Raw genomic sequence first — 71,186 nt, forward strand, 5'->3', positions numbered from 1 at the left:
TTTTGTTTTTTGTTTTTGTGACAGGGTTTCTTTCTCTGTGTAGCTTTGCGCCTGTCCTGGAACTCACTCTGTAGCCCAGGCTGGCCTCGAACTCACAGAGATCTGCCTGCCTCTGCCTCCCAAGTGCTGGGATTAAAGGTGTGAGCCACCACCACCCAGCTGCACACAGCATTCTATAAATTAAACCACACCTAATATTTTACTAAGGAATTCTAAATGCCAGACGTACAGTGGTTCATATATAGTTGGGTTTAATGACTACTATGCAATATTATTAAGTACATTTAAATTGATTTATGGAACTTATTCATCTAGAGAAAATAGTTATTATATTAAATAGGTCGGTTTCCATACATACTCTTATTCTCATAGTGTTTAATTTTCATAATACAGTAGACATGAAAGAAGAGAACAGAAACAGAATTGGACTTAATTTCCTATATTCTATTTCCTATCCATCATTCATATTCAATGTCCAACCATTTGTTTTTCTGGTTATATTATGAAAATGTCTAAAATAGAATATCAGGTATGAGGTTGGAGAACATTTTCTTCTTTTTGTTTCAGTCAAGTGGCATTTGGTAGGGTGTATTTTACTAGACCAGCATCAGTATTTAGCTAAGAGAATAGACTTGTGAAGAACATGACAATTATCTTGAAATACACAAAAGCTTCTCATAGAAACATGTAGTAGAGACCATCTATGGGTTTTCAACAACAATAACAAAATCACGATTCATGGATGGAAAGTAGATTTCCTCCAGGATATACTAAAAGATGTCATCACGTGCCTGCAGAGGGGGCTGCATCTGTGTCTGTGCATGTGTGGTTAGGATGGGTGACCATTGACTCAAGAGTCTGGAACACAACATTTTTATGATTCAGGCATTCTAGGATCACAGATGAAGGAACTTGAAGTTCCCTGACATTTTCCCTGTGGCCACTTCCCAGCAGTGGCCTGCATCCTTTGCCTTCAGATTTAATAACCTTGTCTTTTTCTCCTGGGTCTTCATTGTCTGATTATCTTTATTCATACTTAGGAAACCTTTCCCTTTGCAAATGAAGCTTTGTACATCACCTGCCACACCCATCAAAGCAAAGCCTCAATCTAGGCTGTCTTTGAGACTGGCTTCAACTAGTAGAATGTGGCAGAGACAACATGCCATTTTCATGATTAGGCGAGAGGAGGAATTTTAGTCCTATTTTGCCATCTTGGAGATCACCTGGGACCATCATGTAAGACAGGTCAATCCAATCTTGGGAAGGACCAGCAGCTGACTGAAGAATAGTGGAGTCCCAGGCAACCGTCATCGCCAAGTGCCAGACACAAGAATGAAGCAATCCTGTTCCTTCCTGCCCTGACCATCTTTCCAGTTGACTTCAGTCCACAGAGAGGCCAGGAAAATCAGTAGAGCATGGCAAATGAAAATTAGATCACTGTTTTAAGTGAGTAGATTTGGTACTTACTAAGACCACTGGGTACTAGTGCATGAGCAACAGATTTGTCTAGAAGGGATGCCATAGAGAAGCCAGAAACACAGGAGTACAAGCCAGTGCCGGGGCATTCCCAGGAGGCAGAGTCCTAATCAGGTCTGGGAAGAACACTGCTTCCTGTAGGAAGAGAAGGTGGCCCCAAAGACATCTGAGGACTAAGAGAGAGACTTTCCAGAACCCTTTAAGCTCTAGGCTGCTTCAAAATGTGTTGAGCACCCCAATGCTGGCATACTTGTGATAGGCAGGAGGTTTTACTGCAAGGCAGGACTTGGATAATGTATAGCCAGATGTCTGAGGCCACTTCCCATCACAGGCATTGGCTTAGATTCTCCAAGTTTCGTCTGAGATGGCAGCACATGCCCAGTCATGTCAAATATGTTACATTGCCTTGAGAATATATACCCCGACTTACCAAAATTAAAAGCAGCGTGTACAAGAGAAGTAATTTCTCTGTGTATATAGTTCATAAACATCAATGTGACTGGGCTGACCAGGCCAGGTACCAGAGGACCGAGAGAATGGATTGCCATGAAAATATCCATCTCAAAAATGAGGCCCCCAGGCAGAGATTATATCGCTTCAGAGCCTGCTGTTAGACCGGGCCCAGTTGTTACCATTACGTGAATGTGCTGCATAATCACAATAATGGTACCAGCAATAATAATAATAACTTCAATAATAGCACCCTCTCTCCCCGTTGCCTCCTCACCGCCTGCCACGAATCTGTCACTATGATAAGTGTCAGTGAAAAGCAGAGTCGTACTTTCTTCCAGCACCGCAGACCCCTTGAGGTTTCGCTCTCAGGCTGCAGGTTGGAGGGATGCTCAGAGTACTGCTTTCCCCCGTGTTCTAAGGGGACTTTAACCTGTTGCCTGCATGTCAACGGCTGTGCTAGTTTTCCTTTTTCAACAAGTGCAGCGAGGCCTCCAAGCCTGCCCATCCTTATCCTGAACTCCATCTCAGCATCCTCACCGGAACAAGGACCCTGAAGGAGAAAGCACTTTGAAAAGAATCTTGTTAAAAGTAGCATCAGCAACCAAGACTAAGGTTTCTTCTGAGACTTGAGTGATTTCTGAAGTGTGAGCCCTCGTTAATCAAAAACAGGTCACACACTTACAATGGTACAGAGAAAACATTCCCACCCCGAAGGGGGAGGATTGGAGACACAGCAGGGAACGGTCAGACCAAAGCAAAACCAGATGATGACCACCGGATCCTGAAGCTGCCTTCAGAGAGTTCCTCCTTTACTTTCATGTCACATGTGCACTTGCGTATGTGTGCACATGTGACACACACACACACACACACTTGTGTAAGTACATACATGTATATGACTAAATCTAACTTATGAGAGAAGACATGCAAAATTTTGTCTTTCTTCTCCCATTTTTGTTCTCCCCTCTCCTTCCTTTAGACTCTCTTTCCTTCCCTCATCACCTCACATGTACTTCACGTCCTTTGTATATGTGTATATATACATACATATGTGCATGTATCTCCTTTGTATATGTGTATACATACATATGTGCATGTATCTCCTTTGTATATGTGTATACATACATATGTACATGTATCTCCTTTGTATATGTGTATACATACATATGTACATGTATCTCCTTTGTATATGTGTATATACATACATACATAAGTACATGTATCTCCTTTGTATATGCGTATGCATACATATGTACATGTATCTCCTTTGTATATGTGTATATGTACATATATCTCCTTTGTATATGTGTATGCACACATATGTACATATATCTCTGTAGTATAACATATGCCCAGTTTTTGCAGTAACTTCAGCCTTGGTCTTTCTGTGTAAGACTGTTTTGGCTACTTGGTATCTTTGGGGCTTCTGTATGAATTTTTGGATTGTTTTTCCTAATTCTGTGAAGAACGTTGATGGAGTTTTGATTAGGATTGCATTGAGTTGGGAGGTTGCTTTTGGAAATACAGAAATTTTACAATATTAATCGTGCCAATCTATGCACATGCGAGATCTCTGCCTCCTAAGGTCTTCAGCATTTTAAAGTTTTCCCTGTAGATGTTTCCTCCTCCTCAGGATGATTTCTGGGCGCCTTTCGGAAGCTACTATCGATACCATTCTTTTCCCTGGTTTGTTTCCTGGCAAGTTCACTTCTAGGGTGTAGAGAAGTGATTGATTTTTGTACATTGATGTTGTGTCTTGCCACATTCCCGAATTTATCAGATGTACAAGTTTTCCAGCAGATTCTCCAGGGCTTTTCGGGTACAAAATCACATGATAAGCAGGGATAATGTAATTAATTCATTTCATATTTGTATTCTTATTGCTTTTTTCTCTTTCCTCATTGCCCTACATAAAATTTGGAGGACAATATCAAATCTACATGGACAGACACCCTTGTCTCATTCCTGGCTTTAGAGGAAATGCTTTCAGGTTTTTTTTTTTTCTTTTATCCATTTAGTATGACGTCACATATAGACCTGCCATTACGCTTTTTATTACGTTGAGGTATGTTCCTTACATTCCAATTTCTTCGGGACTGTCATCATAAAGAGGTACTGAGCTTTGTCAAAGGCCTTTTCTGCATCTGTTGAGATAGTCATGTTTTTCTGTCCCCAGGTCTACGAGCTGCTTGTAGCTTATTGCTTTGGTTGTTGGAACATCCTTGCACGCATTTGATTGCGAACTTTTGCCTCTGGTAAAATTCATGTTCACTAGGGAAACTGTTCTCCGGTTTTCTCTTTTGGTGTGTGTTTATCTAGATTTATTATCGGGGTTGTACTAGTTTTACTGACTGTGTTTGGCAGTGTCCCTTCCCTTTCTGTTTTAGGGGACAGAGGAAGGAGCATGGGTGCCAGCTCTTCTTTAAAGGTGTGGTGGAATTCGGCAGTGAAGCCATCCAGTCCTGGTTTATAAAGAGTCTTAGGAGGCTCTTTATCACCATTTTAATCTCATTGTTTAGTTTTGTTTATATTTGCTTGATTTTGTTTTCTTAGGTCATGTGTATCTAGGAATTTGTTCATATCTTCTAGATTTCCTAATTTGGGGGAATGTAAATTTTCAAAGGATCCTCTGATTGTTCCCTAGATTTCACTGTAATCTATAGTAATAGCTCTTTCATTTCTAATTTTACTGATCTTCTCTCTCTCTCTCTCTCTCTCTCTCTCTCTCTCTCTCTCTCTCTCTCTCTCTCTGTGTGTGTGTGTGTGTGTGTCTGTCTGTCTGTCTGTCTGTCTGTCTTAAATCTCCAGCTGTGATTGTGAACTTTTCTTCTGACTGTGGCTCTGTTTTCAAGTGCACACCTACCTGGGCTCTCTTCCCCTCATCTCGGGAGAGGCCCTGCTGAACCATTTGTCTCCTGATCGCTGGTTTCTTGCTTGTCTTTTTTTTTTCCTTCTGCCCTATACTTTATTTCTACTTCTCCATTTAGTGTGTTTCTCTCATAAACAGCATTTAGCTGAGTCTTCCTTTTGATTCAATTTAGTAATTCCTTTTTTACGTTTAGATTGCTTACCAATTTGTATTCAATGTAGTTATTATGTTGAGATTAATGACAGCAATTTTGCAATTGTTTCCTGACTTGGGGGTCTGTTTTGCAGCCCCAACTTTTCAGAATTTCATTCTTTATGGCTAAATACTATTCCACTGTGTGTATATACCACATGTTCTTTTGATGAGAACCGAGGCTTATTCTATAGCTTGGTTGTTGTGAATAGTACCACAACCAGCATGGGTGTGTCGCTTCTTGGCTCACCGGTGGTTATTTCTTTTGGACATCTGCCCACAATGGAGGATAACTGGGTCGACTTTTAGTTTTCTGATGAGCCTTTGGACTGCTTTTCATAATCACTGTAACTACTTTATAGTCTCACCAACAGCATGTGAGCATCCCTTTCTCTCCTCACCCTCACCAGCACGTTCTTTTGTTTATAACCATTCTAATGCAATGCTGACCTTCACCTGTGCATCTGGGTAGGCTTGTCCCTGGGGCAGAAGTCAAATATGTGACCTGAGTTCCAAGATAATGAACGGTAATGCAGCTGACACCTCTGTTCTTGTGAGCCTTCCCATCACCTTTGAATTCCATGCCATGGGACAACCAAAGGACCACGTGGAGAAGCCACATACAGGCTTAGCACAGCCAGCAGCAACCTCTAGAAACTGAAGAGTCAGAAGCCCCTGGACTGCAGTCTTCAAGCAGCTCAACTCCATGGTGGTTACAGCGATGTTCTGTTGCTGAAAACACCTGCCCAACCCTGATTGACGAGCCCCACATTCCAATGTTCCTTTAAGGCACCGAGAGGTTTGTTAGGCACCAGTAAATAGCTGTGATGCTGTGTTCTCTCCCTTCAGTGGGTGGTAAAAATAATCCTAACACTGCAGGCTCACTAAGCAAAGTCCTAAAAGGGGTCCCCGTACTCATAAAAACTGAGGAGCCACTGAGCCAGAAACGGTAACTGACACAGGAAAGGGAACGCTGTATAATGATGCTGATAGTGTGATCTACCAAAAGGCCATCCCCAGCCTGTGAGAAGGCGATAGGAGTTTGCTGGAATCGGATTCTATCTCCCATAGCAATTATTTTGACAATGTGTTTTCTGCTACCCACGATGATGCACTTATTTTCTAGCAAGGCACGAGTTATTTTTTCAAAAACAAGAAAATTGTGCCTCCTCTTTATATAGACAAATCCAAGTGAGTTTAAATAATTGGGACAACAGGCACCTTTAAAAATCATTTCTGCCAGTTTGCTTGCTAGCTTGCTTGTGTGCGCACACCCTCCTCCCTCCCTCCCTCCCTCCTTCCCCCACCCCTTCTTTCTTGCCTTTCCATGCTTCTGCCACACAGCTCCTGGCACAAATGTGGTCACAACAGCTGTCAGAGACAACTGGAGGTTATCTGGCTCTGTGTGGAGAGAAAGATTGGAAACTCAGAGGTGTAAATGGCTTTCAGGGTTCTTCCCATTCTCCTTGAGGTGGACTCGTGTTCTCTCAAGGATGCTGCTGCTGCTGCTGCTGCTGCTGTGTGTGTGTGTTGGAGAGCAGCAGACCACAGGGCCCGGGAGGTACTTGCTGAGCTCTCACATGGGGAAGGCTGTGTAAAGGGTTGCAGGTACACAGGCAGAGGAAGTGCCCACCGTTCCTAACAGACGCCAGGATTCACAGATCCAGTGAAAAGTCCTGTAGCTGGGCGAGTATTTGAATCCAAGACCTCCATCTGTTGCTCAGACAAGGAAGGGTGGAGGGCAAAGTGGAGCAGGGAGTCAGGGACTGAGCTGGGCACTTCTACCTGCCCTTGAGGTTGTCAGAGAGGCCAAGGCTGTCCCGTGATACAGACCAGGAGCTGTCTTACTTCTTGTCTATGCGACAGCTGTTAGCCTCCCAGCAGGTGAGGATATTTCGAAAATGTTGGTCTAGTCCAAATCCTTTGTTTTAGAATGTGAGAAAACAAAATCCAGAGAGAAACGGCATGCCTGAACTCTGACAGAGCTGGGACAGCATGGAGTCAGAGCCCAGCTCTGTGTCCCAGACCTGTTCTCTAACCACATTCTCTTCAGTGAGAAGGGTTTCCCACCGTGATGGCCGGCCACTGGTCTCAGGACCAGGAAAGCTCAACAAAGTAGTTTATTTTGAAAGGAGAGAAACACCAGCAGATGGGAGGGGAGGCAAGATCGGAAAGCCAGTCTACACAGGTTGATGAATCTGCAATTGCTGTGGGTGACTAGAGATTAACACTATTGCTCCAGGGGGTAGTATAGGACACAGACTTCAGAATCGTGCCACACCATCGATGAGGGAGCTGGACTACTCATTCCTCAGCTCCTATTAGTCACACACGGGTAAGGGCTATTTGGAAACTAGTAAGATACATAGAGCCATCATTTCCAACTTCCCTCATGATGGGCTTTTATGGCCAGAAGCTTGTAGTTTTGAAGAAATGTGGGTGCCGGCAGTGGCAAGTCCTTTGTACGATGCTAACAAGGAAGGAACACAGGCAAGTCACTGATACTGTGAACAGCAGGAGTGTGTCTACACACAAGGCGGGTTTGTGGGTTAGTGCATGGTGGATTTGTGTGGAACTTGGGAAACTTGGCTGCTTAGTCAAGCCTGTGTGTCTAGCCTGCATTTGTCAATTCACAGCTCAGCACCCTTGGAGGCAGGAAAGTGCTCTGAGACAGGGACCGAGATGATGAAGGGCTGCTGAGGCCAGCAAGGTGAGCTGGCAACTTTGGCTTTATTTAGCTTGCAGAGAGGGGAGTTGAAAGGGAGTTTAATTATTGTAATCCGCAGAATCCAGCTTCTTTCCAAATTTATGTAATTCTCCAATCAAAACAGCTTTCTTCACCACCTCCTCAGACCTTTGACTAGGTTCTCAGTATTTATCATCCAAACCACTTGTCTTTAGCACCAATAAATCTCATGCTGATTTTCTTTTTTAAAAAGGAGGGGAGGGGAGAAAAGAAGCAACGTGTGTTTTGTGATACCTCATTTCATACCTACAAAGTCATAGATAATACTACTTGCCAGCACATATCATTTCACCAAAACAATATTGTACCTTGAATTCAATACACGGAGGAAGTCATTTGAAACATATTAATAGTATGTGATGGTGATACAACTGCCAGAATACATCCAGAGTCCAGTATGCCTGCAAGCAGTCAAGTCTTGCACCTTGGCACAGCAGCCCTGAAGTGTCCATAGCTGCCAGCCCAGACCAGCACTCAGGTTATATTGCTATTCAAACACCATTAGCACTTTGTGTATCTGTAAAATAGAGGCTAAGAGTATTATTAAAGGTATGTTCAATTCTAAGCCATTCAGAACCATGCAGGGTCATGCAGTGTGTCTGTCACCTCTGGCTCTTGCTCCTTCATACCAGTGGCATATCAAGCAGTCCACAGAATACCAAAATATACCCCGTGAGCAGTACTACCCCCAGGGGGAAGCAAATACTATACAACATTTCATTATTCATCTTTCATCTCTCCTCCACTTGGGCAGCAGAGCTAATTTCCCAGAACGCAGAATGGACCCTTCTGTCAAACTTTCCACAGTCCCTTCTACAGGAATTTTTCAACCTTGGAGCGGCCTAGAGGCTGGCACAGATGGCAAGGGATTCAAAAGGCTGGCGCCAGCACCATTCCATACAGCGTTGTTTGTTTTGCACCGCTCGATCCGGAAGAGATTGCTTACGTTTTTCTGGGGCAGATGCAAACTTAAAAACGAAGAAGAGCAGCCAACCTGAAGACACCGTGTTCCACCAACAGTGGAGGATCCCTGGCTTGCTCCGGGCTGCATGGAAGAATGCAGGCACAGTGAAGATCGCCCTCACAGCCTCTTCCGGAACTCAAGCATGGCAGTTGATGTTGCGGTTGGCAAGCCCTTGGATGTATGCGCCCTGCACATCTGTCACTGCCTCTGTCTCACCTCTGGGTCTGGTTTTGCATCTGTACAGTCAGAAGTGATGGAAGATGGAGTAGAAAGGATGACAGAGTGAACCATTCAACGCCAGAGTTGACAGCTTCCCCTCCTGTGAAGGTTCCCAAGTGGCAGTCAGAGTCCTTTGGGGTGGCTGGTTCCGAGGAAGGGAGGAAGCTTCTGGTGATGGAAATCACTTCCCCGGTACCTGTCAGTACAGGCCTTCCATTGGTCATTGTCCAGCAGAGCCGCCCCCCCCACCCTATGGTTAGATGCCACGCTAGGCTGGCAGGAAGTGTGCAAGGATTGGGAAGAGCTGAGGGAGGCCAAAAAACATCCATTTTCACTGAAATTTCATTCTTTGTTTTGAAAATTCAATTATTTTTATGTTCCATTACTATCAATGTTTATTTTTGTACATATTGGGGGTTTTGTGTATATTTGTTTGGGCTTGCATGTGCCAGTATATGTATGATGCCTGTGTAAACATGGAATGTGTGTGTATGTGAAAGTGTGTGTATATGTGTCTGCACATATGTGTATGTATATGTGTGTATGAGTGTATATACATGTGTATGTATATGCATATGTATATATGTGTGTGTATACAGATGAGTGCATATACATGTGTGCGTATGTGTACGTGTGTGTGTGTTTCTAGCTGTTCACAGTGGGAGTAGCAGCTGTGCTGATCTGTTGAGTCCAGCTCATAGTGATGCGGTCTTGTACTGCCTCTCTTATCTTTAAGTTCCCCTCACACAGGTCATTTCCTTCAGACATATCTCCTGTCTGCTCTCTTCCGATGAAACAGCTAGAGCCTTTTTTCTTAGTTTGTTTTCCCCAGCCTCAGCACAGTATTTACTTCGTATTTCATGCTTGCTTCACACTATTGTGTTTGCTGGTTATTTTTGATTTCCTTCCCAGAAAGAATATGTATTTGTATATTATTCTAGCTATATGAAATGTCTAACTTGTGACCACTTCTTGACCTACAAAACTGGCAGCTTCCTCTGGCTCAGACTAATACATACAAAGATGACATTGTTTATGCCTACACAAAGAAGCTGTGGAGACCTCAATACAGCCCTGGTCTCATGCAATACCATTGATGGGAGTGTCTGGCCTTACCATAATGATTTTCAGATCTGTTCGAAGTAGCCCTGCGTCATCCTCTGCTTCCGGTTTAAGTCTGCAGTGGGGCTCCAGTGAGCACAGGGCTCCTGGAGAAGTCTGGAACAAAGCACAGCGCCCAGTCTCCTGTGGCGGTGCTCATCTGTGCAGCGGGTGGTGCAGAGGGCCGCTCAGGCTGCTGTGGTTCCAGTTGGCTTTGAGACGGCGGTCGCCACCCTGAGGTCTCCTCGGCCTCCCCACAGCCCCTTGCTTTGGTTAAGCCCAAGGTAAGGGGTTCATTATTGGGGACCATGATGAGAAATGCTCTAAGCTTCTGGCTTGGAAACCCTTACACTCCAGTCTTCTTTGCTTCCGGAACCTCTTGTGTGCTCAGGATTAGCTTCCTAGGCAGCTTCTCTGACTCCCAGGACGGCAACAGGAGCTGCTCTCTGTCTCCTGTCCTTTTCAGTGTTTGCTTTGTTATCCTGTCCATTTTCTTCTTTCTTGGCCAAGCTTCCTAACCCATGGTTCCCACAATTACCCCTAAAGGATGTAAGGGTGTTCCTATGAGCCTGGACAGAGCACTGGCTATCCTTTCTGTTAGTTCCGGGTTTACTCACTATCAAGACGCCTTTGTGGGACATCTTAGCATTGTGGAATTGCCTATCCATTTGCTGGTGACTTGGTCACGTCTGGGCTTGCCTCGAAACTCCAATTTCCCCATACATTCAAGGCCCTGTTGGTTCTCAAGTTTTATGACCTGTTTGAGTTCATTAGAAATGTATTTGTATAATTCTTTCTAAATTTTTTTTAAAATTTTATTTTATGTGTTTTGTTGGCATGTACGTCTGTGCACCACATGCATGCAGTGCCCATAGAGGCCAGAAGAGGGCATCAGATGCCTTGGAACTGGAGTTAGGGGGTGTTAGCAACCATAGATGCTGGGAATCGAACACCCGCCCTCGGAAAGAGCAGCCATTGCTCTCAACTGATGAGTCACCTCTGCAGCCCCCAGAATCTCAAGATTTGTTATACATCAAAAATCAGAGAAATTCTGTATTTTTCAAGTCTTTTTCCCCCTTATACAACATAGATCAGTCTTCTGAACTTTTGGTACTATTATTTTGCTAGAAGCTTAATTTATTGTCTAGGAGGAGAACTGTGCCCTCAAACACAAGAAATAGAAGTTAATAGCAGAGGAACTAGGGCTGAAGACATGGCTCCGCAATTAAGAACACCACTTTTTGTTCTTGCAGTGGACCAAGCTTCAGTTCCCAGCACCTACATGGTGGCTCACAACCATCTGTCACTCCAGTCCCAGGGGATCTGGTACCTTCTTCTGACCTCCAAGAGCACCAGGCAAAACACTCAAAGATAAAGACTAAAATAAATAAATACAAACAAAAAATTGAAACAGCAGAGAAACCTTCCTTAGTATCCTCTCCCAGTAAACCCAGCAGCCCCAGCCTTGAGGGGATCCCTTTACAGTAAGAACATGCAGGATAATGGTTCCGACCCTCTAACACATCAGAGCGTTGTTGCTACATGGCACTTACAGGCACTCTGGGATTTCTCCTGGGATAAGAGAGCGAGTGAGAACTGGCAGTGATCACAGCTATCATGTACTTCTGTGGGCTGCGTTAGCCGGAGTCCTTGGGAAGCTGTTGAGTTGATAGGGAAATTGCAGGCATGTGGGTTCAGGTTGTTTGAGGGGCAATTACAGCTCCAACTAGAGAACAATTGTAGAGGAGGAAGCTAGAATTGAAGAACATGATACAGTAAGTCCGCAGACTAAAGGGGGAGAGCAGAGTGGGGTAGACAATGGCAGAGTGTCTCGGGTTTGAGCACTTTGGGGTACTGGTCTCTGTCTGGAGAGAAGGATTTCACAGACCCGAGGCCAGGTTGGAAACATAACCTTGCCTTTCACTATTACAATAGACCCATTTTGGGCAAATCACTTGACCTCCTCCGCCAGGCTTGGCCTCTTCCTCTTTGTTGAGAAAGATACAGGGGTAAATGAGCCGGCTTGTGTGAAAGCATTTGCTGACAACAGTCCAAGTCAGCAAGAGCATGTTCTGTATTATCCTTGGGTGCCAGGCACAGAGCTCAGTTAGGGAGGGAGGAGGCTAGGGTCAGGCAACTAACTCCTGGGCCAGACAAAGCTAATCAGGAGAAGAAGGTAAACCTTTGACCCTGAGACAATCCACCGCATTTAAAAGAGTTCTCTGAACTCATTTTGTTGTGGAATAGGATCGTTTCCATAACCAAGAAAAAGCAAATTTATCTGCAAATTTCACTCAAGAACATTTTAGCGAGTAATTACTTGTACTAGATATATCAACCATGGGCTTCTCGGTTTAGGCTGTTTTCCATGATTCTGAGTATTTGAGGACATTCCTTGTTAAGAATTCAGGAAATGATTTTTCAAGAAAAGCCAATGGTCAAAACTATAACATCCACAGTACTGGCCATCTAATATGAGAGCTGGTTGCAAGAAAATCCAGGATCCGGGAGTCCAACGGGCGTATGTCACTGAGGGCTGAGAGAGTCCCTGGGCCTAAAATAATTGCTTTTCATCCCCACAACTCTTCAAGCTGTGAGGACCTTCGTGGCCCTGAGGAGTGTGGAGTTCTAACTCTCACCATGTTGCCATATTCTTGAGTTCTTGGCCTTGGTAAACAAGAGTCTGTAAGCACAATCACTTTTGTTCTTACCTTTTTTCTCCAGTAGCCAGACACTCACCAAACAAAATGGATGGTGCAGTCCCAAACTGGGAAAAATTCATACGTCTATCAAGTGAGAAACTTGTAAACAGGCCTGATATATCATTGCCTGGGATGCACATTTCTTCAGCAATTGGAAGGAGTAAACTACTGATGAATGCTTTAAAAAGGAAGAAGGGGGAGGAGGGGAGGAGGAGGAGGAAGAGGAAGAGGAAGAGGAAGAAGAGAAGAAGAAGAAGAAGAAGAAGAAGAAGAAGAAGAAGAAGAAGAAGAAGAAGAAACTAACTAGACAGTGCATGATACACTTCTGTTTCCTCAAAAGCTCTAAAGACGCCATGCTGTGGAGACAGAAAGAAGAGCAGCAGTTACAAGGAGACAGCTGGGAAATGGAGAATGACCACAGTCTGGCATGAGGGACCTTTTGTGGGTAGTGGAAGTATTGTAAAATGGACTGTGGAGATTGGTGCACACCCATACACATTTACTAGAAACTAATTTACAGTGCATTAATTGATGAGTTTTATAGTATATGTTTTACATGCCAATGAAGCTGCTTTTAAAAGAAAGCAATTAGAAGAATTGTTTCTGAAAGTACACAAACACATATCATGGATGGAAAAGAAAAACCAAGACATTGTTAGACTAATTACCAGGGAACCAGTACTTGGCATAGTCTTGACTCCACCCTGTAAGGATCACACTGTCCTTGCTTCCCCTTCCACCCAGTGCCACTGGGAATGTGACCTTCTCAGAGATGCTTGACCTGCTGTCTCTCGGCTTTGTCTTCCTTCAGCACACCAGTGTCAACACTGGAAGGCACATCTGGCATCTAGGTTTAGGGATCCAGTGAACCTGGCCTGTCTGCCTTCAGCACATCAGTGTCAACACTGGAGGGCACATCTGGCATCTAGGATTGGGAATCCAGTGACCCTGGGCTTGTACCCTGGCTGTGTTCTTTGACATGTGTAATTTGAGTTCTCAGACCTGTGGCTCTCTTAAACATAAATTGGTGTTAATTAATCATATTTCTTGTAGGTATTATAGAGATCAAATAAGATGACCCCATTAGATACTACTATATCCTAAATTAACCCAAAGTCATTGGATTCAAACTAGCTAACGATGATCATAACTAACCATCCTGTGGCTTGTTTACAAAGGTTTGAGTGGCTGATCTATGTGTGTGATCCATGTGACATCCACCCAGGGAACTGGCACTGGTGTGGCTGCTTTTTAGATGGCCTCTTTAGTCACGTTTGGCTCTCCTCTGAGTTCTCTACTCTCTCTTGCCCTGTGGCATCTTACCTACCAGGACCTATTCATAGAGTTTGAGATTCTCACAACATGGTGGTTTCAGAGAGCCATATCTCTTAACTGCCAGCTAATTTCCTATTGACATGGATCAGATGTTGCAAGTAAGCTAAGGAAGGGTTTTATTGATGAAAGAAATATCAAGGTCTATCCAGACACAAGGTCTACTCACACCCTCTTGTTGGGGGTGGGATGAAGACATGTCACAAGAGTATGTAGCTTAAGAGATACTATCTACTATGGACATTTGGAAAACTATAGACCATCACGGAGATGAAGGCCACATAGTGCAAGGGCCAGCAGGGGCCAGCCAACTTTCTTAAAGAGCCAAAGAGTAAATGTCTTAGACTTTGCAAAACATATCATCTTCGTCACAATTATCCAGTCCTGCTAGTGTGCACGAAAGTAGTCCCCAGGTAGTATCAAATAAATGGTTACCCCTGAATTCCACTAAAACTTCAGTTCAAAATCAGGAGCAGGGCAGGATTGGGCCATGGACTGCAGTTCACTGACCTCTGACACAGGCGAGGTGAACAATGTACTCAGTAATAGCAGCAGTTACTAGTGGGAGCCTTCGGAAATCACCCAGCCTACCCCCTAAGGTCCCTTCTCTTTACAGATGGAGCCCTACAGATCCAGAACCCAACAGGAGGCTGCTGCTAAACATGCTTGCCTGCTCCCTCCTGTATCTCAAATTTTCACCCACATGTTGGTCCTCGAGTCTACAGCAGCTCCGCTGAGGGTGGGGAGCAGCTGGGGTGACAGTGCTTGACATTTCTAGAGATGGGGTCCTCTTTAAGAATGTATCATCAAATGTGAAAATAAATATTTATTTCAAACAAGAACTCAAGGAACAAATTTTAAACAACTATCACAAAATCTACTAGTATGATAAAGGCTGACATCTCTGTAATGCTTTTTTCCTAAATTTGGTGGAGAATTATTTATTTTATAATGTAATTTTCTGTAAATAATCTATATTTACTCTTGTAAATAATGATGCACACTTATTCTAGTTTGGTTATGTGGCAATGCAATATTATGAAAACGTCTCTCACATTCTAAGAGCCTGGAACGTTCGCTGGGCCTCACAGCTAGAGTTACTAACAGCCCTTGAAGTCACTTAAGGCCTAAGACTGCTGTCCTACTGTGCACTGAGCATATGTGTTTGACTTGCTTTCTTGAGAACAATGACAGCCAAGCTTACTTGCCTTGGATTGCCCATGTAATCAGCTGTTACAACCTAAACTAATGCATAGCTTTAATCTTAAGTTATGTACTATCCCACGCCCCTGACTTAGAGCAATGCAAGTGAGTCACTTGCTGAAAAGAGAAAAAACAGGTTGAAATCAGTCTTCTAAAATGAATACCCATTCATGGATACTGGGTGATAACAACGTTTGTAATACTGTTCGTTGTCTGGGTCAGTTGGATCAGTTGGAGCCAATGATTTAATCCATCGTAAATCCCTGTTAAAGATTTCTGTAAAATATCCCATTCCTTCCCCCCACATGATGCCTTCTCTGCGGTTCAATAAAGTAAAGCCCTTTGTGAGGGACAGAGACATAAAGACAGAAGACACAGACATAGACAAACAGAACACACAGCCCTACAACACATATAAACATACAGGGACAAACACAGGCACAGGGAGAGATTCACAAGACAGCTTTTTGGCAGGCACAGGGTCAGACTCCACCACAGGCAGACAGAAGGTGGAAGAAGTTGGAACATGAAGTAGAGACTTCAATCTGGACTAACTCTCAGTCAAAGGACTCCAAGGGGAAGTGATTCTATCTCTTTCCTTAATATGACACCAAGGCATTATTGGTAACTCAGAGTTAGTCACTAACACGTTTAATCCAAGCAGGCTGAAGTATTGACACTTTAGATAGCTTTCAGCTTTACAGTTCTCATTAATAATATCTCGAAAAACTTTAGGCTTGCTGTCCAATTAGAGCCGACTTTTATTAAGTTTCATTCACACATTAGCAGTGGGTCTTCAGGGACACCCCATGTTTCTTTGTATAGTGACTCATCTTAAATATTCTTTCAATCAATGGATAACAAGCACTCTAATGAGATTTTTAGAACTCTTTATTGATGAGTCTGTCTTTGTTTGCCTGGGCTGCTGTGTTATCAGTGTCAAATTATCTTCATCAATACAAGTATTCCACGTCAACGCTGTAGACCATGCTGGCTTTCCAGTGTGTTTATCTGATCAGCTTCCATCATTAATTCGAACACCAAACAATCCCACAGCCCATCTATTATTGCGGTGGAAGTTATCTCTTCCTCCTAATGAATTTCTTCCTTTGATTAATTTTGTTTTTTATAACAATTTGCTTTTCCACATAAGAAAACCAACCACTTCTCCTGCTCATTTTAAATGCTGTTTCATATTCCATTAATTTGTAACCCATTTGCTGCATTTTTATGATGGGAAATTTCAAATATACAAAAATAATTTCAAATGTTAGAATACATATCTATTCTTTCTCTCTGAATTTTCTTCAGTTCTTAAACAAATACCTTTTAAGGACAAAAACAAAGATAGTCTTTATTTGCATCCAAATCAAGAGTTGGCAAACTCTCATTTGATATGCTGAGACATTTTAATGTATCTTTTCAGTTGAAAATGGTATGTTTAAACATCACCTAACCCTTCTGCAAAAAAAAGGTGAATATTATTCATTTTCTGTTATATGCAATATAAATGTATCCAACTAACTACAGATTAGATATACCCCCACTACAACTTTCTCAAAGCTGGAACTCAAAAATGCCACCAGCCTGGATCATGCCACCTCACATCACTGATGATGGCAGATTGAGAGCAGGAAAGGCTGTTAACGCTGATCCTACAGAATTAAAATGCCTTAATGTTTTGAAATTCATAATAACAAGTGAATACATTGCTAACGTCTGCCCTCTTGCATGCTTTGTTGCTGTTGCTTTGGGGAAGTGTGGGAGAGGCAGGAAAGCACTGTTAGAGGAGTTACAGGCAGGGAATCAGTAACTAGACTGTAAGACTCAGTGTGGATCCATTTTTCTCTCCCAGGTCAGGCACTGTGTTCCTATCTCGGTAAAAACCCACCTGTGTACAGATAAATGTGCTGGAAAAAGTCCAAGGTCCCTTGAAGAAGATTTGATTGACATGCTATCTTTGTTTTTTTCATTCTTTGGGATTATTTTTCTCTGAACTTTATTTTTCTATAGAACTAAGGGCCAGGAGACTCCCACCAAATCTCCATTTCTTTTACATCATAAATATAATCAAAATGCACTCTTTAGCTAGAAACATATTGTCCCAGATTCAAAAGAAAGAATAAAAAGCCCACACAATTTCCTACGCAAGGACTCCAGAGAACCTTTTTTGGCAAAGACAATTGATTTCCAGCAGCACACTCATTAATTTTCATGACACCCTTTCTGTGTTTTGGAAACAAATGAGGTTGTTAATATTTGAAGACAATGAGTAGTATATTTGGGGCCACTCATAAAAAAAACTCCACTGTCCATTAAAACCTAAGAGGACATTTGAAGCCCAAGGTCTACACGTAGAGCAGGGTGCTTGAGAAGGACTAAGACAAGGAAAAAAATGGAGGATTCCAGAAATCCAGACTAAGTCTATGCTGGTAGTATCCATGGGGTAAGCTGCTCGGCAAACAGTTCCAACTGGCTAAGAATCTCCTATTTCCTCACATCAAAGTTTCCATTAAATTATCTGCCTGAATCTGCTTGCTTTTCACCCATAGATGTTATGTGGCTTAAACAAATAAGAACTCTACCAGCTCCTTATTAGAGTGCAGAGGTAGGACAAACCCCAAGGTCTACATGGGGGCCTATGACCCTGGACTCCTCTGGGGGTTTTGCCTTCAGCCATCAAATGATAAAATTATGGGCACTGCAGACTTCAAGTCTAAGCACAGCCTGTTCAGATAACATGAGACAGTCTCTAGGAAATTTGACTTGAAAAGTGAGTGCAACTCTCCCAGGGCCCTCTGCAAACCTCTCCTTGTGGCTGACTGACTGGCTTTGTATCTGATGCTTGTTTATGAGCCAACCACCGGCCAGAAGGATATGTTTTCCCTTAGTTCAATTAGGGCATGCATTGGAAGTCGGGTGAGACATGAGCGTATGTGGTTTGAGTAGGAATGGCCTCCATAGACTCATGTGTTTGAATGCTTGGTCATAAGGAATGGTACTATAAGGAGGTGTAGCCTTGCTGAAGTAGGTATAGCTTTGTTGGAGGAAGTGTGTGATTGAAGGTGAGCTTTGAGGTCTCAGAAGCTCAAGCCTAGCCAGTGTGTCTCAGTTTTCCTGTTTTTTGCCTGCTAACCTGGATGTAGAACTCTCAGCTCCTTCTCCAGCACTATGTCTGCCGCCATGCTATCCACCATGATGATAACGGTCTAAACCTCTGAAACTGTAAGCCAGCTTCAACAACATATTTTTCTTTATAAGAGTTTCTGTGGTCATAGTATCTTTTCATAGCAGTAAAAACCCAAACTAATACGGAGCATTATAAAAGAGATGGACACCTGACAAATATTAAAGTCTTATAAAGGTAAATGAAAAATGGATGCTGGACAACCAAACCATGACATCCACTGAATTCAATTTTTCCATCCCTCTTGGCTCTGCTCCAACCCCTTATCTGTCCAAGATTTTCTGATTTTTACACAGGCCCAAGGAAAGTACCTTGTGAACATCTGGAAGTGGAATTTAGCAGATGGGAAGGTAAGCAAGAAGAGAGGAAGCATGGAGGTGCTTGCGTGTGGGTGATCATACGGCACAGTATTTAAGCACAGAGTCTGAATGTCAGGTTTCCTGCTCCGCTGTTACCAGTTATGGGATCTTGAGCAAGTACTCAGTATCACTGGGCCTCAATTTCCCACTTATGTATTACGCTGATGGTCTAGCCTGGATGCTGATGTGAAGACTGAGCTACTGTAGCAGAGGTAGAGTGATGGAACTGTCACTTCTAGTGACGGCTCCAGAAGCATTGCTATTCCATTGTTATTTCTGGGGAGAAGCTATGAGATAACCCGTGAGGCTGTAATGTCAAAAAGGGGTAAGAGCCACTTCTGGAGACTTTAATGACGATGACTTGGGACTAAAGGGGAAGGGTTTGGTCTGAGAAGAGGGGAGATAGGGGCTCCTGTCATTGCTACCTGTGGCTAATCTCTTCGACCTTACTGTTGGGCCATCTTAACAAGCAGGACACTAGCTGCCTCCTCGCAGAGCGGTTTCTGTTGCCTTCTCCCCACAAATGACACACAAACTCCCGGGAATAGCCGTGAGAATGTGAGTAAATTGTGTTTTCTCTGAGCCTTCAGATCTAAGGTGGGAGAACGCCAATCTCTCACAGTGCTGGGGGCCTGACTGAAAAGACAAGGAAAATATCGAAACCTGGGCCCAGCATTTCCAAGCTGTTCCCATTCCAGCCCAGATTTGTGCTCTACGCTTGACGTTATGATGGTTCTCAGGTTCTCGGTTTCACTACCGGCAAACGACTTACCCTAAAACTTTTTCTCTTCTTATTCAAAGGGCAAAGAGGATGCAACAACAAGCCTCAGAATCTGGGTGTGGGGGCAGCTGACTCACTCTCCTCCTCGTGTTATCCTTTGAATGGTTGATAGCCACCCCTGTGCCCCCCCACTCCTTCTGCACCTGAATTCCATTTCAGGCAAATAAAGTGATCATGACAAAGCCGGTCTTTCGGAGGCACTGTCAAGGTTGATGGACTCTGGTAATGAAATTATTTCAACCTCTGCCACCCACACAGATCTGGCAAGAACAAAGGAACAGACTGGCGTTTGTGTAGACGCCTTGTCACAGTCGGTAAGCAGCTCCGTATTATTCGCCTCAGGCTCCTAAATCACTTGGCAAATAGCTCACTCATCCCGAAGCACTGCCACAAAGAGGCTCACTGGTGTTGGCTCTGCTGAGGAGCCAGGAAATTCGAACTTTCCTGCAGCCTCAAACACATCACTAGCACTGTAAACAAACCCTCCTGGGCTTTCGAGGTTCCGTGTGAAATTCATCACTCCCAACTCTTACCCAGTCCCTCAACTTAAGCACTGGAAGAACTCCAAGGACCCTGAGCCAACCAAGCACACTCAGGATGTAAATCTGGTTGGTTAACTATCTCAGAAGTGGGGTCACCTTGAACTCTCCTGAACACCTTCACTGAGGAGTCCAACTGAACAAGATGCTGTAGGATCTCACTGGTGCAGAGAGGAATTGCAGGGCCAGCAAGGTTCTCAGGCAGGTGAGAGTGAGAATGGAGTGCATGTGAGCTGTGGAGGATGGGTCAAGGTCCTGTATGATTCCAGAAGGGAGAAAGAGTCCTGAGCGTGTGCTGTGGATTTGGAGAATGGGAACGAGGACCCAGTTTGAACTTCCAGATCAGGGTTGGTATAAAACACATTAGGGACGGTGGATGGGCTGAGCAGAGAAGTAAGGACTCCAGCATCCCGAAGCAGTCCATTGTGTAAGTGACTCCAGCATCCCGAAGCAGTCCATTGTGTAAGTGACTCCAGCATCCCGAAGCAGTCCATTGTGTAAGTGACTCCAGCATCCCGAAGCAGTCCATTGTGTAAGTGACTACTTAGCTCTTGGACACGTTAACCTTCCCCACTGTCTTGTAAGATCAAAAACGCTGGGTTAAGTATAGTAGTATTTTGACTATCATCATATATGTTTACAATTCCCACTACTACTTTGGCTAAATTAAAAACCCAAAACAGTGGGGCAGTAGTGGCACACACCTTTAATCTCAGCACTCAGGAGGCAGAGGCAGGCAGATCTCTGAGTTCAAGGCCAGCCTGGGCTACAGAGCGAGATCCAGGACAGCTGTGTCTGTTTCACAGAGAAACCCTGTCTCAAAACACAAAACAAACAAAACAAAACAAAACAAAACAAAACAACCCAACCAACCAAACAAACAAACAAACAAAGACCCCATAGTGCTATGCTTGAGAACTGAAATGCACCCTCTCTCCAATAGGTTGTGTCTTAGAACTTGGTCTCTGGTTTAACTCTAAACAGCAGTGCTTAGAACTGGGGCCTTTGGGGAGGTGACTGGATCATGAGGGCCGCACTGCCTCCACAGATTAACCTGTCAAAGGATTCACAGCATAGCAGGTTATTAGGAGGCAGTAGACCTTCACGGGCTAGGGTCCAGTTAGAAGTATGTGTCCTCCAACAGTACATTTTGTTCTTTCTGGTTAGGTCTCAAACTCAGGACCAATGGCTAACTGGGGTGTCTATTTAACATATCAAAGCAGACTGTGGCCACCAGCATCCTTCAGTCCCTAGCTGTCACAGGGTCCTTCTGGCTGGCATACCCCATCCCATACCCTGAACTCTCTCCCCTTCCCCCAGCTTCTCTGATTCCTATACAACCCAGCCATTTTGACTACGCCGGTCTCTTCGTTTCCTGTCTTGCTCCCGGACTCTTGGCTCCCGATCCCTCTCTCTTCCTGTCTCACTTTGCAATCAGTGGAATTTCCCCCTTCTCTCCTCACATGGCCTAGTTCATCCTGGACCAACCCAGATGCCTGTAGCTATTGATGTTGAAATGGCGCTGGTTGGTGGCAGAAAAGTCAGAGGCCAGAGTTATAAAGAGCTTTATTAGAAAGAAATAGGGGATAGGAGGGGAGGCAGGCCTGGTGGGGAGGGAGCAGAGCAGAGCAGGGAACAGAGAGAGAACAGAGAGCCGAGAGCACAGAGAGGAAACACAGAAAAGGGAAGGGTGGGGGTCCGCGTCCGGCTTTTTATGGCAGGGATGGCATGACCACTCGGTGGGTGTGGCGGATGCTTAGCGGCCCCTGATGATGATGTAAGATGCCAGGCCCAAGCTGCACATGTACAGAATTCTAACAGCTATGCTCTCTCTCTCTCTTTCATCTACAATAAACCTTCTCCTCCACCATATGTAGGGGCATCATGTCCTCATTTCATTTTTTCCTCCATTTCTCTCCTTCTCTCCCTCACTTCTTTTCCCTCTCCCTTCTTTCTCAGTCACCATGAGGTAAACAGCTTTAGTCAACCCCATGTCCCCTAGCACGATGGTCTGTCTCACAAGGAACGGTGAAGCCACCTTATAATAGAGTGCAACCATAAGCCAAGGCACGTCTTTGCTTTCTTAAGCGGTTTCTCTTGGGCACTTTTCATAATGATGGAAATCTGACTAACATGTGTAGAAACAGACCAATGATACCGTTAGCTGTTTTTTTTGTTTTTTTTTTTTTTTTTCAAGGCTGAGTGTAGCATAAATTCTAATTGGTCTTAATAAAAACCCTGAGTCAGATATCAGGGTAAATGCTGAAAGATCAGAGAAGTAAAGGAGCCAGCCACTAGACGGACGTCTTATCTCTAGGAATCCTGAGGCTGAAAGGGGTTGAGCTCCTGTCTCCTCCCCACCTTATCACTTCCTCTCGCCACCAGCCATATTACTTCCTGTTTCCTCTTCCCAAGTGCTGGAATTAAGGGTGTGTGCCACCACTGCCTGGACTCTGGTGGCTAGCTCCACACTCTGATCCCTAAGCAAATTGTATTTGTTAGAGCACAAGCAAAATATCACATTTCCCCTTTTTTGTCTAAAATAAAAAAAGGTTATAACTAATATAAGAAAAACTATATACAATAAGTACAATTGCTATATACAATATATAGGCAATAAATACATCAGCAATGTCTAATGCATAAACATTTGACAAATTCAAAGAAAATGCTCTATTGTTTATCCTATTTTGGTAAATTCAAAAGGTTGTATCTAATTTCTGTTCTAACTTGTATTACCAAAACTATCTTTTTATGTCTCTCAACCTTACATACTTTACACCTCTTTAGTGAATTTCTTTCCTGAATCTGGTAAAGAGGGAAACTATAACTATAAAGTCTTCATCAGAGTTGAAATCACATCACAGCTGAGCTTAACTCTCCATTTGCAGACTATTGTGCTTGACTGTAAATGATAACTTACAAATTGTGTTACATAGAAATACAAATCATTTCTGATTAGGAGTCCTGAATATTATAGCCTATGATTCTGTTAAGAAATGTAAACCAGGGCTTGGAGAGATGGCTCAGCAGTTAAGAGTACTGGCTGTTCTTCCAGAGGACCCAGGTTCAATTCCCAGCACCCATATGGCAGCTCACAACTGTCTGTAACTCCAGTTCTGGGGTACCCAACACTCTCATATAGTTACATGCAGGCAAAACACCAATGCACATAAATAAAAATTAAAAAAAGAAATGTAAATCATTTTTATATAGCTTGTAACCTGGCAGGTCATTAAAATTGCCTTTTCATGCCTGGCTATTGAAATGCTCTTGGGGCCAGTTTTAAATCTTATTCTTTCCTCGTTGATTAATGAGTTTAACCGAATTTCTGAAACATGTTGATTTGCTGTCTGTAGAAGGCACATGCTTTTATGAACAAGCAACTCAGTTGTGCCTCCAAGGATTTGCCTTCTTTACCCGCTGAAAGATGCATTAGTCCTAGAGGATCTCTGAAAGATACTCTAAGGTATTTGAGTCACTGAAGCCACCTGGGACCCCCTCCCCTCCTCCTTCACCAAGTCTTAGGGTCTCTGGAGAAAGGCCATTCACTCTCTGTGTCAACAATGAGAATTAGTGACTACCTCTCTCCCTGATGTCCCTGCTTCTCTACCCCCACCCCCACCCCCCAAGCATGTTAGAACCCTTGGAGGCTTTCAGCAAGTCTGAAGTCATTTGGAAGGCTTCTCGGAACCAGAATATGTTGTTTTGCTTTTCCTGGTTTACCACGATCCTTCTAACACCCCACTCTCCTTGCAAAGCCAACATAATCTTAGTTCTAAGCCACAGCTTTTAGTTCAATCCTGAGTCCAGGTCATCACCCCTGAGAGTTCACATATCTGACATCCTTAAATGGAAGTCTGTGCCTTTGGGTCCCAGCTGAGGCATCGGGGTCAAACAGCCGCCCCTTTCACTCTGCTAAAGGGCAGGCATCAGGATTTCACTGGAAAATCATTTTTGAGTGACATCAGATGGCTCTGTCCTTCTGCGTCTCCAGAGGCATCTCTCTCCTCCTGATATTTGGCCTAAGGATGTGTTGGGTCTCATGCCTTGTTCACCAGAGTGAACATGTGGAGGGTGTTTGGGGCCAGAATTACATGAAAGGTAGCTGAGGAGAGGCCAGGGACTGCATTAACATCCTTGAAATCTGTAGCTTTTAGCCTGGGGCTGCAATTACTGACCCACACAGGGAAAGGCTTTTCCGATACAGAAGTCCTCTGATCTTCTAACAGCAGCCTTTGCTGAGCCTGCGCGGGTCTAATGTCTGTTCACTGGAGAATCAGCTCAGTACTTAACAATATTCACCAAGTAAAATGGGCTTCTGTTTCAGACCCCAACATGGCTGCCTGGCCTGACTAATAATGCTCACTGCCGGCTCAGGGGATACCACTGGAATTTCTCCTAGTACTGTTCTAATCCATTACTGTAGGAATCAGGTCAGTCCTCCAGGATGGAAATAGAGTGACATTCCCCAGGCTGCTGGCCATATCCTGGGTCCTGCCATGCTAGGACTGAAGTTATTGAGAGTTGGTGGCACACGGTGGTAATGAAAAAAGATGTATTTTTTATCAGTTTTGTTATGGATTCAAAACTCCCCACAGCCAGTGGAACACTCTACGCCTATGGTAGAGTGCAAGCATGCCTGCCATGATTGTTACCTTTGTTTATTTTCTCATGCTGTGAGCAAACACCCACCAGAAAGCAACCTAACTTAAGAGAGGTTCATATTGGTTTACAGTTCAGAGGAATGGAGTCCTTCATGGAAAACATGGTGGTGAGAAGGACTTACTCCATGCTACTAACTAGGAAGCAGAGAGGAGAGTGTAAGTGCTGAACTGGCTTTCTCCAATTTTCCCTTTAACTTGGTCCCAGGTCCAAGTCCACAGATGCTGCTGCTCAACTTCCCAATGAGTCCTCATTCTTATTTAACACTACTACAGATGCAATAAGAGTGTGCCTCATTGATGTCCTGGCTGTTTGGTTTTTTAATCCAGTCAGTCAAGTTTGTGATCAAAATTAACCATCACAATAATCACCCTGGGCTAATGGACATGGATCTTTACAGTGTAAGCAGTGCTAGTCTAGAGCTGTTACGTTGTTGAGCGACTAGAACATCCTCTGTCTTTGAATCCCACCAGAGTCATCCCATCTAAAACAGAGCTGAAGAAGAGCAAGAGAGCAAGACAAATGAGGAAATGTGAGAAGAGAAGGGGGAGAAGCACAGGATGCAAAAATTAAATAGACAGGGATGATGCCGTGAGGGGGTCTGAAAACACCAAAGGGACTATCTTTTTTTTTTTTTTTATCATAGTCACACATGTACATAGCTTAAGAAATGTAATTTTGCCTTGCATGGTCATGCACTGCCTTTAATCCCAGCACTCGGGAGGCAGAGGCAGGCAGATCTCTACAAATTGAGTCCTTCCCAATCCACATAGTGAGTTCCATGATGGCCAGAGATGGATAGAGAGAGAGGAGGAGGATCAAGAACAGAAGGAAGGAAGGGAGGAAGGAAGGAAGGAAGGAAGGAAGGAAGGAAGGAAGGAAGGAAGGAAAGTACAGTATTCTACAATTCATATTACAATAAATCTGCCTCCTCATTTAGTGGTATAAAATAAGCAGATGAAGTGTCCCAACTGCCTACTCAATCCTAGACTTCCTGTACATGTGTCTGTGTGTCTGTCCTTTCTTCATTACCTCATTGCTCCAATCAGATAAAATCTAAAGCCTTGCCTCTGGCAATAATACTTTTAGCTTGGACATCTAAATTCAATCACCTCTCAATAAACTGATCCACCAGCTGAGAGCCAAGCTTTTAACATATAAGTCTTTTCGAAAACACTTAAAACTTTAAAGTGTAACAGATAGGAAGTATAGAGACAGTGAGATCAGAGGAAGAGAAGTGTGAATGGATTTTTAAGATGGGCACAAAATATAAAAAACAATATAAAACAATATAAATATAAAACAATATAAAACAATATAAAAAACAAAATATAAAAAACAAACAAACAAACAACAACAACAAACTCATGTGTTATGTTAATGCTTACCAGAAAGTACCGCTAGAGAAAGAATTCTAAACCATCCGAGCAGATAGAGTGATTGACATTAGGAGCTTCTGTCATTGGTCAGTTCAGTGCTGGTGCTTTGGATACATGAGTGGACAAGTCATAAAAGTGGGTTGGAGGCTATGAATTGGCCCCATTGTAAAAATTTCTACTAAATAAAGTTGATATACATATTACTGCTGACTTCTCAATTTGCCATGAACATATGAGCCCTCAACATAATACTGTCCCCTGAGTATACAAACCAGACAATTCATGGCAAACTAGTTACATCACAACACACCACCTGAGAGAAAGTCATGATTAGATCTTAGCTGAAATCAGCAGATAGTCTGGATGTTGGTCTGCATTTCTTGCTTGGAGGGCTTTGACTACACAACTCTCCAAGGGCCTAGGGATCAATGGACCCATAAACTCAGGCTCTCATATGCTAGGAATTTGAGTGTGCCCCTCCCCCTCCAATGTGTACATATTGAATTACGATCTCCTGATATCTCATGCCGGGGAAAGAAGCTATGGAGAATATTTTCTGCATACTCTGTCAACATTCACACTTGGAACAGGCCAAGCCTTTGCCAGCCCTCAGAGTCCTACCTGGAGAAGGCTTGCCAGTCCCATGCAGCTGAGGCATTGGGTCCTTGACATGCCCATGTCAACAATATACGTTCACTCTCTACCAATGAGATCTATCATCCGGATAGTAGGTAAGCTCCTCACCAAACATGACTACCTTAGTTTGTTTTCAATTGCTGTGATAAAACTCTGTGCCCCAAAGTAACTTACGGAGGCAAGAGCTTATTTCAGCTTACAGTTTATAGTTCATCATGAAGGAAGTCAAGGCAGAAACTCAACCAGGAACCTGGAGGCAGGAAGTGAAGCAGAGGTCACGGAGGAACACTGTTGCTGACATACTCCCCGTGGCTTGCTCAGCCTGCTTTCTTATATAATCCAGGACCACCGCGGGGTGCGCACGCCTAATCCAGCACTCGGAGCAAAGGCAGCAGATCTCTGGAGTTCGAGCCAACCTGGTACCAAGTGATCAGAAAGTGCAAAGCACACAGAAAAACCGAAAAAAAAAAAAAAATAAAAAATAAAAAAAAATAAAAAAAAAAAAAAAAAAAAAAAAAAAAAAAAAACCAGACACCTGCCAAGGGGTGGCACTCCCCACAGTGGGATTGATCACCCTCATTAATTACTGATCAAGAAAATGCACCACAGACTTGCCTATGTGCAATCTGATGGAGGCATTTTCTCATTTGACTATCCTCTTCCCAGATGACCCCACTTGTGTCAAGTTTAAAAAAAAAAAAATCTAACCAGGACAGCCGATATCCTTATATAAAATGGAAATGTGTATGCAAATATGAACACAAAATAATATTGTGGGGTTGGGGATTTAGCTCAGTGGTAGAGCACTTGCCTAGCAAGTGCAAGGCCCTGGGTTCGGTCCTCAGCTCTGAAAAAAAAAAAAAAAAAAAAAAAAAGAATATTGTATAAAAGAGTAGGAAGAATCAGGGTAATGTATCATCTATATTCCAAGTAACATAATGATTACTAACAAACTACCAGAAGCTGAGCAACAGGTATGAAATATTCTATCTCCTTGCCATAGCAAATGATCATGCCATAAAGCATCACTTTAGATCAAGGAACCAAACTTTCAGAAATAGAATTACAGATGCAGTGGTATAACTGTGGGAAATCCTACACTTATCAAATAAGGTATCATGAAGATGCTGCCAGCACAATAACTCAGGAGATCAATATCTTGAAGGTTTAGTTCTAGGTACAACTTGAACATGCACCCTTGAAGATAAATAACTATGAAGAATGCCATAGGAGTCCGAATCATGATCATTGTTGGGCAATGTAGCTACAATAGGTAAATGTATGTGGTATTAGAAGTCTAGGAGTACAAACAGGAGTGACCCTGCTTACCAACACTCACATTAATTCAGTTGCTAACTTTGTGTTCCCATGGCTATGACTCAAGTCTCTTTGTAGGTTGAGTAGTTCTTATCAAGGAACTCAGCAAGAATACCATGTCCAGCTAGAACAGGTCGGATCTAAGATTCCCAGAGATAAGATAATCAACTGGATCATCAAATGGAAATAGAATTGAGTAGCTACTTGTCCCTTGGGGAATCCATGAAGCACAGAATCCCTGTGAGTGTATATTTTCAGAGAACAAGGCGTTGATCTCTTCACTGGGTTTGGTGAAAAGCACTTGTAGGCTAGGGTGGCAGGGACAGGGGGGGGGGAATACTCATTCACAAGGTGTTCCTCTGTTCCCATTTCTTCATTCTTCTCAGCATTTTCCCTTAAAGCTGTTGGTTGCTATTTACTTCTTGCTTTTCCTATGGTTAACTTTTATTCTATATCTCTCTACTCTACTAAGTCAATTCCCTATCACTAGCTCTCATCTATTGATCTTTTCCCCTTTTAATACCACTCAACGTCTTGAGAAAGACCAGAGATAAATGAATGGGTTCGATCCTCTATACTTTACCTATGCTTATTTTTCAGATGGAGAAACTGAGGTTTGGGGAAGTATAATGGTTTGAATCAGGTTATATAGCATAGCCAGGCTAAAAATGAAGCCTCCAGGTCAATCTCCCAAGGTTCATGGAAACAGGACACATATATATAAACTTGTATGGTGGTTTGGGGGGGGTATGAAGAGAGGCTGCTGAGGGTAGCCTGAAAGGAAATGGAAACAGATGTTCTTGTCCTTATCCTCATCCTTAGTTTTCTGGCCTCTTCAACTTCACTGATAAAATTACTTTAATAGTCATTGCCTCCTAGGGACCTCTCTATGCCGACCACTACCTTGTAGCAAGTACAATCATCTTGTATTATTCTATTTGCCATTGTTTCCCAGAAATGTGTAGCATTGTCTACAAATTTCCAATGACTCTTTAAGGCCGAGAGGCAATCCCGAACTAAGTAGGGGTCAAGGACAACAGGGAAACATGGAGGGAAGAGATGGGAATAACTCAACAATAGACAGTGGAGTGGATGACAAAGTATAATATAAATTGAAGGTGAGCCAGGCAGTGGTGGCACATGCCTTTAATCCCAGCACTTGGGAGGCAGAGCCAGGTGGATCTCTGTGAGTTTGAGACCAGCCTGGTCTACAGAGTGAGATCCAGGACAGGCACCAAAACTACAGAGAGAAACCCTGTCTCAAAAAAAAACCAAATAAATAAGTAAATAAATAAACAAACAAATAAATTGAAAGTGATAAGTGCTGTGGGATGTTCTCTATGCTGTGAATGTATTGCTATGATTGATTGATAAATAAAATGCTGATTGACCAGGAGCCAGGCAGGAAGTATAGGTGGGACTAGCAGAAGGGAGAATTGGGGGAACAGGAAGGTGGAGACAGGGAGAGACATGGCCAGCCACAGTGAGGAAAAGCATGATGAAAGATACAAGTAAGCCACGCCCCATGTGGCAACTTATAGATTAATAGAAATTGGTTAATTTAAGATATAAGAACAGCTAGCAAGAAGCCTGAGCCATTAGGCCATACAGTTTGTAAATAATATAAGTCTCTGTGTGTTTACTTAAGTCTAAGGGCTGTGGGAGCCGGGCAGAAACAGGATAACTTCAGCTACAGATAAGCTTAGTGACTTAAACAGGCAGGTCTGACGTGCTGACGAATTGGTTCTTAAACCTGGTAACATAGCAAAGGCAGTGTGGCAGCCACACAGAAACATCTAACAGACAGATGGAAGTGGGTGAAAGTTGCAGTGTTATGTCATAGAATCCCAGATTGGAAAGTTCCTACATGCTTCCCAGTCCACTCCTAAATACCGTGAAGTATCAAATCAAAGGAAATCCTTTAGTGATGGGGCAATTTGAGTGGGTTTCATAGGACAGAGGGACAGCAGGGAATGGGAAGGAGCCATGTTTCTAACATACAGAGGTTTTTTTTTTTTCCATGAAAATTGAGGCTTATCTAAAGGCTGATTTCTTCTGTGAGGCTGCCTTCCTGTTGCTGCTGAATAAATGACCACAATCTCGCTACTTCAATACAGGCAGACCACCTTGTGGTTCTGGAGGTCAGACGACCAGCATCATCCTCACTACGCTAATATCATGTTAACGGTTGCAACAGCAAAAGGCTCAGCTTTTAAAAGGGCCTGCAGCCCAGCCTGACGTGAGTTCAGTCTCCAGAACTCCCAGAACTCATGTGACAGACAGAGAAAACTGGCTCCAGAGAGTTTTCCTCTGATCTCTACATGTGCCCTGTGGCATGATGCGTACAAACACACACACACACACACACACACACACACACACACACACACACACACACAGAGAGAGAGAGAGAGAGAGAGAGAGAGAGAGAGAGAGAGATGTACACAAACACTAAAAATAAATATGATTAAAACTTGAAGTCACGTGGTGGCAGGCTCCAAGGAAAGGCCCATTTCTGTATCTGCTTGAGCTTCCAGAAGCTCATCTCTACCTTTTCTGGCAAGCCCTTCCTTCATTTTTGAAGCACATCGCTCCAACCTGTGCTTCTATCTTCAAATGTTGCCTAGTGTCGACCCTGTTGCCTCCCTCTTACTAGGATATGTATTTCTCAGATTTGCTTTGCTTTGACAAAATGCCTGAGAGCAAGCTCCTTCAGGGAGGAAATAGTTAGCTGGGCTCCATATTTCAGGCATTAACATGATTACTTGCCTCAGTTGTTTGGGGACCTGTGCCAAGGCAAAAAAAATCATGAAGGTAAGTAAATGTAGGAAGGATGAAGATGATCACCTCATGATGACCAGGAGATAAGAGAAGGGAAAAAGTGAGCAGCTCAATATACTTAGAAGAACATGCCCTGGTGACCCACCCCCTCTAAGCCCACGTTGTAGGTGGAACTTTCTGTCCCACCAGCAGCTCCCAAATAAACACACTGAGGCTTACATTAACTATAAATGACCAGCCAATAGCTCAGGCTTGTTACTAACTAGCTCTTACAACTTTAACCCATTTTTATTATCTGTGTGCTGCTCTGAGGCTCTTGATTTTTACCTCTATCCCATTTTGTGTGTCTGACTTGTTCTGCATCTGGCTGGCGACTCCCTAGACTCTGTCCTTCTTCATCCCAGCATCCTTAGTTTGGTTGTCCCACCTATACTTCCTGTCTGGCTACTGGCCAGTCAGCTCTTTATTAACCAATGAGAGTAATACATATTTACAGTGTATAAAAGGATTATTCCACAGCATTTCTCCCTTTGTCTAATTAAAAAGGAAGGATTTTCACTTTAACATAGTAAAATCATATATAACAAAAACAATTATTAAGTAAGAATTATAGTTATAATATCTAGTCCATTTGTATTTGGCAAATTTAGAGAAAATATTATTTATCTTTGTGAGTCTAAATTTTTATATCTAATTTACCTGTTCTCATAACTAAGGAAAACTTTAGCTATGACTACCTAATCTTCACTGGCTGTCTGGAGAGTCACCCTATGTTCTTCTGTGACATTGGGGCATCCATCTTCAGCCTGCAGGCCTAGAATATCTGATAGACTTTTCTGTGAAGCAGAAATTTTGAAGCACTGTCCAATCTTGTCTTTGCAAAGTTTGGCAGTCGCCTACTTTTATGTGCTACTGGTCCAGTTTGGACATTATACTATCAGCAATTGAGGCAAGGGCAGTTTCTTTGTCTAAATGGCTAGCTTTTGCCATAAAGAAAACAAACTCCATATGGAGTTACTTTGATAACCATTATCTTCTCTGAAGTAAATTAGTACTGCCAGGAGTATATGTGTCTCATTGTCAAGAAAAGTCTTATGTTATTAAAACATTTTAATTATCATATTCTATAGGTCTTTGATGTACTTAAAGACCATCTATTTATCAAAATATATCTGTATAACCTTGAAAACATGTATAACATGACTACAAGTTTGATTATTATAGATGACTAACTACTACCCTGTATTAATTATGCATTACATTTTTAAATGAGCTGTATAGGTATGAGTTGTATAGGTACAATACCTTAAACAAAAATAGAAACATACATACAGTATAACAAAATTAACTTTAAATTTCTATTAATAGACTAAAATCCATACCAATGTAAAATATTTAAGACTAGTGGTTATATTTTTAGTTTAAAAGTAGATTCAATAATCTACCCTTTTATCCTATCATTTATACATCCCCACTTTATGTTATCAGAACAAAATCCTTGAATCTTTTCTCCTTTGTTCAGCTTTTTTCCTGACCATTACCAATAACAACTTATAACCAACCCCCCCTTAAATGATAATAAACATCCATAACATAATAAACATCCTATCTTTTGGGAACGTGGGTGCTGTTTTCTCTAGACTGCTTCCTGTTGTCTAAGGGTGCTTGAATCTTCAGAGAAACCTTGAGAATATCCTGATAATTGTTAGGTATTGGTTGGAGTATTATGTGAAGCTGGATCATCTTAGTCAGCAGCCTTGAAGCTGTTTTGGATGCTGGATCACTTGGACCATTCATTTTCATTGGTGTCTGGTCCCTTTGCTCTGAAAATACATAAACTTTTAAAGATAACATACATATCTACAGTAATACAAGTATAGACTGTTCATTGCACGTAAGTCAGCCAAAGATGATTTTTTTTGTTATGTGTTTGAACAGGTAAAATATATACCATGTGTTTTCTAGCTCTTCTAGATTTATTTCTTTATGTCTGTAGTCAGGATTTCAGGGGGTCTTCTTCAATCAATCTGATCATCTATAACTCAGAATGAATCCACAGCTTCTCATTTCCTGTGGAAATAAAAGCATAACCTCTTCCCCAAAGCAACACACCTTTTGACTTAAATTTTGAAGTCAAGATATTTTAAAAATAAATAGTTTGGTTTAATCTACCAGTTTTTATAACCCAGTGTCTCTTAGCAGCCAAACAATTTAAAGACAACACAATAACATATAGGATCCAGACTCTGTGTCTTTCTCATCTTTAAATGGCTTTTTCCTTTTATATTACTTTACTCCCCTTTTAAGGACTTTATTATTTTAAAACTATATATTGCAGTGTGTTTAAAATTATACATAGGCTTGGGAGAGAAAAGAGAAGGTATAGACAGTCATAAAAAACTGTTTAGAGGTTTTTTCTGTCTGAATCTGTCTTTACTGTGTTTCTGTAATCTTTTTCTGATCATATGAGATGAATCATAAACTGCTATGTCAGCTGCCACCAGTGTGGCTTAAGCTTAGTGCATGGAGGTAGCGCATAGTGGATGGCTCTTTCCACAGGTGGATGCTGAGAGACACTTTTCTGTGGCTGGTGAGAGACTGTGGGAATGTGAGAGACTGTGGGAACCCATTACTAGGCTTATCTCATGGCATGTCGGTGGCTGAGTCTGACAGGAGGCACAGCTCTGTACTGCAGCCAGCATGAGAGACACGAGACTAGAAAGCTGCCTTTGGGTCTGTTTCTTTGCATTTAAGACCTTTTAAAAAGATTTCTCAGGTCTTAAGTGGAAATTCTGGCTCCACGTTGGAATACCATTAGTAGGCAAAGTTTCTGTCCCATGAGCAGCTCCCAAATAAACACATCTAGGTTTATATTAATTATAAACGCTTGGCTGATAGCTCAGGCTTGTTACTAACTAGCTCTTACTACTTAACCCATTTCTATTAATCTATGTGCTACCCCAAGGCTCATGGCTTTTACCTCTATCCTATTTTGCATCTGGCTGGCAACTCTTTAGGCTCCGCCCTTCTTCATTCCAGTATCCTTAGTTTGGTTGTCCCACCTATACTTCCTGCCTGGCTACCTGCCAGTCAGCTATTTATTAACCAATTAGAGTAATACATATTTACAGTGTACAGCACCATGTTCTAAAGATTTTATCACCTCCCATAGCACCATCACCCAGAAATCAAGCCTTCAACATTGAGCTTTTGGTGGACCTTGATTTAAAAAAGATAGAAAAGGACCTTTTGTTATTACTTATCCCAAGAAAGCAAGGCAATTTACCTCAAGATCTTTTAATTAAATATGTCTACAAAATCCATCCTTCCAAATACTATAGCACAGTCACCAGTTCTAGAGGGTAGGATAAAGGCATTTTTGGTGGGGGAACATTATTCAGTCTATCACACTAAATTTACAATACTTGTGACCATAAGTTCTTGTCAAGATTTAATGAATATAGCTTGATAACAAATAAGTGAGCAAGCAAATTGAGAGTGTTCAGTGATTTAATACAGATTTGTTTTGGGGTCCATTATGTGTTTGTCATTTCAGAGCATGTCCAGGAAACCATGTTTACTCTACATACATGGCCTTGCTTGATCTCAAATCAATTCACTGTCATGTTAAAATGACATCCATATTATTGATAACCATAGTATGAAAACAAGATAAGCCTATTATTTGAAGAATTGACGAATAAAGGTAAGTGCAGCAAGAGAGAAACCAATTAACAGCTCTGTGTAATTGGTCTCTCTGTGTTCCTCAAAATGCCTATTCTCAACATACATATTCCTAGTCTGAGGTAAAGAACTGTAGCTCTTTGGTGGGGAAGAACTGTGGCTCTTTGGTGGGGAAGAACTGTGGCTCTTTGGTGGGGAAGAACTGTGACTCTTTGGTGGGAAAGAACTGTGGCTCTTTGGTGGGGAAGAACTGTGGCTCTTTGGTGGGGAAGAACTGTGACTCTTTGGTGGGGAAGAACTGTGGATCTTTGGTGGGGAAGAACTGTGACTCTTTGGTGGGGAAGAACTGTGGCTCTTTGGTGGGGAAGAACTGTGGATCTTTGGTGGGGTAGAATTGTGGCTCTTTGGTGGGGAAGAACTGTAGCTCTTTGGTGGGGAAGAACTGAGGCTCATTTTTAGGCAAGAACTGTAGCTCATTGGTGGGGAAGAACTGTGGGTCTTTGGTGGGGAAGAACTGTGGATCTTTGATGGGGAAGAACTAAGGTTCATTGGTGGGGAAGAACTGAGGCTCATTTTTAGGCAAGAACTGTAGCTCATTGGTGGGGAAGAACTGTAGCTCATTGGTGGGGAAGAACTGTGGGTCTTTGGTGGGGGAGAGCTGTGGCTGTTTGGTTGGGAAGACGGGTATTTGGGCAGATTTGCTTCATATGCAAAGGAACACCCTCCATGGTAGCCCAGAGTGCATGCCTCACAATTGGCTGTGTCATGGGGTCTATCCAAAGGCACCTTAAGAGGTTTCTCATTTGAAGTTGATGGTTTCTTCTTGGAGCCATGCCCATAGTATTTCTGCAGAATATAATTAATTAGGTTCTCCATAATCCTTCCGATGCTCTCTGTGAAGAACTCAGGATTCTCAAATTGAGACTTAGAACACTTCTGGCACCTCTGACCAAAGATCCTCATGAGTACCCGGCCCTGAGATTTCCCTGGCTCCCGGTACATGTGGCACAGGATCTTCACTTGAGCAGAAATCCACCATCTGTTACATATGGAACACTGGAACCTGCAGGCAGAACAAAGAAGTCCACTGTGTCGTTAGCTGACCATTGACCTGAGAGGAAATGGTCAGCTAAGGGATTCTAGGAATCCCCTTCCTATGGTGTTGAGTGACCTGGTCACAAATAAGCAAGAACAAAAATCATTGTGTTTTCGATGCTTTCCTGTTACTACTGACTCTTCCTATTTGATCATAAAAGCCTCTCTGGAAGTCTTAAAAGGAAGAGAATTTGCAGGGTGGTGATGGTGTCCATCTTTAATCCCAGCACTTGGGAGGCAGAGGCAGGCAGATCTCTGTAAATTTGAGACCATCCTGATCTACAAAATGAGTTCCAAGACTGTCAGAGCTGTTACACAAAGAAATCTTGTCTCAAAAAACAAACAAACAAATAAATAATAAAAAGGAAGAGAATTGTTACTACGTGCATGGACCTTTCTTCATCATTATGACAACACAAAACCCCTATAAAGCACCTACTTTGAGACAGTCAACACTGACGCCTTTCAGTGTTACCTCCCTTTATCTGTAGGTCATCCCTCACAGGTATTAGTGAGCGCCTTATCAGTAAGAAAAGTGAATAAGAAAATGTATATACGAATTGCTTGGGATATACAGGGCAAGTGGAAGAGAGTTGTTTCCTCAGCCTAGGCCACTGAAACCAACCTTATTTATCTACCTATGACAGAGCATCACCTCTAATGAGCAACATGACTAATCTTAGAAACAGATTAGAACACGTGGAAATGTCTATCTGAGGGATCATATGGGGTGGAACACAGTGTGCTTGAGGTAGGTCAAGGGTGGGCAGGCAGCAGGACCAGGGAAGTAGAGTTGAGGGCTCTAGGGGCCCTAGAAAAGGCCCCGGGGTTCTAGAGACAGAAGGTTTGTCTCCCCAGACCAGCCATTCTTAATCTCCTGACAAGGTAAGCACAGTTGGTTCTTACAGCCTGGAGCTGGCTTGGGACTACAGGGAGGGAAGCCAGTAAAGAAGGGTTCATTCCTCAGACACTCTCTGACCTGGGTTTTAGCCTTCTCTCTTTATCCACAGGTTTTCTGTAAAGTGATATGCAACATGGCTGCTTGATCGTAGTTGATTCTTAAGAACTAGTACTGAGCAGGGGTCAGACAAGGAGATTTGCTGCAGCCCGAAGGGGCTGCTCAGGATTAGCACAGGAGACTGTTTGGCTGGAACCTCCTGCTCACCCCTGCTTGATCCAGAAAGCCCCATTTGTCTCCCCAAAACCACACCCTCTCAGAGAATCTCCAACAAAGAAAAGGCACCAAAGAGCTCAGTTCCACATTCTTGGTGGCTATGGCTGCTCCTCCTCTGAAGTTGCCAGCAGCCCAAGTCCCTCAGCTTTTGACCACACCTGAGCACAAACCCAGCTTGTAGCAGACGCATCATCACCCCTCGCCTACAAGCTATATAAGCTCCTTGCTTCATTTTGGGGGGCATGACTTCTCTGGCCTGATCTCTGGGACTGGAAGACTCACCCAGGAGTTGCTTTGCTCAAATATACCCCTTCTTTTATTTATTTATTTATTTATTTACTTACTTACTTACTTATTTATTTAATTTGGCTTCATCTGGCTTACTGTGTCAGCAGAGAAATCTATTATCGAGATACAGAAAACCGATTATCTTGGTGCCAAAAAGCTGGGAGGAGCTGAGCCTCCCTGCAGGGTGGACTGGGTCCCCTGGCCACATGGTGGGGATATTCCTCTCCCTTTATCTTTCTCTCTGCTAGATGTGGTCAGCTTTCACCCCTCACCTTGGGGTAAGTCCACCCATTTCCAGCCACTGCCTACGGAAGCACTGGGTACCTCTTCCAGGTCAAGACCTCTTCTGGGTCAAGCACCTCTAGGGTCCCCTGCCAAGGTGTGACTGCACCAGCACAAGTCCAGTCCATTTTTGGAGCAAAGAATGTCTTTGTTCTGGGGGACTTTTGCTTTAGGAGACACCCTTCCCAAAGGCTACCCTCACCCCTACCACTTGACCCCAGGCTATCTCAGGAGACGCCTTGCCCTAGTCTTTGGTCTCTGGCACAGGCTTGGAAATGGGCAACATTGAGTCTAAGCCCAATCCTCAGTCACCCCTGGGGTGCCTGCTGCTGCATTTACCCAAACTGGGGCTGTCTCACACCATCTGCCCCAAACAAATGGTTTGAGCTCCCTCTTCCAGGGTTTTTGTGCTCAGCACTCACGCCTCTCTCTGTAGCCAGTGCTCAGTGGCCCAGGTTTTGTTGGCTGAGGTTGTGGTGGCTCCAGGGTCCTTTTCACCCAGGGTCTGACCCTGACCCTGAACCCTGACTTGGCTGCCTGAGTCACTGGCACCCCCATCTCTCTTCTTCCTCTTGTCTCTTCCCTGATCTGTCTGTCTGTCTGTCTGTCTACCTGCCTCTCTCATATCTCCACTCCGAGATGGCCTTTCGCTCTTTAACTCTTTCCATTCCCCAATAAACTTTGCACTAACTCTGTTGTTAGTTCCTGCTGTGTTCTCTTAGTGGCATACCTTGGTAGGACCCCTGAAAGGTACCCACTTTGCCTTTTTTACTCACTAGGCTCTCCTGGTGTTTGGTCTGGCTGTGCTGGGATCCTATCCACCCGCTCCACCCGCTCCACCCGCTCCACCCACAACCAATCCTACCTCCCTATTTGTTTCTGTCTGCTCTTCCACCCTACCATACTGGGTTCCTAACCACCTGCTCTACCTGCTTTGAGCAGGAGCCGCAGTCCTGGATACCCTCTTCAGTTCTCAGTAATCACCAAATATTAGAAAGAAATTTTAAAAGGCTGAGGATGGTCCTCAAATCCCCATACAGGAATTGGTGAAAATGGCATGTAAGGTTTTTAATGCCTGAGAGGAGGCAGCTGAATCTTCCTGACAGGCTCAGTTGCAACAGAAGGCTACAGCTCCAAGCTCATGCCTCAGCAGCTGCTCTGAGCCCATCGGCACCCCTGCAAACGAAACAGGGAAAGCCCACAAGGCTCTATCTTGCCTGAGCCCAGCCAAAGTCCACTCCACCAGGGGCCTGCTTCAAATTCGACCAGGAAGGTCATTGGTCCCAATGCTGCCCCAACCCTCAGCTGCCAACAAGGCCATGCCCTGTCTGCTAGCAGCCTGCCCAGTGGAAGCTGGAATGCCGCCATGTGGGTTTGTCCTCCATGCCACACCATGGAGGTCCAGCCCTGCCAGCACAGGCATCTGAGACTCTTCCAGCCTTTGAGCTCCGCAGCCTGGCAGAGAACTGATGGTATCCAGACTTGGAGACTCCCATCACCCTCGCCAGGCCTAGGGTAATGCTCCAGGTAGTGGGTAAGTCCATCACCTTCCTGGTGGACATGGGGCCTACCTTTCTTGACCTCTCACTTGGGTCCCACAGTTCCCTCAACCAATTTCTGTCCTGGGGGTGTATGAGACCCCCTCCTTTCCTCCTAAGACCTTGCCACTTCCCTGCATTATTATTAGTTCACATGCTGACAACTATCTTCCTGCCCCCATACTAACAGACTCAACTGCTCCCGAGCCCACCCCACTTTCCCCAGGGGATGGGGAATTCCCCAAACAGTTATTTCCTAAGTCTCTAGAGCCCTGGAGGACATGACTCTACACTGTAATCCTCACCACCCCTTCAGCTGCCAAGTTCCTGGGACATCAGTGCTGTTACCACCTCTCCAGGCTCAAGTAGTTACCTACCCAGGATGAATGGTCTGTCCTGCAACTAGGACCCTGCACCCTCTGGTTTTCTAGAATGTTCCATTGAGGGGCCATGAGGGTCAAGCCTATCTGCTCTTATGTATTTCTCATTCACCTTTATCCCTTTTGTCTCCTGAGCTATATATATTTTCCCTTAAAATGTTCATGCCTTTTATCCCAAAGCCATAGTCTTTGCTATGACACCAAGGTGTAAATCTGTTCCAGCTGTTTTACAGGCACCTGCAGTTCCTGGGGAAAGAGTTCTGCTACTGTATCATGGAATCTGGCCTGGTAGAAACTAATATCGAATCACTCCACATGTTTGTCTGAAGAACTTTGTCAATACAACCAGGGCACATCTCCATTCCATTCTTTCTGGCAGTCTTCACTCTTCCCATGGTTAGCCCTGTTCATAGGGCCAGTGGTAATAATCTATTTTTTTTCTCTCCTAGCAACTTGCCTTCTTTGCTTCTTCCTGGAATGGATTCCTGAGGTCTCCAGGGTGGTAGTTAACTGAATGCTTCTTCACCCATGCTTCCCACTAAACATAAGCTCACTGACTCCTGACTCCCCCTCTCCACATTGTCCCATGCCAACAGGAAGTATCCAGATTTGAACTGGCACCCATATACCCAAAAAGGTCAGGATGTTCAGCTGGGACCCTCCAGCTCACTTCTGCTTGATCCAGAAAGCCCCATTCATCTCTCTCCAAACCCCAGCCTTTCAGAAAATCTCAAAGAAAAGGCACCAAAAAGCCCAGTTCTACATTCTGGATGACTGCAGTAGATCCTCCCCTGAAGTGGCCAACAGCTGAAGTCCCCACCTAAAGTGCTCAGCTTTTGACCATACATACTTGTGCACAAACCCAGTTGTAGTGGACACATCATCACCACTTGCCTACAGGCTATATAAGCTACCTGCTTCAGTATGGGCATGTGACTTCTTCAGAATGATCTCTGGGGCTAGAGAACTCACTGGGGGAGGGTTGCTTTGCTCAAAATAACCCTGTTCTTTTACCTTTTCAGTTCAGCTTGATCTGGCTTCCTGCATCGGCAGAGAAACCTATTATTGCACTACAGAAAACCTATTAGAGACTCCGTTAAGATTTGATCCCTCCCCTCCATTTTTCACTTCCAGGTCACATCAGGAAATACCATGCTAGGAGTGGAGAAGTCCTTCCCTAGAAGTTTTTGCCCTGAGTAAAAAAATTTGTATCTCCTGAGAAGGTCAACTCTCACAGATCCCACAACTAAATCTATGTGTTAGAATAGCAACAAAGGTCCATTAAGGGCAAACCCCTTTTTGTCAAGAGAAGAGAATCTCTGACCTGGGTGGATAACATTCTGGCTGGACAGCCAAGCACCTGGCCAATTGACCGACCATCCCTAAGAAGACAGGTTCACCTTAAGCCATGCTACAGGGATAAATGGGATGGATGTCCTTTTAATGATATTGACCATTTCTTCCCAGAATTCCTGCTCCTTATGGCTGTAGCTCACAAAACCCTACTCAGCAGCTCTCATTGCCTGGCTGTATAAGTCTGTCCACTTCCCAAATTACTCAGGAAAACATAGCTTTTCCTTCCCACCTCTGCTCTAGGCATGCTTTCCGTGACGCTGGCCTTATTTACTTGTTCTCTGTATGTCCCATCCCTGCCGTGTGGCTGTCTACCACCACACAGTGCCACGGCAACTTAACTCATAGGGTAGAGCCTTCTGCCCCTTCTCCGTTCTCCTCCTCCAGGCAGCCACCGAGATTTACAGCTTGCCTACCCAGTGGTTTTACTTTGAAACTCTAGTAAAATTGTCTTCAAACTTTCATTTGAGTGTCCTGTCCGTTCTAAAATTCTCTTACTGAAGAAATTAAGAACCCAAAGAATGAACCCTACCTCTCCTGGTGTCATTAAGCAAATATAGTAGGGCACCCCAACATTTCTGGTGACATGTTCATGCAGATTTTGTCTCATCTTTTCTATAAACTATAACACTGCTACATGGAAGGCAGAGACAGGTTAAAAACAGCCATGTCCAAATTGTAGATAAATCCATTTTCCCATTGTATGGATTTTATTATGCTTTCTCTTGATAAGAGGGGTGAGCAGCTGGCTCCAGAACCAGGCCTTTTCTGGCTGGGGATCCAGTAGAAGAGAGAAGGAAGGAAAATGCTGGGAGGAATTTGGAGGCATTCTTCAAGGACTCCAGAAATATTTTTACAAGGAGACCCGGCAGGACACAAAATCTTTCTATATTAAACAGGGTAGAGACTTGGAGTCCAGGGGATCCTAACCAGCTCCATGGCCGTAAAAGACTGGGGAACCTAGCTAGCCACACTTGTTCTTGCTTTTATGATAGCAAGCTGCCAGTCACTATTTTGAACTCAGTGGGGTCTTCAGGAGGACCAGCTGCCAAACCCCCGCTCACCTGCCAAGTCCTGTCTGCTGGTACTGCCGCCATCCCATGGCCATGACGTCGGGTAAAATGTTCTTATCCAACTGGAAGGTCCACTTGGCCCTGGGTTTCTCCTCCTGCATCAGTTCTTGAAACATCTTCTCCCAGGTACTGGGCGGTGAGAAGGACATTTTCAGAGGCAGAAGCTGAGGACCAGGCTTAGTAAGCAGATGGCCGTCTTGCTCAATTCTGGAAGAAAGAGAAGATTCAGTTTCCCGATTCTCTTGGTTTTCATTAACTTTCGGTTTCCATTTCCTTTCTTTAGCTTTCGGTTTCCTAGGTGGCTGGAGCAGTTCCTTGTTGAAAAGGCAGAAGGCAGCAGAGTCCCGCCGCTGTCTTAACAGGCCATGCTGAAATGCCCGAGTAACCAGCTCTGGTGTGCCTTCCTTTCGTTCTTTCTCTTTTCCTTATAATTTTTATTGTAAACAAACCACAAGTGTGGGGATTGAAATAAGGAGTGCCTAGTGACCGAGACACGGCGCTTATTCCCATGGATGCTAGTGGGTGGCCTGGCAGAGATCTGAGCAGAGCTGGAGGCAGTTGTGTCCCCAGTCACCTGATGACCCTGATAAATCCGCACTGCGAGCCCCTAGCAGGGGAATTTTCCTGGTGTAAAAAAACATTGAGTATGAGTCTTTTCTCTCAGACACTATAAAACTTGTGTTTGCAACAAAGAATTCAAAGCTTTTTGCCTCCTCCACTTTGTATGCAAATATTTTAACACCCTCCACCCAGGAAAGTGTTTATGCAAAGGCCCTGCTACATTTGGGAGCATAGGTAAATTAAGCGGCTGACCCCATTCTGTTTTCCTTTCTTCCCTTCACCCAGGTGTTTTTGACACCGGCTCATCTTTAAACTGTGATGTGAGACCCCAGCCAATGGGGGAAGACACGGTCTCCACCCGAGTTAGATGCAAAACCAACTTGCTTCCTGCCCGGGTGTGTTTAGTCCCTGAGAATACCCTCTTGACCAGGAGTAACTAACGGTTGCCTTGTCCAGACACTAAAATGTGAGCCCCGTTCTCTTTTCTTGTCACCCCCAACTTCTAACACTGGCATTTTGCAAGACAGCATGCCCAGGGCTGGCAAACCTTGCCCAAAGTTACCGACAAGTAAACAGAGGTAAGATTTGAACCTGGGTCTCTGTGACTTCAAGATCTGCAGTGTCCATACCTACCTCACTGCCTGGAGAGAAGCCGAGGAGGCTTGCTGTGGGCTGGCACAGGGTACGAGAGCCAGGGGACAGTAGTAAACCTCCAATTTGGCAGTCTGAGCTAGGGATTCCCTAGTGCCTCGGGGAACAGACGAGAAGACCAAGCTGAACTGAGAGACATTTCAGTGAGGTGTCACAGCAGCCTGTGTTGTCCCAGGTGTTCTGCCGATTGGACAAGTTAAGGGCTGGTATGAGGAGGTGTTTGTGAGAGAAATACTAAGTGAGTAAGCCACACCAGTGTTTATAGACTCACAAAACCAGGAAAGAAACCGGCCCCTAGTCCTCTGGACTGCAGCAACCAGCTTCAAATGTGTGCATTGGGCTCCTCTACCCGATCTCAGTACCTTCCATTTTTCAGGATCCTGCTTGTCTTTGGCTTTGTGAGTGTCTGAAAACTGCCCTTGCTTACAAGCCTGGTAAGGACCATTTTTGGAAGGTAGCCATCTGCCTTTGCAGATTGCAAAGGTAGAAACAACCAGAGTGTGGAGTTCTTTCTCTGACATTTAGAAACAGAGCTCTTAATGCTTTGGAAGCCTTGGGATTGTATATCAACTTCTACTTTCATGTGTAAATTATCCAGCAGGGAACATAGGCACCCAAGTGGGGGATGTCTCTCACAGATGCAATAGAGTGAGTTGCTGTTTTGGGGAGGGGAAGGTCAGGGATTGAACTAGATATTTTAAAGGCATGCTTAATCCAGTCTGAAATTCTAGACAGGAAATTTGGTCCCTCTGAAGTCTAGTCAAATGGAAAAAATATGAGAAGCAGGACACTCTATCCTTAGGACCCTATTACTTTGTCCATCTTGGAAACAGAATCCACCTATTGTCTAGAGCCTACTAAGCTTTAATGTGACTTTATTACGAGTCAGAATTGTATATTTTATTATGTAACTCTCTCCTTTATAACATAGGAAAGCACCTATACCTAGACAAAGAACATAGGAAATTCTGGGAACTTGGAATTGGATACATTCTGTCCAGAATACTAGAGCTAGACAACCCTTAAGAATTGGTTTATTCTATTTTGCCCTCCTTTTTGTTTTAAGATTTAAGTTTTTAATAATGCTTTTATGAATTCATTGAGAATTTTCATACAATGTACTTTAATTACATTCTTCCCCCTTCATAACTCCTCTCACGTCTCCCACCTCCCTAATGTTAGAAATAAATTCAGGATGTCAAAGAAAGAAAGACCACCTCTCCAACAGAGGTATCTGGAGTAGCAGACTTCGCTCTTGATCAAGAGGGCATGCCCCAAAGAGTGAACACACAGACAGGAAGCACACTTGGCTTTTATTCTAACTCAAGTAGAGATTGAGTCTTTTCTCTACTGGCTGGGGTCCAACCTCACAGTCTTATCTGATTGGCTACTCTGAAAAGAATTGCACACAGGAAATAAAGGAGGAAGGGGTCATTGTTCTAAGGGGGAAAAAAAAGAGTTGCTCCTCCAGGCCATCAAATTCCTGGAATGCAACAGGGGCCTTCATGTACACAGATCTTACCAGATGTTTATAGGGCCTACTGTTTGGGTCTATACTTGCTAGTGTTTGTAGACATGTTCTTGAGATTGGTAGAAACTTAGCCTAATTGAATAGAGACTCCTGCAATGGTAACTTAGAACTTCTTCAGGAAATAATTCTTAGGTTTGGACTGCCCCAGGCTTTGGGGCCCAATAATGGTCTTGCCTTTATGGCCAGCGTGTCTCAAAATCTGACAAAGGTATTAAATATTAATTAGGAATTCCATTGAGTTTATAGGCAACAGAGATTAAGTCAGATAGAGAGCAGGTATAGAGCTCTTAAGAAAACTCTGACCAAATTGGTTGCAGAAACAGGCAAAAATTGGGCCAAGCTCCTCCTCTTTGTCCTGCTCAGGCTCCAATGTGCTTCTTACTGGGAGGAGCTTATACCCTTTGAAATTATGTTTGGGAGACACCTCCCATCCTCCCCAAACCTTGAGATATTCACCCAGCAGAAACTCCAAATCATTCCCTTCTCAAGTCATTGCTGGCTTTGCAGGAAGCTCCCTAGACCATTGACCAGACTGTGCCAGGAATCCTGCCATCGCCTACCTCCAAACCCTCCCACCAGTACCAGCCATGAGATTTGATTTGGATAAAGAGGATCCCTGCCTGTACCCTGGAACCTGTCTGGAAGGGACCCCACCCACTTATTCTCACCACCCCGACGGCTGTGAAATGGTTGTTGTCGTCCCCTGGATTCATCATCCCCAATTTGAAAAAAAAAAAAAGCCACTGAAGACAATGAGAGATGGACCGTCAAACTTGGACACATTAAAGATAAGACTGACCAGAGTTCACTAACCTGGGCTACACAAATCCTCATCCACCACAAATCTGGACATGGGCACTCAGAAAAGCTGGGTATGGGAAACTTTCAGGTGGAACTCTGCTCTCTTATGTCCCTTTCCAGGGGGAAATGGTGAGGCTCTGGGGAAGGGATAGGGGTTACCAAATCACATTGTGGAGAAGACTGGCTAGAAAAAGACCTCCAGGGACTACAATTTTATGTATGCCCTGATGAGGGTGAATCATCCTGCCAAGGACAAGGTATCTACATCATGTCCTCAAATTACAGTCTTGCTTCCTCACCTTATAAGGTTTGCTCAAATGCCCAAGGAATCAACACGAGCCTAGAGAATTACAGATTCTTTCATGGCCCTGAATCTACCTTGTTTGCTTGTACTAACGATTTGACTAAATGTGCCTCCTCTGACTCACTGGAGAGTCATAGCCCCATTCTGTGTATACCGGTCTATGTTATCCCCCAGATATATGCCAGTAATGGAGAAGAGGGAAGAGCTCATGCTGGCCTTGACTCAATGTTCATGAGGGTCAAAGAGGTCCCAGTTCTGGTCCCAATCCTAGTAGGGGCAGGAATAGCTGGTGCAAGTGTCATAGGCACCTCAGCCTTGATTGTTGGGAATCAACACATTAGGGAACTCAGTTCTCAGACAGAGACATAGGCCATTTGGAGAAGTCCATTTCCAGGCTGGAGAGCCAAGTTGAATGGACTCCCTTACAGACACAGTCTTACAGAACTGGAGCTGGACCCCATTTTATGAAATGAGGACTTTGCATGGCCTTAGGAGAAACCCATTGTTTTTGTGCCAATCAGGGGTGATCAGGGAAGACCTTCCCATGGTCAGAGAAAACCTCAAAAAAGGGAAGGAAGGAGACAAAGATCAGATAGTTGGTATCCGAATCTGTTTACCTGGTCCCCATGACTGACCACATAACTGTCAACATTAGTTGCATAGTTGATTCTTTTTTTCCTGATCCAGCTTACAGTAGGACCCTGCATCCTCAACTGCATGGATAACTACATCAAATAGAGAATAAATTCAGTTAAGCTATGTGTCCTTAGGACCAACTATGCTCTTCCCCCAGAAGAGGATGAGTCAATGATTTGACTCATGCCCATAAAACCAGTGGGGAATGTGACAGGGCGATCAGTACCGGGGTTCCTCCCTCTCATATTCTTGCTGAGGCCGTTTCAGGTTTAACTAGAATTTGATCTCCTTGATGGGAAGCCCCATGGAAAGTTACCCAACTCTGTTCTAGGAACCCAAAGTCAAGATGTCCCAGCTAGCTTGTCTTAGTTTCTGTTAAACTGTCTGCTTGTGAAAACCTCCCCCTTCAGTTGCAGAGCAAGATGACAGGATGTAGAGTTTACCATTAAAAGCCCCCTTTCCTAAATGCTTGGGGCTACACTAAGGTGCTGAATATCTGAGTGTAGTCCCAGCTTGTTGGAATAAAGACTTTCAGTTTGCTATAGACTGTGTCTGAGTGGTCTTCTCTGGTGAGCTTCCCACAACAGTGGGGGAAACATTTGCATAAAAGTCTTACAATGTGGGGGGAGATAAAAAGGATTTGAATTGTTTATCCTAAACACAAGTTTTATAGTATTTGATGGGAAAGACTCATATTTGATATTTCTTATACCCACCCACCCAACTTCCCATAATTTCACATCCCCCCCAACCTCCATCAAGTCCAGTTTGTTTTGGCTAAATATTACTGAGCCTAGAGCTGTCTTGGAGTGAGTGGTATACACCAGGTGTCACACCATTGAGGACAACTCATTCTCATCCTTCATGCTTGGATTTTGTCTGGTTTAAGCTATCATTGTGATTATCCCTCCCCACCCCTCACTAAGACTGAGGAAAATGATTCACCCGGTGCATAAGATGTAATGTTGGGGACCTTCAGGCTTCTACCTGTTGTTAGAACCCTTGGGTCCAGGAACTCACTGTGCCTTCCCTGGGCCCCTCAGTCCACATGCTCCCTGTGAAATGACTTCAGATGTAACACCTGCTAGAGTGCCTCAATGGTAAAGCAGAATGCTCATGGAGTTACAGATGACCATGTTCAACCCTATTGATCAGCCCAGAAAGGAATGCCTGTTGAGACAGCTTGTCTCCCAAGATAGCCTGCTTCACCTTTGGCAAACAGTTTCAAGAAGGAGAGACTGCAGGAGAGACATGTAACTCTGTTGTGGAACAATCTTTGTATATTGTAAATATGTTTTACTCTCAACTGATGAATAAAAGAGATGACTGGCAATAGCTGGACATGTAGTGGTTAGGCTGGACTTGCAGACCAAAGGAGAGCATGAAGAAGAAGAAGAAGAAGAAGAAGAAGAAGAAGAAGAAGAAGAAGAAGAAGAAGGGGAGGGTCTCAGGAGTATCAAGGAGATGTGCAGAGAAGCAAGATGACTTTGCCTTGTTGAAAAAATGTACTGCCACATGGCAGGTCATAGATATAAAAATATGGGTTTATTTAAAAATGTAAGAGCTAGTTTGTAACGAGCCTGAGCAATCAGCTGAGCATTTATAATTAATAATAAGTCTCTGTGTGGTTATTTGGGAATTGGTTGGTGGGACAGCAATGTCTGCCTACATAGCTCCCCGTGGTTACAACAATTTCCCCATTCTCAAGCCCCTCGCCTCACCCATATAAAGGACCATAGCCAGCTTTTCCCCTGAGAGACCCCTCAACTTCCAGAGGAGGAGGCTGCCCCTCACTGTGTGTGCTAATAAGCACAGTCCCATCTGTTGAATGTCAAACTCTTGTCTTTTTACATTGCCTCAGAAATCTAACAATGCTAAGCATGGTGTAAAAACAGGTAGCATTTGTTACAGAATAGCAGGAGGCACTCTCAGGGTGAGCATGGCCATGTTACTAGTGGAAGAAAACATTCTCAGGAGGTGAGAGCAAGTCACCCTTCTGATGGTAGAGAGCAAAACCCAGGAATGAAATCTTTAGACTGTTTTATTCAGAGAGCCTGCAACCAGAAAACATCCAAATGATGTCTGCATCTCAGCTATAGCCAGTGGATTACAGAGGGAGGAGCAACCAAGGCTCTCAGCGCTCCAGACTTGCCCCTCTAGTCAGGGGGTCAATATTGCCTCTGAGATTTATAGTGTTTCTGCTTTTCTCCATGGTCTCCTCTTGGTAGCAGGGAGGCTTTGTGAGACCAAGGCCACAGAGTCTTGCATTCCTCCTGAACCAGACCTTTTGATTACAATGTGTATATGGAGACTCCTTTGCATAGGATAGAGAACAGATGTGCTCTTATGATACAGCATAGACAGTGTCTGTGATAGTCAGTGTTTTGGAAACAGTGTCCAAAAACAACCAGAGGAGGAGAGGGTTTATCACACTCACAGTTCCCTATGATAGTTCAGCAGCCTGCAGTGACGGCAGGAACTCAAACAGGGCAGGAACCCAGAGGCAGGAGCTGATGCAGAGGCTGTAGAGGGGTGCTGCTTACTGGCTTGCTCCCCCTTGTTCAGCCTGCTTTCTTATAGAACTTAAGCTCAGGGATGGGACTACCCACAATGTGCTGGGGACTCCTCATCAATCACTAATTTAAAAAGTGCCTTGCAGGGTCGGGTGGTGGTGGCGCATGCCTTTAATCCAGAACTCAGGAGGCAGAGGCAGGCAGATTTGTGTGAGTTCAAGGCTAGCCTGGTCTAAAAGCAAGTTCCAGGATAGCCAGAGCTGTTATACAGAGAAACCCCATCTCGAAAAACCAAAAACCAACCAAATAAACAAACCAAAAACAAACAAACAAAAAAACCCAAAAAGGAAATTGCCTTGCAGATGGATCTATGGCGGCATCTTCTCAATTGAGGTTCCCTCCTTTCAGATGACTCTAGCTTGTGTCATGTTGGCATAAGACCAGCCAGCACAGTGCCCCTACCTCTATGTGACTGTCGAGTGGACCACTGTGTCACTGTGTTGACCATACTTTGAAGGGTGAAAGTGAGCAATGACCGAAGGGACATTGAGCCATGTACATGTTCAGGCAGACTCTATACTATGTTCCTAATAGTGTTGGAACATGCAGCTTTCCCGATGGCTGGTCTCCTGTCCAGGGGGTTGACAGGCCCAGTTGGTTTGATTCTTAGAGGAAGGAACAATGGCGTGTTGTTTTCTTTACCAGAAAATCTCTAGCTAGTAGATAATACTAAAAACTTCCTAGCAGTTGAGAAAATCACTCTCTAACCAACTCAGATCATTTTTCAAACCAAATATCAAGTAGCAGAATATATTTAAGAAAAGGAAAGGAGGAAAAATAAATTTAAAGAAAAGTCCATTAAAATACTGTGCTTTACAAGGAGGGAATAGCCTTCCTTTAATGGGCCTTAGCAAAACCCAGCCACTCCTGCCTTCCTCCTTTTCTTATGTCTTTTAAATTATAAGGAGAGGCAGTCACGATCTTTCCCCCTTCTTTAAAATAATGTGTTAACAAAGACACAGGAGGAAGAGATCCATCCTCAATGACCTTCAAGTCTGCTAAAGGCTGACTAGCCACCTCACCTAACCAATTAGGATAGATTAAAGAACTTCTGAGAGGTAACCATAAAAAATCCTGCTCTCGGGAGGAAAACATAGATCAGTTCTGAAAGAAAACATTTTTATTCTCAGGAGTTCTGAGGACTGAGTCCAGAGTGTCCTGAACTGACAAGAGATGCCACCTCTCTGTTCTGCCCAAGACAGACGCCGCCCATCCATTTGTTTCTTCAGTACCTCCAGCTTGTGTGCAGAATGAGATGGCAGGCTGCAACTTGGTTAAAAGAGAAAATCAGAAGTGAGAGAGGCAGGCACTAAGGCATCCATGATCTCATTCACAGTTTCAAATTGCATTAATTTGTTAGCACGGGCTCCACAGGATTTGCAGGAAAGGTGAACGGACAGGAATGTGCTTCAGCCATCAGAGGAGAGAGGAATGAATTCTGGGCTAGGGTTCCTCCACGGCTCATGACAATAAGTCTGCGTCTCCATCCTGACCCAGAAGAGCCCGGGAAGCAGTAGACCAGTGCTCAGCTTTCCCTGGTGCCGCACTCTCAGGGAAGTGTGCACACTCCCGAATGCAGGATGAGTTGGTAAGAATAACCAAAACATCAGAGGCACAGAGAATCTGAATGAGTGCTTCCATGCTACTTTCCCAGGAATTCCTTCATTCAGCCACTGAAGGCATTCTCAGATGGACCACAGCTCCGGTTAGCACTGCCTCTCAGCAGAAGGTCAGCGTGGATCAGAAAGAAGGTGTTGTAATTACAGCACCAAGGCCCCAGGGCCCCAGAGTTGTTACAGGAGTCATAACAGAGAACCAGCGGATTTAAGGAAAAGCAGAATTAGAAAGTTGATGTTGAAAGGCCAGGGGCACATTTTCCATCAACGCCTATAATCTACTCCCATATTCCTTATTTCAGGCAATGCCTGGTCTACAAGGAAGACAAGGTTGATCCTGGAGACCCCGTCCTACTCTGAACTACTGAGAATCAATTTTTCTATAGCCTCCTTTTTCAGAATTGACCAGCATCCTCACCTTCTTTTTGGATTGCTGCTCTTTGCACCCATGTCTTACTTACCCCTTCTCATCCTGGCCTCTCATGCTATCACTGGAACACTGATCTAGCACCAGACTGCTCATTTAGAGTCCTGGTTCTACCATTTGCCACCAGAGTAATGTTGCTCGGTTTCCTAAACCTTCTTATACCTCACTTCCCTATCTAAAATTGAGATAAGAACATTACCATTTTATGGGACTGTTCTGAGGATTGGGAGATTAAAATAGTTAGCAGCAGTAGCAAATGGAAGTATTTACATTTTTTTGTTGTTGTTGCTGCTGGGGCTATGTTCCATGTTTCTTTGAAGTACAATAAAGCCTTTGTCAAACATCTTGGGAATATAACATGGTAAAACTTTAAATAAAAGTTTTTTAAAATTATAACATAAGGAGAAAAATCATAAATAGGTATGGTGATAGAATTTTATATAAAAAAAAATCTCTTACATGCAAAGAGACTAGAACTTTTGTTGGCCCTTATAGACAAGTTAATAATACATCTTGATCTCATTTAAGACTTGGGCTGCTACTCCAACGTGTACCCAGCCTGTTTGTTGTTTCTGCCTTCAAGAGAACAATGTAACACCCAACCTTACTTGCCTTGGATTTCCTATGTAATTAGCATAGCTTTTAGTCTTAATGCATAGCTTTAGTCTTAATTTATATACTTTTCCATGCCCCAACACTGAGAGCAATACAAGTGTGTTTGTATGTGTGTTATGTAACAAATGAAAACAACCTTATACAAAAGAATATCGACTGTAGTGGGTAGCCATTCCAGCTTTGACCTGGAAGTGCCACCTCTATTGAGGCTCGAGAATTCTGCTCAGTCCACCTCCAGCATCCAGGATCCAGGAACCAAGAGAGCCCACCCATGCAGACCTCAGGTCTTCAGGGGTCCTCTCTCTGCTCCCTTGTAGGCGTGACAGTTACCGAAGCCTCATTGGGGGTGGCACTTCCAGGTCAGAGCTGGACGGCTACCCACTACAATCCACCGTAAATATTGAAAGCAACATTTACAGATAGACGTTGCCCGATAATGGCATGTTTGCGGTACTGAATGCTTTGAGGTCAGTCGGAGTCAGCGACATAATCCCTTGTAAAATTGTTGAAGTTATTTCTATAAACTATCCCGAATTCCTTCCCCTTGCCATGCCTTCTGTCTTGTGCAATAACTATAGAGCAAAGCCTTTTGTTAGGGACACAGCAGACAGGCAGTTAGGCACCCGGCAGCCATAGATCGACACACACAACAGGGAGCCTGTAGACAAGCCAGAAGCCACAAACGACAGACACACAGAAGACACAGGCGGAGAAGTGAGTAATTCAAACTCGGTGAAACAACTCCAAAGGGGAGTACTGACTTTTCTTTCCTTCATGCCACACAAACACAGTAGGGTGCCTCTGAGGTTATCAGCCATGCATTAAAAAGACACAAATCGGAATATATCTAATAGTCAGGGAGCACGGTGGCCGTTTAGGAACCGAAATTTACTACAAGTGTTTACTCCTGCCCCACCTTGTTATCCAACCTCACCTCATACTTCACCTCCTATGGGCAAGTCTGGCCCCTCCTCCCGGATGCATGCACATCCAATATCTGTCATGATGTCCAGCTACCGCTGTGAAGAGTGAGCAAGAACTGGAACAAGCTGTGAGTCCAGAGCCGATGCCTTCCCAGTCCCAAGAACTCAGTCTGCTAAGGAAGCTGTCCAAAGAAGGAAGATCATCCTGAAACAACGCTTGAGAAAGAAGGCAGATCAAGTCCCACTCTTCTGAGTGGCAGGCCCTTTACCGGTTCTGTAAAAACCATTTGGCTTCAGGCATAGTGAGGCCTGTCCTCTGAGGTGTTGGGGTCAGTTTCAATAGACAGCGGTATGGATATTTAGGGGTACAAAGGATTTCCATGAGCTGAGCCAACTGAGTCCCAGAGGGGGAAAGACCCACGTGTACAGATGTGACTCCCATTTCCAGCAGTCTTCAGCAGAGAGTCTTAAGACCAAAGTCAGAGCTGTCCGTGCGCTGTTTGAGGCTGTGGTGAACATGTGCACCCCTCAGAGTAGTGTCTGTCACCACCTCCACCCCAGGCCAGAATCAGAAAACAAGCAGGCCAAAGCAGGCCCCTGATTTGGAGTTCTTACAAGGGCCGTAGGGACAAGATTGAAAATTAAAAAACCCAAGGAGACCCATGTATAAGTTTTACATGTAGTAGTCATTCTGGGTTCTCATGGTGAAAATGGAGACAAACCTTGTATAGAGGAGGAGAATTAAAAACAAAATAACAATAAAAACTCTCAGATACCTCTGCTCTCCTTGACATGGTCTTCCCTCAAGAGACCCTGCCTTTAGGCAAATGTAGTTGACTCAAACATCACCCAGACTAACCTGGGGAAGCGAATACTCGATGTTAGCATCCCCGAGCCTTCAATATAGCAGTTATGGGAGAGCAACCTTATGTCTTCCAGAATGATTTACCATCTTCTTGATGGCCTAGCTGGCAGTGACAAGGGGACCAGGCTGCCTAAGTCCTTTCCCTGGGTTGAGTCCCACAGAGTGACGATCAATTCTCTACTCAGCTCATAGTATCTGAGAATGAAATGAAAAACTCAATCAGCTGTGAAAAAAATTCAACATACAAATGGGGTCATCAAACCTCCAAACCATGGAAAATAATTTAAAGCTCTTTTAAGGTCCTTGCTTGCTTGTTGACCTGTAATTAGACACAAGGGCATTAATCCCCACATTTACTGAGCTGTTCACTCTCTTTGAGCCTTGATATTTTTGTCTGAAATATAAAAATAATAATACATATTCCATTAGATTCAATGATATGTGCAGTAATATGATGTAGATATGGACTGAATGGTGAATTATTAGATAATACTACTTCGAGAAAGGAAGAATATTAAAAGTTTTGAAATAATGACATTTGGATGAGAGAACATTTGAACAGAGGACTCACATACAAAGAGAGATGTTTAGATCAAGAAAGCATCTGTTTCTGTGGTTAGAGAGAAAAAAAACAAAACAATAGATAAAATGGATAACAAAACTGAGAGCACTTTATGTCAAATAATATACGTTTATCCCCAAGACTACATGGTCCCTATAAAAACCCATTGGCTAATGATGCTTATCAAGGAACGTTTCTGAGTGGACGCATCTCATGCTAACTTTGTAATCACATGTCCAGGCTTGTCTCTGGAAGTTTGTACTGCACAGGTCTCAGGTAGAGCCAAATAATATTAAAATTCACTGGATAAGACTACTATAAATATGAGTGGCAGTGCTGAAGCAAGGTACCTTTACTTCCACCTCTGTGCATTTTTCTACTGTGTGATTCTGGGAGATAACGCCATCATTTGTCTAGTCACTGTGGCTAAGTTGGCCTGGCTTGCCCTTTGATGGATGGAAACAGCCACAACCATAATGCATGAATTTAATTAACAGTAAACCACATTGAAAGCAAAGGAGGAGAGCTATAAAAAATAGAGACAGGCCATTCGGGGCCATTACAATGCAAAGCTGAAGAGATATCACACAGCCCGCTACCATACCACTGACAGATGATCATCTATCTTGCCTTTGCAGGCTCACCCTCAGCATGGAAATGCAGCAAGAAACCCAGTGGTACCCATAGGGCTCTTCCTGACATCAGAAAGAGCTTTGAGTCTGTACAAAATGCAGCCAAGATCCCAGGGAACAAGCACTCTACCCAAGTAAGTCTTGGTGAGTGTGTTAAAAGGGCTCCCAATGGTGATTTCCCTGCAGAGTTTCAGACTTGTCCCCCACTCCCAAAGATAATTCATGAGGTTCATGCTGACCCAGAATCTCCCACTGGGGCTACTGCTTTCTTCTGGGCCCACCCTCACAGGTCATCTTCACACCCTATGTATGCTATGCTCACTCTGGGGAGCACCTTCCCTGGGCAGCCACAGGACCTCAGGTTAGACGTTCCACAGCTGTGGCTAGCAAAGAAGTCAATTCCCTTTCCTCTGGCCAACTCTTTGACAGTTTTTCTTTCCGTTTCCATTTTTAAAAATCCACTCCGTGGAACCCCCTATTCATGAGGAGGGGCTCCTTGCTCGCAGTGAACTTGAATTATTGGGTGTCATTTGCATATGCTAAGAACACAGAGGGAGACCAGGGAGGGCTAGCTACCGCTTCAGACAACAATCCGGAGTGCTGATGACATGTTCTGAAGACAAAGAAGCTGAGAGAGCACAGGTGATGAGTGCCGCTCGCAGTGGCAGCACAGCCCTGCTATTTTCTCTCCTGCTCTTCCAGGGTTAATAATGCTGTCCTGTCCCATTTAGGTTACAGCCTGATGGATGTCATGAGGTTCTACACCCTGAGAGTTTCGTCTCTCGTGTGAGTTTTCTCCCACGTTTTATCTATTATAATCCATGTCCCGCAATAACAGATAAACTTTTAGACTCACTTTTTTTTTCTTCCTTGTTAAGCGCCTGAGGTTTGGAAATGAATGTTCAGAATTCAAATATACAGAACTGAGCTGAAAAATTATCCTAGTCTTGATATATAAGGAGAAGAACAAACAATATTATAAAATGGAAATAGATAAATAAAGGAGATTGGATCAGGTATGTGTAGATCTGGACGGGAAATTCATTTCGGCCATTATCCGGATGAGTTCCCTGGCCTCTTGGGCCCTGTTTCCCTTCCTGCATGATATATGTCACTGGGGTAGCCAGCCTGCCAATCCAGTTGGAGTTCTGGTATCTTGTGACTGGATCAAGGCTCTAGAGCTTTGAGTCTACATGAACCAGAGCAGCAGAGTCCCCCTGAGCTTCCTGTTAGTGCAGCTGATACCACCAAGTTGCCCCAAGTGTGTAGCAGAGTAGTGACCTTGAGTGTAGACTTCTAAAGATGAGATACCAATCCATGACTGCCTTACCTTTCTCTTGGAGAAAGCTGGGGAGGCAGATGAGGCCGACAAAGGGGGACAGTATGTGTGTGGGGTACAGTATGTGCATCAGTTCCCAAGAAGGGGGAAGAGTGATGGAGTAAATGAGTCTGCATCTTCCCTGGAAGAAAGGAAGTTCAAGTAGAATGGTGGGCTATTTGAAAATGCCAAAGACTTCCATTGCAATAAAAAGCAGTTTTTATCTCTGATACCACCAAAGCACAGATCTACACATGCATGAGAGACAAGCTCCTTAGGATGGTTCACTCATCCTAAGGGATAACTGGATAAAACTATCACTCAATGCTGAACAACAATATAATTTAGCCCATCCACCAACCTTGTCTCTCTAGTGGCACTCAAGAATTCTAAACACCATATTGGGAAATAAGACCCAGATTTAGAGAGCTACCAGGAATGGGTTGTAGTGAATAGTCCAGGCAGTTACATGGTAGCAAGTACATTGTATAATTAGTCACCAAATGTCAGCTGGAGGTGATAGCTTTAAGCCTCTTCTAATCCCAGGTCTGTGAATATGAGCATGCATCTTTCCCTTCCTCCAAACTGAAAATCAAACAAGGGAAAAAACCCAATATTTCTTCTTCTGATGCAAGTCAAAAAACATTGAGCAATAAGTGGATTAAGCAGGTGTTTATTTGAAAAGGATTATAACAGCCAAGTGAACCCTCATACCATTGAGCACATAATGCTCAGTATCATTTGTAGCCATCTTAAATGCTTCCATTCCCTGAACGATTTATCAAGTACTCTTGTGTTTTTCTTCAGTGATGAAATACTTGAGAACTGAAACAAGACATTATTTAGAATCTGTACTACCTGGGACAGCCCTTTATACTTCTGCCAAGATAAGCCAACCTGTCTGTAGAAATTTCACAATCCTAATGTCATTCGTCTTGAAAGACCTTTACCTTCAAATATTTAAGTCATTCAGGCCCTTGGCCACATAGTTGGCCTTGTCACATCCTAGGCCATTCATCTGCAACACCATATTCTTTTCTCATTCAGGTACCTTCCCCCAGCCTGTTGTTGGGCCTTGCTGTCTGCTTCTGTATCCAGTTGAGCCAACAGGGCCCAGCATTTGGCTTATCCCATCAGGCTACAAAAGGCTCATTGTTGTTTTAACTACAGCAGAGTGACTGCGTCTTAATCTACTGCTATCTCAGCCAGTAACTGTAGTTCAGCAGTTACCAGCCTGCTTCTCTAGCAACAGCCTGGCTGCTCAGGTCCCAGCCTGGTGAGAATTCTGCTCCTGCAGGCACTGGCCCAGTCACTGTCAATAAAAGTAACTTTAACTAAATCTCCATCATTCTAATTATGAATGAGACTGGAGATTCAAAGGCTGGAGTGAAAACCTGCGAGCTCAGAGAGGCTGAGTAGCAACTGGCTGACCCTCTCTCCTTTCTGGTGCCCTGCAAGACCCCTGCTTCTGCTTTAACAAACCATACAAGCCTGAACCACTTCAAACCCCACCCTACTACTTCCTGTGTCTCTAGTTGATAATGTAGCCTCCTGACCCAAGCTAGATTTTATTTAATTAACACAAATGCAGGCTTGGGGTCCACAGTGTGATCAAATATCCCCCAACAGCTCATCCTAACTTTCATCTATCTGTTTTATACCTGAATAGTTGAATAGTGTTGGGAAATATCACACAGACACACAGACACACACAGAGACACACACAGACACACAGACACACACACACACACACACACACACACACAGAGATCCAAGTGTTTGTCTTTAATCACAACATAAACCCCTCTCTCTCTCTCTCTCTCTCTCTCTCTCTCTCTCTCTCTCTCACACACACACACACACACACACACACACACGTCCAAGCATCTGTGCATTTATTTCTTTAATCACAACATAACCCACCCCACCCCGCCCCACATACACACACAATGTCCACATTGAATACTTGTGCCTTCAGTCCCAACAAAGTCTTCCCTATTGGTCACATCTCTCTGTCTTTGCAGTGCCTATTTCAAATTCTGTTCATTTCAGCAGGTTTCAGCTTGCTGCCTCACTGACTCACTCTCTGGAGAAGTCTTCATCTCCTTAGGGCAACATTTCCTCACATCATGTCACCATGTGAGAAGGCCTCCCAGCTCTGCATCTGTCCTTTCCTCCTCTGCTTTCTGCTTCCACAGTAGAGTCAGCCTTCCACCTAAGGTGAGCAGTGACTTCAGTTCTCCTCCCAAATCTTGGCATTTTAATTTCCCCTTCGCCATGTCAGTAATCTTTCCTGACCCCTGTCTGGCCACTTGCATTTGGCATTTAAACATTCTGGAGTCTTCCCTGGCTCAGAAAGTTTCCAAGACTTCACACTCCCTTCCAACCACCACTAATATCTTTTCTAGTGTCATAGGCACATTTCTCAAATGAATTGTCCATGGCCATGGCCTCTATTTCATGCCCAGCTAATTCACATGGGAATGGGCAGAAACTCTGTCATTTTCTATCCATGAACCATTTCACTCACTAAATGAATTTTTATATGATCCTTGATACATGTGTGTATAAAATAAGTTCATACATCAAACATTTACTGATGCTCATTAACAAGCTTTTATGTTAAAAGAATTCCATGGCATACATGTGTCCTGGTGGAAGCTCCACCTCAACTGCATCCGCAGCTGCCTCCTCCAAACCCTACCCTTGAGAAAGCCCTGACCAAGACTTCCCCTCGAAGTTTCCCCTCATGGCTTCTCTTCTTCTCCTGGGGCCACTTAGGAATGCTCTGCTCAGATTAAATTTGGATTAGCCTAATGGGACTTACACATTGGCAGCATTACACACAACTGGGGGATTTAAACCTTTCAACATGTAATTTACCACTTATTAAATATTAAAGCAAATTTGAACACTATGTTGATTGAATTTTGTCAATTTAACACAAACCTGGACAAATCTGAGAATAGGGAATCTCAATTGAGAAAACACCTCCATAAAAATTGCCTGTAGGCAAGTCCGTGGGGATAGGGCATCTTTGATTAATGATTGGTGTGGGGGGAGGGGGACCCATCACACCTGGACTGATGGTGCTCTGTTGTATAAGAAAGCAAGTGGAGCAAGCCCTGAGGAGCAAGTTGGTAAGCAGCACCCCTCCATGGCCTCTGCATCAGCTCCTGCCTCCAGGTTCCAGCCCTGATTGAGTTCCTGCCCTGTTTGAGTTCCTGCTCTGCCTTCCCTCAGTGATGGACTGTTTGCTGGAAGTGCAAGCTGAAATAAACCCTTTCTTCCCCAAGTTTCTTCAGGCCATGGTGTTCATCACAGCAGCAGAAACACTAAGATTCACACTAACGAGTGAGATGTACTTGACGTTGTAGGGTACAGAACATTGTCATTTCAGATGACGGATATGTCCATTTTGTGATCACCAATGCTGAGAGCACCTCCTCCCATAAATGCATAACACAAAATGGCAGAAGGATGTTTAGAGCTGCTTGGGACAGTGTTGATAATTCTGCCTTAAGTCTAATCCAAAATATATTTAGTGAGTTTTTAAAATAAAACTGAAGTTTTAAACTGGTGTCACTTGAAACTCTGCAATTTTTTTCTTGAATATTCAATGGCAGGTGGCAGGTTTGTTTTGTTTGTTGTTTGTTTGTTTTTATTTCAATTGAGTATAGCTTACAGGCCCAACAGGAAGGGAAACCTTTCTGAAGCCAATATCCTAAAAAGATAGCAGGGCAGAGGCCAAATCTATGAGGTGTGTGCACGTATATGGAGGTCAAAGGTCAACATAGGATGTCTGTCCCTTAGGGGCAACCCACTTAGTCTGTTTTTGTTTGGTTTGGTTTGGCTTAGGTTTATTTTTTTGGCTTTGGTTTGTTTGCTTGTTTATTTGTTTTGTTTTATTTTTTGAGACAGAGTCTCCCACTTGGCCTAAAATTTGCTGATTAGGCTAGGCTGTCTAGATACCAAACCCCAGAGATCCACACATTCCTGTCTCCCCTGTGTTAGGTTTTTAAGTTCATGCCACTATACCCGGGACTCAGCATGGCTTCTGATGATCAAACACAAGTTTTTATGGTTGCAGGACCAGCAATGGACTGAATGAGCTAACTCTCAGGCAACTTTTATTTCCATATTCTATTTTCACATGTACATATAATTGCAATTTAAATTTTTCATTTTAAAAATCTTCTATACCTGACTACTGTATTTGCATCATTTCTACCCTTCTCTCTCTTCTTCAGCTCTTCTCATGACTCCCCCTTCTCAAGTTCCTGGCCTCTTCTTTATTTACACACACACACACACACACACACACACACACACACACACACACACAATCTGTTGAGTTCATTTAGGACTGCTTGCATGTACATGATAACTTGGGATTGGATAACCTATCAGAGGGCTTGTCCCTGGAGAAGAACGGTTCTCCCTTTCTCCACACCCATTGATTGTGTGTAGTTCTTCGTCTGGTGGTGAGGCCTTGGGAAGCTTCCCCCAATCATGTGGATTTGTCAATTAATGTTGCCATTGTGCAGGTCTTGTTTAAGCAACCACATTAGGAGTTCTTGGGTGCATTTTTCTCTGGTCATGTCTGAAGGACACTATCTCACAGAGAGCATCTTGGTCCTTTGGTTCTTAGAATTGTTCTGTCCCCTCTTGGGAGATGTTCCCTGAGCTTTGGCTGTATGGGTTGTGTTGTAGATGTATCAGCTGGCACTGGGCATGCCACACACTTATTCTCCATGTTTTGACCAGGTGTGGATCTCCACAATAGTCTACCTGCTACAGAAAGAAGCTTCTTTTATGAGGGGTGGCAGCTGTGCCTGTTTCTGAGTGTAAGGTGGGAGTGTTTGGATATAGATAAAAATTATATTGGTTTAGGAAAATGTCAGTAGGAGAGTCTCCTCTAGGGTCTATGTTCCCTCCAGCCATGGGAAGTTTGCTCGGTTTATAGTACCAGACATGAATTCCTACCTACTGAGAAGAACTTAAGAAGTCCAATTAGACAGATGTTGGTTACCCCTCAAGATAAAAGAGTCACTATTGCTCCATTGGGGGTGTCTTGCCAGGCTGGTCATTGCCATGGCTAGACTTCACACTGGGTAGAACTGCTGACTGAGCTTCTCCTTTGGCAGCTTACATAGCAACTTCAGATACTACGAGAGCTAGTCCTCAGGGAGGAGGCTTCCAGGTGAGTTCCAGTTGGATCACTCCAAATCCTGGGTTCGAAGTGGATGGTGTCTTCAGCAATAGGATCAGTCTTCCCTTCAAGTGCTGGGAAGTAACCAAGGGCAATGGCAATAACCATATTGTTTGGAAAATCTCTTGGCCCATCCCTTGACCAATAACTCCAGGAATTTCCCATGACTAGCACTAGGGTTTATATTTGATGTGTGTGTGTGTGTGTGTCAGGGAGGAGGGTATTATCATCTCATTAGCCATAACTCCACCCAAAAGATAGGGAATACATACTCTTCTTAGTGGGGCATAGAGTGCCCTCTAAATTTTGTCACAACATAGGCTACAAAATATCTTTAAAAAAATATTGTGGTGATGGCACACACCTTTAATCCCAGCACTCAGGAGGCAGAGGCAGGTGAATCTCTCTCTATGAGTTCAAGGCCAGCCTGGTCAACAGAGTGAGTTCCAGGACAGACTCAAAATCTACAGAGAGAAACCTTGTTTCAAAACAAAACAAAAACTAAAACAAAAACAAATTAATAAAAAAATTGTGTCCCTGCATCTTACCAGCCCACAGCAGGATAAAGTAGAAAGCCAGTGGTAGTACTAACCCCAGATAACACACAAGTACCAAGAGACCAAGCAATTCACTTTTAAATAAATGGCAGCTATGGAGGAAACCAGAGAGGAAATTAAAAATCTCCTAGACACAAATGAGCACAAGAGTTCAATCCATTAGAACCTCTGGGTTCTGCCATGACAGTTCAAAGAAGGAGATTTATAGCTATTCATGTTTTTATTAAAAAATATCTGAGCAATCTCAATAGCCTAGTGATGACTTCAGTAGCCTAGAAAAACCAATAAGAAGCCAAATATAAATTCAGCAGACAGAAAGAAGTCATAAAGATGAGAGCTAAATTAGCAATGGAGAACTAAAGAACAATACATTAAGTTAATTAAACGAAGAGTTGGCTCTTTGAAAAGATCAATAATATCAACAAATCCCTAGCCAAACTTACCAAAAGAAAGAGAAGCCCCAGATTAATAAAATTCAGGATGAAAAGGGAAGTATTTCATTAGACTCCAATCAGGTCTCAAAGGTTATTAGGGAATACTTTCAAAACTGTATTTCAACAAGTTGGAATCCTAAAAGAATCAGATACATTTCTAAATGCATATGACCTGCCAAAATTAAAACCAAATGATACTGGCAATTTATACAACCCATAATAAGCAATGAGATGGAAGCAGTGGTGAAAAGTTCCCCACAAAGAGTCCAGGGCAGAGTGGAGTCTGAAACCATCCACCCTGTTAAGGAACACCTACTACCAAGACTTCCCCAACTGTTCCACAAAAGCAGAAAGCAAAGGAGGAGTACTTGATTCATTGTAGGAAGCCAGCACTATCCGAAAAATAAAACTGAATCCAGACACACAGGAAAGAAAGCTACAGACTGTGGTGGTATTGTGTTCCCCAAAATATTGTGCACCCTAGTAAACTTATCTGGGGTCAGAGACAGAACAGCCACTAGATACAAAGGCTAGAAAATGGTGGCACACACACCTTTAATCCTAGCATTCCAGAGGCAGAAATCCATGTGTTCAAGGATTCAGCCAGGCATGGTGACTCACGCCTTTAATCCCAGAAAGCGAGCCTTTAATCCCAGGGAGTGGTGGTAGAAAGCAGAAAGGTATATGAGGCGTGAAGACCAGAAACTAGAAGCTTTTAGCTGGCTAAGCTTCAGGCTTTCCAGCAGCAGTTCTGCTGAGCCAATGGGATGAGGACACAGAAGCTTCCAGTCTGAGGAAACAAGACCAACTGAGAAGTTGGCCAGGTGAGGTTAGCTGTGGCTTGTTCTGTCTCTCTGATCTTCCAGTGTTCACTCCAATACCTGGTTCAGGTTTGTTCTTATGAATAAGACCATTTAAGATTCCTACTACAACAAACAAAATTTCCCAACGAACACGGATGTAAAAGTTCTCAAAAAATTAAAGAATTAAAAAACGCATTCAGAAGACGCTGCTTCAACACCAAGTTGGTTTCATTTCTGGGACGCAAGTTTGATTCATCATACCCAAACCACTGAATGTAATCCACCATCTTAATAGACTTTAGGGCAGAAATACATGACCATCTCAATAGCTGCAGAGAAGTCATTAACTAAGCTCAGTGTCTAATCATGATGAAGGTGCTGAAAGAACCAGGAATAAATGGAAGACACCTCAACATGGTAAAGTCTGTATATGACAAAACCGACAGTTTTACTAAGCAGAGGGAAGTGAAAGCATTTCCTCTGAAGTCTGAATTGAAACAAGGGCAAACTGTCTCTCCACTCTTATTCAATATAGTCCTCATATTTTTAGCTAGAGGAATAAGACAAGAGGCATATATAAAAGAGATAGAAATTAGAAATGAAAAACTTAAACTATCTCTATTTTCAGACAGCATGATTCTACACTATACTTAAACAACCTTGCAGAGTCCACAATAAACATTTTACATCTGATAAACACATTCAATAAAGTTTTAGGAATAAAAGGTCAACATAAAACATCAGTAGCTTTTATATACACAGAAAATAAACTTGCCTAGAAAAAAATGTGAAAATATCCCATTAACAATAACTTAATAAGAAATTTCTAGAAATAAACACTGTCAAGGAAGTGACAGGCTTTGCAATGAAACTTTGAGACACTGAAAAATGTCCAATAGAAAGACCTTCCATTCTCCTGGGTTGCAGAATTAATATCGTGAAAATGGCTACGCTACCCAAAGTAATGTGCCCATTAACTTCCATACCTATAAACATTCCAGTGGCATTCTTCATAGACTAGAAAAATATGAAGCAAAACTGATATGGAAACACAAATGACCACAGATCCTCAACGCAATGCAAAGGAAAAAGAAGACTGCTAGAGATACCACACCACCTGACCTCAAACTACACTGTAGATCCATAGTGACAAAGACAGTCTACTGTCGGTTCAGAAGCAGAAATGTAAACCAACGGAACAGAAAGAGGACCCTAAATAAACCTATACATCTACAGCTGCCTAACAAATATGTCAGACTTTGTTAAATATGTCAAGCAGATTTGACAAATATGTCGCAAGTATATACTGGGGAAAAGCTTATTCAATCCATGGTAGCAGCAAAACTCTAAAACTACCTGCAGGAGTGAAAAGACATCCATCTCTCTTACTCTTCATAAAAATCCTTTCAAACCTTACCCTCAAGCAGTGGTTCTCAACCTTCCTAAGGCTGAGACACTTTAATACAGTTCCCCATGCTATGGTGACCCCCAACCATAAAATTATTTTCATTGCTACTTCATAACTGTAATCTTGCTACTGTAATGAATTGCAGTGTAAATATCTGTATTTTTCAATGATGCTTGTGAAAGGGTATTTTGACTTCCAAACCCACAAGTTGAGAACCACTGGTCTAAAGTCTAGAATGCTCACACTGCTAGAGAAAAACAGGAGAAACACATCAGGATATGAATATAGGTAAGAAGATTCTGAATAGAAAACCAATATAGCACAGGAAAGAGATCTTTAGTTTGACATGAAATTAAAAACATCCACAGCAGTCAATAGAAATACTCTCCCAGTCTACAGAATAGGATAAAAATCTTTGACAACTTTGTTTTAGATGGTGGGTTAATGTCATAAATAAATAAAAAATTGCAAAAGTTAAAATAAAAAAAAAACCAAATGGACTGAAAAGACTGTTCTTTTTTTAACATAATTTTTATATCTTTGGGAATTTTACATCATGCACCCAAATCCCACTCATTTCCCAGTCCTTTCATATCTCCCTTCCATCCTTGTAACCTCCCCCTCTAAAAGAAAATAAAAAATTAAAATTAAAAACAAAACAAAATCTCGCCAGCCCCCCTGGGCAATGACCCGTTCCTCTGCCAATGCGACTGCAGCTTTCTTTCATACCAGTCACAGCTGTCATGTGTCCAGTTCAGCTCTGCTTGTACCACTCCACTCCTCCATCTTTCCCGCCTCTCCATCGCATATGCATTTATCCCAGTGGCAAAGGAGCTGCGGTGTGTCTCATAGTATATATATATATACCCTTGAAGCTGGAGTTATCTCCAGTCCCGCCCAGGCCCACAGCCACTCAGACCCAAATAAATACACAGATGCCTATATTATTTAAACTGTTTGGCCTAATGGCTCAGGCTTCTTACTATCCAGTTCTTAGATATATTAAATTAGCTCATTTCTATCAATCTATAAGTTGCCATAAGGCTTGTGGCTTACTGGTACTTTCACATCATGCTTCCTCTGTCTCTGGTGACTCCTGACTCAGCCTTCCTGTTCCCAGAATTCTCCTCTCTGCTTATCCTGCCTATACTATACTTCCTGCCTGGCTACTGGCCAATCAGCATTTTATTTATCAATCAATCAATCAAAGCAACACATTCACAGCATACAGAATATCCCACAGCATACACTTTTTGCCCAAACAGCTTTAACTTACAAATGTTCTGTGAGTCATTGGTCTGGTCGAGGCCTCTGGCTTCTGCTGCAGCATCAATACTGGGCCCTCACTGAGACTCCTCTCAGATATCCTGCTATAGCCCTGAATTATAGAGTCCTCATGACTGTCCCCTTTACATGCTACACCAGTTCATAAATGGGGTAGATAAATGGTGTGGGCCAACTTATGGCCCTGGACCTAGGCCTGGGTGGTAGCTGAGTTAGTTTGCCCAGGCGTCCCTGACTCCTCTTCTCACTGGTGATGGGCAGGGCCAGCCCTCCCATGTGTGGTGGCCAGTGAGGGGTAGGACTAGCTCAGCACAGTGCTTGGACATCAACATGGCTTCATGTGGCAGCTCAGACCATGGACTGTTGGGGTCCACAGCGGTTTCCTAGTGAGATCTGAGCTTGCTTTACACAGCAGGGCTGCATAAGAGGATGTGTTGATCAAATGCATGATTACCAGGTGTTTGGAAGGGTCTGCACTTGGCTGTGCTGTGTGGTATGCTTTGATTTAGCAAGGGGGAGGTCTTTTGTTCTACCCCTTGGCATTTCTTTAAAAGCCCTTTAGCAAAGACAGAAGGGGCTGGTGGGGTTTGACCCAGGTCCTCCTATGTTTCTGTCTCTCTCCCTTCTCTATTTCTATCTAAATATTTCTCACTTCTCTCTACTTAAGAGTACCCTGGGGGAAAAGTGGGAGCGGGTTCCCCACAACAGACATTCACATGGCCTTTGATAGTTACATCGGCCACAGATATCAACACAGATCCCAGCTGTATTAGGACCATGGATCCAGGCATCACCCCGGCAGCATCCAGGGCTCAGACATCATTATGGCTTCAGGTGCCTGCACCAGCTCCTCATATTAGCTTGTTCCTCACCACCTTCACGTCTCTAGTACCACCCCTCTCCACAGGGTATGAAAGCACTCTGCTTCTCTTTCTCTCCCATTTCCCCATCATGTACTCTATCTTTTCCATCTTTCCATCACGTATTTGTTCTTTATAGTGGTGTTTGCCATTCTGGGGCCCCAGGGTTAGGTCAGGCGCTTGAGTGTCTTCTGGAAAAAAATGTTCTTAAAAGAAGAAAAACAGATAATTAGTAAATAGCATAAAAAGTGTTCAATATCCCTAGCCATTGGGGAAATGCAAATTAAATCAACTTTTCAGTTCTGTCTCACCCTACTCAGAATGTCTATCATCAAGAAAGCAAATGACAATAAATTCTGGTGAGGATGCAGCAAAAGAGGCACCCTTACTCACTGCTGGTGGGATGTAAACTGTTGCGGTCACTGTGGATAAAACAAAAAAGAAAAAAATAGTTTAAAAAGCACCAGTCTTGGGCATGGGCCCATAAGACTCACTCTCCTACCAAAGAGATATTTATGTATCCATGTTTGTTGCTACTCTAGCTCAACAACAAGGAAATGTGATCAGCTGACAAGTCCATCGATGGATGAATGAATAACAAAAGTGTGGAATACACTTACTATAGAATATTGTTCAGCCATAAAGAAAAACAAAATAACAAAACTTATATGAAACTATTTGGAACTAGAAACTAATACATTAGTTAATTAACCAGTGTGCTGGCAAGTTTCTTTCTTTTTCTTCTTTCTTTCTTTCTCTGTTCCTTCCTTCCTTCCTTCCTTCCTTCCTTTCTCTCTTTCTTTCTCTCTTTCTTTCTTTCTTTCTTTCTTTCTTTCTTTCTTTCTCTTTTTTGTCAATTTGGTATGAGCTAGAATCATTTGGAAAGAGAGAATGTCAATTGAAAAACCACCCCCACTAGATTGGCTTGGGGACATTTTCTTGATTAGTAATTTATGTAAGAAGGCCCGGCCCACCCATTGTGGGTAGTGCTGCTCCTGGGCAGGTGGTCTTGTATAAGAAAACAGGCTGATCAAGCCATGAGGGGCAAGCCAGTAAGCAGCATTCCTCCATGGCCTCTGCATCAATTTCTCCAGGTTCCTGACTTGAGTTCTTACCTTGAATTCCCTGGACAATGGACTACAAACTTTAAGGTGAAATAAACCCCTTTCTCCACAAGTTGCTTTTGGTTATGGTCTTTTATCACAGCATTAGAAACCTGGACACTGAAATACACAGGCTCAGAAGACAAATGTCAAATGCCCCCCCCCCATATGTGAACCTTGGCTTCTAATTTTTATGTATATTTATTTACGTAGGAGTGAGTGTGTGAAAAGGTTGTGAAATTAGAAAGCAGACCATGAGAAGGGGAAAAGACTTCCAAAATGAGTAGAGAGGCTTGTGGAGCATACTTGATATGAAAGTAGGAAGAGAGATAGATACTGGGTGGTGTGTGTGTGTGTGTGTGTGTGTGTGTGTGTGTGTGTGTGTGTGTGTGTGTGTAAGTAGGGAGAGGGTAGAGAAGTGCCTGAGGATCAACCAACACAATGTATCAAAATGCCATAAGCAAACATACTAAGTGGTATGCTAATTAAAAATAACATTAAATTTTAAAATGAAATATTTCTGAAACTATGTCTCCAGGCACCCAGATAATCAATTATAACTCTTGCGATTAAATCTTCAGGAAGGTTATTTTCAACTATAAAAATCACATGTCGCTGCAACATTTCTAAAGAACTTTTTTTTCCCACCCTGCTCTTTTAGAGCTTAACATTTTTAGCAAAACTTTCATCTTTTACCATACATTTGCTAAAATTTCGGCCTTGAAGTGACACAGTTAATTAGCAAAGGTTATACATTTTTAAACATTTATTTATTTTATGTGTGGCATCAGGACAGCTTACAGGAGTTGGTTCTCTCCTTCTGCCCTGAGGGCTCCAGCTCTGAGCATCAAACTCAAGTGGTCAGGCTGCTCACTGCTCTCTTCAAGCTAGAAGACTGTCTAGAAGGAAGTGGTGAACAGGAAGTATTTGTTGGAAGATGAGTCAACTAACTGATGCAGAGGTTGAACCCAGTCTCTCCTAGTATTTTTTCTTCATTTTTGATAATATTCTAATTTACAAATAAATTTCCCCCAACACCGAATCCTTCCCTGCTGTCTACTGGGAGTACTTGGTTTCATGGCCACAGTAAATGGTCTGGTGACAGTGTGGGGGTCAGGTGAGGCTAGTGAGCCCCCCCATGAGACTTGAGCTGGAGCCTCCTTTTTCTGGAGCCCAAGCAGGCAGCTTGCCTGAGTGAGGAAAAACTCTTTGAACAAAGCGGCAAGCACACATGGAGGCATTCACAAGCTCACCAAAGCTCACGGCCATGCTCTCTGGTCACATAAATAAACAAACTCCCTTTCCTGAAGTCAGTTTGGCAGGATTGTTATACGTCTCATTAATCAGAATTGTTTACACTTTTGTGTTCTTACCAAGTTTTAATACCAGGCTAAGCCAGCTCCACAAAACAATTTACGAGGATTTTTCACTCCATCACACTCCAGAACATGCCGGGAAGCTGTTACTCATGCCTCTGCCACCCATGTTCGGACACATTGACAAATAGACACTCGGCCCAGGAGGAAATTAAAAACAATATACCCTTTATTATTGGCACCACTGGACTGAAGAACAGCTTAAAATCTTCAAGGACTGTTCTCTTCCTGGAACTTCTCAGAGGCTGGAAGCTTCTGGAAAGCTGTGCCCCTCCACTACTACCCCCACTGGCATATAATGGCGGGGTGGGGGAGGGGTGGGGACTGGAGGACTCTTTTGGATTAACTTCACGTATTTCATTTTCATAAAGAATTGTATATTTTATTTTGATTTCTCATCTAGTTACATCTTTCTCATTCTAAGGCTTTATATTGTTATTTTCTTCTTTTATCCAATGCCTACACTTCTGGGAACTTGCTCATACCATATACAAAAATCAGAATAGGTTAAAGAATGAAGCATGTGACCTGAAACTGTAAAACTCCAGAAGCAAACAGAGAAGCTTCTCCTCACTGGTTTTGGAAAACATGCTTTGGGGTATCACCCCAAAACCACAGAGAACAAAACCCAAACTGGATGGATGGGCTATATTTTGTATTGTTCTTTGTAGACTTCTACAAATGTGTCTTTCAACCTTTTGCCACGATGTGTGAATTTGCTGAAGTTCTTTATGTAGCTATCTTGCAGGCCTTCCAAGAACTGGTGTGTGTGTGTGTGTGTGTGTGTGTGTGTGTGTGTGTGTGTGTGTGTATGTGAAATCCATGTACACTTTTGTGCATGCTCTACGTACATGTATGTACACAGGTGCATATCTTGCATATGCAGTGTGTGGGCATGTATATGAAGAACAGGAGTTGACATGGGTGTCTTTCTGGGTCACCCTCCACCTTCCTTTTCAAGATGAGATCTTTCACTGAACCTCATCACTTGAATTATACTAGACTGTCTGGTAAAGGAGCTTGAGGGATCCTCCTGCCTCTGGAGGATCTTGGCTTTGTGTTTCCTTCGTGTCTCCTCCCTGTCCTGCAGATGGAGATGTGTGCTTCCGTACTGGTGTTTTAAGCGTGTGCCTTGCTTTACTTTACCTGACATGACTTTTCACTTTATTCTCTGCTGTGTGATGGTCTATATATCAAATTACTCTGATTGGTCAATAAATAAAACACTGATTGGCCAGTGGCTAGGCAGGAAGTATAGGCGGGACTAACAGAGAGGAGAAAAGAAAGAAGAGGAAGGCAGAAGGAGTCACTGCCAGCTGCCACCATGACAAGCAGCATGTGAAGATGCCGGTAAGCCACAAGCCATGTGGCAAGGTATAGATTTATGGAAATGGATTAATTTAAGCTATAAGAACAGTTAGCAAGAAGCCTGCTACGGCCATACAGTTTGTAAGCAATATAAGTCCCTGTGTTTACTTGGTTGGGTCTGAGTGGCTGTGGGACTGGCGGGTGACAAGGATTTATCCTGACTGTGGGCAAGGCAAGAAAACTCTAGCTACAATTCTCTCTTCTGGATTTTTTTTTTTTTTTTTTTTTTTTTTTTTTTTTTTTTTTTTTTTGCTTTTTTGAGACAAGGTTTCTCTGTGTAGTTTTGGTGCCTGTTCTGGATCTCGCTCTGTAGCCCAGGCTGGCCTCAAACTCACAGAGATGCGCCTGGCTTTGCCTCCTGAGTGTTGGGATTAAAGGCGTGTGCCATCACCGCCTGGCGGATTTTTTTTTAATTGCTGCTATGCATTTGGTTTTACTGGTGGTTCATTTTGAACATTTAGCAAACGCAGCTCAGCCTCTTCCAAACACAGACATTAAATTCCTGTATTAATTTGCCTCAGCAAAGGATAGGATGCTCGCCCTGTCCTTTGCTCCCTCACCTCGCTAAAGTACATCTTTTTGTACACACTTCTGATTTTAAGAAACTGTACATAGTTATACACACTGCTGTGCTGCTCAGTATCTGTGAACTTGACATAAACTAGGGTCACCTGGAAGAGGGCACCTCAACTGAGAAAAGACCTCCCTCTTAAGTAAGTATATGGGGCATTTTCTTGATTAATGACTGATGTGGGAGGGCCAGCCCATGGTGGGTGGTGCAGCCCTGGGCAGGTGATCTGTCTGCTATAGGAAAGCAAGCTGAGCAAGCTATGAAGAGCATCTTTGGTTCTTCTGTAAAAGCCATGTAGGTTCTTAATTTCCATTTACATTCTTTAACTATTGTGGGCGGAGTTTTTCATTAGGACCACTGGTCAGCTCTGTCCTGCCAGCTGGCTCCCAAATAACCACATAGAGACTTATTATTAATTATAAATGCT

At 43.4% G+C, this 71,186-nt stretch overlaps 1 protein-coding gene and 1 long non-coding RNA gene across 2 annotated transcripts; one reads left to right on the plus strand and one right to left on the minus strand.

Moving 5' to 3' along the window:
* Positions 1-34,393: 34,393 nt before the first annotated feature.
* Rtp4 (receptor transporter protein 4) lies at positions 34,394-42,055 on the minus strand. The gene is made up of 2 exons (XM_028875192.2): positions 41,760-42,055; positions 34,394-35,648 (listed from the first exon to the last, which is right to left on the minus strand). The coding sequence occupies exons 1-2, from the start codon at positions 41,915-41,917 to the stop codon at positions 34,583-34,585; spliced, it is 1,224 nt and encodes a 407-aa protein (XP_028731025.1). The 5' UTR covers positions 41,918-42,055; the 3' UTR covers positions 34,394-34,582.
* On the plus strand, positions 38,700-46,653 carry LOC119088803. Its single transcript, XR_005092543.1, has 3 exons — positions 38,700-38,958; positions 42,052-42,795; positions 45,019-46,653. It is a non-coding gene; the product is annotated as an uncharacterized LOC119088803 (long non-coding RNA).
* The last annotated feature ends 24,533 nt before the right edge of the window (positions 46,654-71,186 follow it).

The sequence above is a fragment of the Peromyscus leucopus genome, chromosome 12 (genome assembly GCF_004664715.2).
Source record: "Peromyscus leucopus breed LL Stock chromosome 12, UCI_PerLeu_2.1, whole genome shotgun sequence".
In the NCBI taxonomy this organism is placed as follows: domain Eukaryota; kingdom Metazoa; phylum Chordata; class Mammalia; order Rodentia; family Cricetidae; genus Peromyscus; species Peromyscus leucopus.

Bases quoted from the DNA above. Each gene is read 5' to 3' on its own strand.
- Rtp4 (XM_028875192.2), bottom strand. From the start codon at position 41,917: ATGTCCTTCTCACCGCCCAGTACCTGGGAGAAGATGTTTCAAGAACTG. The intron at 35,649-41,759 runs GTGAGCGGGGGT...TTCTGCCTGCAG, and splicing joins CAGCAGACAGGACTTGGCAG to GTTCCAGTGTTCCATATGTA.